Below are 72,089 nucleotides of genomic sequence, written 5' to 3' on the forward strand. Positions count from 1 at the left end.
TGGTGAAAAGTGTTACATTTACACAGATCATCAGAGTTTAAAGTACTTACCAACACAGAAGGACTTGAATTCAAGACAACGGAAGTGGATGCAAATTCTGGCTAATTATGATTATGTCATTAATTACCATCCGGGCAAGGCTAATGTAGTAGCTGATGCCCTTAGCCGGAAATCCTTGTATGCTTTGAGCTTAATGAGAATCAGTATGGAGTTACAACAGCAAGGAGTTATTCTAGCACAGATGCAAGTACAACCATCTTGGCTTCAGGAAGTTGCGGAAACACAAAAGAAAGATGCACAAATAGCACTATGGATTAAACAAGTACAGGAAGATCATGGTGGGAAATTCAGATTGGATAATAGTGGAGTCTTATTCTATGAAGACAGAGTTGTTGTTCCACAGACAGGTGAGATCAGACAAAAGATTTTGCATGACGCTCATAACGGTCTATATACAATGCATCCAGGTAGTACCAAGATGTATCAAGACTTGAAGACAGGCTATTGGTGGCCGGGCATGAAGAGAGACATCGGAGATGTTGTAACAAGATGTTTAACATGTCAACAAGTAAAAGCAGAACATCAACTGCCATCCGGGTTACTTCATCCAATAACAGTGCCAACATGGAAATGGGATCAGATCACGATGGACTTTGTTACTGGCTTACCTCAGACACAGTGGAAGCACGATGCAGTATGGGTAATTGTGGACAGATTAACCAAGTCTGCTCATTTCCTACCAGTCAAGACGGACTATTCTCTGGACAAGTTAGCAAAAATTTATGTTAGTGAGATAGTTCGACTACATGGAGTTCCATTATCCATTATCTCTGATCGTGATCCAAGGTTTACATCGAAGTTCTGGGGTAAACTTCAAGAGGCATTAGGAACGAAACTGCATTTCAGCACTGCATTTCATCCGCAGACAGATGGCCAGTCAGAAAGAGTAATTCAAATCCTGGAAGACATGTTGAGATCATGTGTTATTGAATTTGAAGGCAGTTGGGACAAATATGTATCTCTCATGGAGTTTGCCTACAACAACAGTTATCAATCGAGCATCAAGATGGCACCATATGAAGCATTGTATGGTAGAAGATGCAGGACACCTGTATGTTGGATAGAACTTAGTGAGAAGAAGATTTTGGGTCCAGATTTGGTGAGAGACACAGAAGAGAAAGTAGAAACCATCAGAAGACGGCTGAAGGAAGCAAGTGATCGACAGAAATCCTATGCTGATTTAAAGAGAAAAGATATTGAGTATTCAGTTGGGGATAAAGTATTTTTGAAGGTTTCACCATGGAAGAAGATCTTAAGGTTTGGACAAAAGGGTAAGCTTAGCCCTAGGTTCATTGGTCCATACGAGATTGTTGAACGCGTAGGACCATTAGCCTATCGCCTAGCATTACCTCCAACCTTAGATCGAATCCATAATGTCTTTCATGTATCAATGTTAAGGAGATACCGATCAGATCCCTCACATGTGTTATCAGCAGACGAGATTGCAATTCAGCCGGATCTCACGTATGAAGAAGAACCAGTTCAGATCCTAGCCAGAGAAACTAAAGAATTGCGGAACAAGAAAATAGCATTGGTGAAAGTTCTTTGGAGGAATCATAAGACAGAAGAAGCAACTTGGGAATCAGAAGACACCATGCGACAACAATATCCGCATTTGTTTACAACAGGTAAACTTCGGGACGAAGTTTTTATTTAGGAGGGGAGAATTGTAACATCCTAGTGCGTTGAGTTGAGTCATATCATAGAGGAAGGGTGAGTTGGGTTGAACCAAACCCGGTTCGGGTAGCATGAGATGATAAGTGGACTTATTTGCATGGAAAGTTTAGGACTTGTTTGCCTCCAAACATATAGCTTGGGTAGTAAGTTGTGTCTTTGTACACTTGAGGTACCAAGTAGATATGTTACACAGCCAAGTCATTGCTTCTAGAGACTACCCGTTCTTATCAACTCACTTTCCCATTTTCATATTCTCTTCTTACTTTCCCTCCCGTTTCCTTGCAAGTTTCATGCACGTTAAGCACTAAGTCACCTCCAAGTAAGTAGAATTCCTTGAAGTTATATGTTATCCACTCTTTAATTGAGTTATATTGGAGATGAGTTATGAGAATTCTTGTGTATAGGAGAAGAAAGTTCAAAGGTAGCAGAAAAGAGAAGTTAAAACAGAGCCCCAGCTTTGTGGCAAGACAGGTTTGATATCTCTTGTTATTTCCTATGTTCTTTGCATGAAAAATTGTGTGGAGTGTTGCTCATGAGATGATATGTTGCTTGTTGTTGGGTGGAAGTACTGGAAATGATGTGAAAACAGGGGATGAATATATGAAACGGAAACAGAGTTTGCTGGAAATGTTACCAGCAACTTCATCTTGATTTTGAACCCATATAATGATGGAATTAGGAATTGTCATAGAAGAGTTATTTGTTCCTTTCTGTGTTAGCTTTACATGGGCTTTTGAATCATTCACTTTGAAGTTGTATATTGAGAGTTATGGCCAAAAGAACACAGACTGCACAATCTGGAATCACGTCGTGCGCTCGCGCATACTGGAAAACAAGTCGCGCTCGCGATTTCCCATTGCGCGCTCGCGACTTGAGTCAGGTAGCTCTCTGACTCTCAAATGGCACAACTCGCGCTCGCGACTTTCACATGCGCGGTCGCGAGTTTGGCCAGAAGCTCTCTGACTCCCAGTGTGCGCATCTCGCGCTCGCGAATCACACAAGCGCGCTCGCGACTTCATCTCGCGCTCGCGACTTGTGCTGCGCGGTCGCGACTTGAGCCAGAAACCTCTCTGACTCTCGATTGCACTTCTTGCGCTCGCGAGGTTTGAATACGCGCTCGCGACTTCTCCCTGGGAAGCATCTCGCGCTCGCGACTTCTGCTGCGCGGTCGCGACTTCAGCCAGAAACACACTGACTCTTAGGGTGCACAAGTCGCGCTCGCGACTTTCACATACGCGGTCGCGACTTGTGTTGTGACCCTCTTTTGCCTTTCAATTGCTATGTAATCACATTTCTTTGCTCAACATGCATGCATCCAATCATTTTACAACAAAAATACAACATAAGAACATGGATTCAAACAACATGTAAGCATTTAGATGGTGTGAAATCAAATCAATAGGATGAACTATGAAGTTGCAAAACCATTTATGTGCTATTGTGTTACATTGTTGATATGCTAATATGAAGCTCCATTGAGGTTGGGTAGAAACCATGTAGATAAGGCTATGTCGCGACATAGAATAGCAGATCTGCGCCCCATACAGTTTGGAACTCCGGCTACAGGCCGTTGAGTGGATATGATTAAACCGTGCGGTGCGAATCCGGTTAGGGGCACCAAAACGGACAATATTGGCATAGGCGAATCCGGTTAGGGGCCTATAGCATACAGTTTTACCCAGTTTCATACAGTTTATCTTATCACTTCGGTTTCACTATAACCTTATGGAGCCATTCAGATATCTTGACATAACATTTCATGAATTATACAGGATTATAAACAGTACAAAAGATAATCAAGATATCATGAAAGTATCATAATGTGTGAGCCTATATGTGCCATATATGTTTCCATGGTTCTTTCTATATATGTATGTGTTTAATTGTTTCTTTATTTGTTGAGATATCCACTGAGCATTATTTGCTCAGCGAGTTACCTGTTTAACTCGCAGGTTTTGAGACTGGTCCATAGAGAGTCCGCGTACAACTGCTGCAGTTCATCTGTAGAAGACTCGGTCTTCAGGGTAGAAACTCATTTTGTTTTTCTTTTTATGGCATGTACAGGGCACACAGTTGGGCCCATTTCATTTTGTAAACTTGTATCATGTTTTGTAAATATAAATTACATTATTTTTGGAAACAGTACCAGCATGTTATTATATTCAACATACAGTATGTTTTCAGCATGTCAGACCATACAGTCAACCAGTTTGTAGCATCTCGACTCGGTTCATTCGGGTTTACGGGTGAACCGGGAAGGGGTGTTACACTTGTCTTCAAGTTGTCCTTCGAGCTTCAGGAATATGAACATGTGCAATGCTTCCAAAGACCCTAAAATGTTCTACAGATGGTTTAACTCCACTCCAAGCTTCCTCTGGAGTCACATCTTTCACTGATAGTGTGGGGCACATGTTCAACACATAGAATATCCAATTCACAGCCTCAGGTCAGAAGGTAATCGGAATACGTTTTTTAGATAATAAGCATCTCACCATGTTCATTATTGTCCATTTTTTCCTCTCTGCAACACCATTCTGCTACAGGGTATAGGCATTGGTTTATTGCCTCCTTATTCCATTCCTTTTGCAATATTCATTGAATTCTCCTAAAGTGAATTCCCCACCACGATCTGTCCTCAAACACTTATTGGCCAAACCAGTTTCTTTCTCCACATAATTCTTAAAGAATTTGAACGAAGTAAATGCATCTGATTTTTCAACTAGGAACTTCACCCATACTTTTCTACTGAAATCATCTATAAAGCATATCAGATACCTTTTATGGTTGTTGGAGATTGGAGAAATCGGTCCACATAAGTCTGCATGTATAGGTTTCAGCTTCTAAGATGCTCTCCATGTACTTTTTTTTGGAATAAAATCTCGATGCTACTTTCCCTTCAAACAATCAGTGCAGACAGCACTGGATTCGGAGAACTTAGGCAAACCTCTCACCATTTCTTTGAGCTGCAGAGTCTTGAGGCCTTTATAACTCAAATGACCATATCTACGATGCCATAAATGAGCTAGGTCGTGTGTGGTTGCTTGAAGAGACACTTCTTTTTTTTGTTTACATCTTAGTAACTTCAGTGTTGGATAACAGAACGAACATTCTATCTGCTGTCATGTTAGTTTGGATGATCAAACCTCTTGTTGGATGGTAAATTCTGCATTCGTTTGACTGAATTAGAATTGCTAGCCCTCTTTCCTGCAGCTGACCCACACTGAGAAGATGATTCTTCAGTTTTGGCATATAAAACACTACACTTACTATGTAATTGAGACCATTGAGACACAATTTCACATTATCATTTCCAGTTACACTCATCTTCATATTGTTTCCTAGATTAACCATCTGTTTGAACCCTTCATCCAGCTCACAAAACAATGATCGATCACCACACATATGGTTACTACAACCTGATTGGAGGAACCATACATCATTTCGACTTGCTCCATGCATCTCTATGTGAGCCATGAGAAGCATTTCTTCTGTGTCATTCCACTCCGCAAAATTGGTCTGCTTTTCCCACGTTGGACACTCACATTGATAATGTCCAAGTTGATGGCATTTGAAACACTTGACAATGGCTTTGTTGTAGGATTGACGACCCCTTCCTGTACCTCTTCCTCCTTTGAACACAGCTCTCCCACGTCCTCTTCCACCATATCTCTCTTCATATGTTACCTTGAGTGCCTGTTCTTCTCCATGACTCTTATGAAACTTCTGTTCATGCACAATGAGTGAACTTTGTAGTTCATCAATTGTGAGTGAGTCAATGTCCTTAGATTCTTCGATCCAGACAACTACATAATTAAATTTCTCGGTAAAAGTTCTAAGGATCTTCTCAACAATGTTACTTTCTCTCAATTGCTCACCATTACTCCTCATCTTGTCAATAGTAGTCATAACACGAGCAAAATAATCAATGATAGCCTCACCTACTTTCATCTCTAGAATCTCAAAATCTCTTCTCAACACTTGTAAAATTGAATGCTTCACCCTAGCATTTCCTTCGAATTTGTTTTTCATAGAATCCCATATCTGCTTCGAGGTGTGTTTCTCCAGAATCTGATCAAGGATTATTCTGTCGATGGCTTGGAATAGGTAATTCTTTACTTTAAGATCTGTAGCTCTTAGCTCCTCCGGTTTCTTTTGCTCTGTCCCACTCAATGCTGCTCCTGCCTGTGGTTCTTCATAACCAGTCTCAACTAGGCTCCAATAACCTTTAGATCTCAAAAGGTTTTCCATAATCATGCTCCAACGGTTGTAATGACCATCAAAGCATGGTATGGCTGGTTGCAGAAAATTCTTCTCTTCACTCATCCTTCTCGTTTGTGGGTCACTCGAAAGACTGCAGCTTTCTTTTCTTAGATCCTAGCGGGGGCTCTGATACTAGATTGTCAAGAAATTATTGATCTCACAAGATAACAATAGACCAAGAATACACAACCAATCTAAGAGAATGACTTAATTATTTGAGATGCAATATGGGTATTTATAACAGCCTTACAAGATAAAACAAAAATCCAAAAGCAACCCATGTTATACTAAAATTGTGGTAACTAAACTAGGAAGAATTCAAACCAACATCTTAAAGACTAGGACATTTATTAACAAAATAGCAAACCCTAAGTCATAACACAATTATCATTCTTAAATTTCAATTTACAGTAAAATATATATTTTATTTTATGTAACAATGAAATACTTTTACCAGATTCTAATTTAATTCTCATTAGAAAGCAATTTAGACAATTCGTTAATAATGCTCAAGACTTAATATATTACAAAAATGCAGGATTAGAAAAGTAGTTTTATATTCTTGAAAATTACCTAAGTGTTTACATTTTAAATTACTAAGTAATTCTGCATTTTTATCTTTTAAGTGAGATGGATCCCCAATAAAATGAAGCGAAATAGTGAGAATTAAAGATGACACAGCATCCTGAATTACTTCACCATTTTCATCATATATAGGTTCACCTTCATCATTGACTTGAATTGAATTTAAAATTTCTAGTTGTTGTTGTTCAGTGAGATGATAGTCCCACCAACCTTTAAGTTGTCCAGTAAATCCAGCAATAAGGATTTCTGCAATAACTTTATCAGAAATAATTGACTGCGTTTTATAAGCATTTGCAGCCATGGTCATTTGTTGCAAAATATTTAATATATTATATTCACTTAAACCATCTATGTTCCATTCATATATTGTTGAAGCATTATATTTAAATTGAGATATAGTGTTCGGTTTATCAATAATGCCTAAGTCTGGTGCCCTATTTACTATTTCTCGATGATGATTTATAGGATTTAATTCAAATTGTTTAGCATTTTCTGAGTCAGGTTCGCTGTCATCAGAGTTGGTGTTTTCTTCTATAATGTTTATATTTCGAGAGGCTTCAGTAGTGTCAGGAGCTACATGTTGATTAGTTGCTGAATGAACCTCAAGTTTACTCAATTGATCTTTTAATTTATTTACAAATTCTTGTTTACTTGATTGAGAAATTTGATAAGGTTTAAACATGTGAGTTTTTACAGTTTCTTTTCCTTTTATGGTTTCTGACACTAAAGGTTTATCTTCTAGCATATGTTCTATTCGTTTTAATTGTGAGTTTAAACAAATTAAACTTGCATTACTAAAGTTATTTTGTTCAATTACATTTTTATTTACATCATTATCTTGAGCAATTTTATAAGGTGCACAAATAATTTCATTGTCTTGATATTTTAATTTACTAATTGTTTTAGGAGGAAAATCACTTTTTAATGTTTGATCATTTACTATCCATTCTGGTCTTTTATCTCTTATAGTAATTGGATTTACACTTTTATCAGATTTATTTTCTTTAATTAATTTATACCATTCAAACAATTTAAGTTCAGTTTGGTTACTTAATTTATAATCTAAATATTCATATTTTAATTCTTCGAAAGTATAAGTTTTTAATATCTTTTTTATTTTTATTAAATTCCTAGTTTTAGATATTTCTTTTATTAAACTTTTTTCAATATCGTCTTTACTAAGGACATTTAATTCTCTGTTGATATCACTAACATTTTCAGTTATAGCTGAAGCTGTTGGTGATTCTGGAGATGTATTTATTAAGTTGGACTGTTGATTAACATAATTATCTACAGGATTATAAACTGCCTGTGGGATAGAATGACTATAATCTACTCCTTTCATTTTTAAATTTGGAATATCAGAAGTAGAAAATCTTGGTTTTACTAATGTTTGAATTATTGGTTTAGGCTCAGTCTCTTTATATTTAGCATAGATAACAGAAGGTGTAGATGAAGTAGGTTTATCATTTTCATCTGTAGTTACAGAGGAAAATGACCCTGTATACCTCATACTTTGACTTCTATTAAATTTTAATGTAACCTTACCATCTTCAAATTGTTCTATTTTTTGTAAATTGATGTTTGGTTTTACTTTATCAATAACTGGAGGAGGTACAAACCCCTCTAAAATCCATTCATCTGGAAGTGTTATATTCTTCCATTGGATGGTTTTAGGAATTACTGTATTTGCTTTAGTCAAATCTGTTTGAAGAAATCTTGTTTCACCAATTTTAGGTTGTAATTTATATTTAGTACCAAAAGCTGAATTCATTGCCTTATAATGAATTTTATAAATTAAAACGATATATTACAATGTTTCCATTGCCTTTTTGTAATATATTATAATATATATATATATAAGCAACAATTCCATTTAGTTTGATTTATGAATAGAGCCATAAACTCTAATTTAGGTAAGTTTTTTCCTTCTAATAATCTCATATTATATTTATTTTAATCTCATATTATATTAGACATGGCCATATTACGGTTCCGGAAACCAAAACCGTAACTGGAACCGGTGAGAACCGGAACCGGGCCGAACCGGAACCGGAGAATTCCGGTTCGATTCCGGTTCCAAATTTTCTGGAACCGAAATCGGTCGGAACGGGACTGAAACTGCCAGTTCGAACCGGCGGTTCTAGCCGTTGTAAACTGTCAGACCTGTTTTTTTTAAAAAAAAAATTTGTTGTGAAATCTCTTAATTACCCCTCCCAACAGCCTTAAACGGCTACATAACGGCTAGTTTCAAGGGTATTTTTAGAAAAATGAATTTTTGGATTTATTATAAATACCTCATTTTATTTACAAATTCATTACAAAAACATCTCAACTCTCTCTACAATATACTACACTCTCTACTTACTCTCTCTACCATATACTACACTCTACTCTATATTAATCATTTATTCTTCTCTACTCTACTCTATATTCTTACCATGCAAATTTTCGGGTACGCTTCTAACCTTCTTTATTTATATATTCTGAAAAAATACAAAAAGAAGAATTAGCAAAAATGATTTCTATGGAACATTTATCTTTTAGTTTTGGTGAAAAAGTAGGTTTTAATAATTATTGTCAAAAAGCTTTAAATCTTTATGCTAAAAGAGTACCAAGAAATACTGTAAAACGAACTATTATTTCTTTATATAATAAAAGAAAAAAAGAGTTAGAGCTTTTATTTTCTCAAATGAAAATTCGTGTTTCAATTTGTTGTGATGTTTGGAGTGATCATTGGCAAATGCATTCTTATATGGGTATTACATGGCATTGGATTAATGATGATTAGAAAATTCAAAAAAGAATTATTGGTTTTCCTGTTTTTGATGATAAATATACTGCAAATAATATTTATAGAGTAATTGTTTCAATTTTAGATGAATATAAGTTGACAAAAAATTTTTTTTCAATTTCATTTGATAATGCTTCTGGAAATACTAAATCAATTATTGAACTTAAAAAAATTTGTGAACCAAATATTGGTGGAAAATTTTTTCATATAAGATGTGCATGCCATGTTTTAAATTTATGTGTACAAGATGGTTTAAAAATTCTTGAATCTTTTATTTCTCTAATTAAAAAAGCTATTTTATATTTATGGGGACATCCCCAAGTGATGAAAAGTTGGGCTAAATTTTGTAAAGAAAATAATAAAAGACCAAAACATTTTTCAAGGGATGTCCCAACGAGTTGGAATTCAACATATGAATTACTAAACGAGTCTTTTTCTTATAAAGAATTATTATGCTTTTTTGTTACTAATAATATTGATGATATTAATTTATATCCACAAAATTGGGAGATTTGTGCAAAAATTTTAGATATTTTAAAAATTTTTAATGATGCTACCTATAAATTTAGTGGGGTTTATTATCCCACATCTCATTTATTTTTACCTATGTGTATTAATATTGTTATTGCACTCCAAGAATTTCAAAATGATGATTTATTAAAAGATTGTATTTTTTCAAAATGATGATTTATCTTATTTTAAAAATATACCACCCCTTTATCTTGTTGCTATTGTATTTGATCCTAGATATAGAATGAATGTTTTATGTGATTATTTGACTATTTATTATGAAGTATTAAATCTTGATGTAAAAGATAATGTTAATATAAATGTAGTAATGCATGAAGTTAAACAAAATATTATACAATTATATAATGAATTTGTTCAAGTTTCTAGTTCATCTACTTCTACTTCTTTTCAATCTAATATTCAACAATTTTCAACATAAAGGGTAAGTGGTGTTGGTGTTGCTCAACAAGTTTTACTACAAAGACAAAAAAGAACAAGAGAATCATGTTCTATTTCTAAATTTGATAATTATCTAACCATTTCTTTTGAGTTTGGTGATAATTATGCAGATACTGATTTTCCAATTTTAGATTGGTGGAGTCGCCACGCAAATACTTTTCCAATTCTTTCTTTACTTGCAAAACAAATTTTAGCAGCTCCGGTCTCCACTGTTGCGGTTGAACAAGCTTTTAGTCAACGAGAAAACATACTTGATGAAACACGATCTCGTATGACACCCGATTCATTAAAAGCACAATCATGCGTGGATGATTGGACCAAGGCCGAACTAAGAGCCCAAGAAAATCCAAAAGAAAATGAAGATTTATATGATGGGTCCTCAACGGGAACATCAACCGGTGGTGCAAATAGCGATTAAGCAAAAAGGGGTGAAATTGGTATAAGGTAAGTAAAAACTACGTGGGCTTTGATTCCTCTAAACCCCAAGAGGGATACGTAGGCAACTTAAATTTTTTTTAAAACAATAAAAAAAAAAAGTTCAAGCCCTTTTTTTTTTTTTTTAATTATGTTCAAACTTTAAAAAAAAAAAAAATTCAGTTGAAAATTTTTTTTAAAAAAAATAATTATGTTCAAGTCTTTAAAAAAATAAATTTAATTGAAGTATTTTTTAATTTTTTAGGTGTATTTTTTAATTTTTTATGTTCAAATAATTTTTTTTTTAAACCGGTGTTCAAATTTTAAAATTTAAAATTATGCGATTCGCCGGAAAACCGATCGGAACCGTCGGTTTTGTAACCGGACCGGAACCAGAACCGGACCTTTTCAGTTCGGTTCCGGAACAGCCGGTTCCGGAACCGTGGCCATGGCTATATTATATTTATTTTATTATTATATTAATAAAACATAAAAAAAGATCAAATAAAAAAATAAAGATTTGACTTCTGAAAAGGCTAAATATTTTTTCTGGTTTTTTAAAATTTTGTTAAAGAAAAAATAAACGCTAACATATTAATTAATCAAAATTAATTTTTTTTAAATTCTATTTTTCTATGATGATTAATTTTATTATCTTCAGTGGACCATCCACATTAACTTTCTGGCGAGGATTAACTAAAGATCTAATAAAAAAATTTCACCGTTACGTATAGCCATGGCCACGGTTCTGGAACCGGCGGTTCCGGTTCCAAAAAAATTGGAACCGAAACCAAACCGAAAAGGTCCGGTTTCGATTCCGGTTTGGAACCGTCCGGTTCCGATTTCGGTCCGGTTACAAAATGGATGGTTCCGATTGATTTTCCGGCGAATCGCATAATTTTAAATTTTAAATTTTGAACACCGGTTTAAAAAAAAATTATTTGAACATAAAAAATTAAAAAATACACCTAAAAAATTAAAAAATACTTCAATTAAATTTATTTTTTTAAAGACTTGAACATAATTATTTTTAAAAAAAAAATTTTCAACTGAATTTTTTTTTTTTTTTTAAATTTGAACATAATTTAAAAAAAAAAAAAGGCTTAAACTTAATTTTTTTTTTTGTTTTAAAAAAAAATTAAGTTGCCTACGTATCCTCTTGGGGTTTAGAAGAATCAAAGCTCGCGTAGTTCTTACTTACCTTATACCAATTTCACCTCTTTTACCTTAATCGCTATTTGCACCACCGGTTGATGTTCCCGTTGAGGACCCATCGTATAAATCATATAAATCTTCATTTTCTTTTGGATTTTCTTTGGCTCTTAGTTCGGCCTTGGTCCAATCATCCACGCATGATTGTGCTTCTAATGAATCGGGTGTCATACAAGATCGTATTTCATCAAGTATGTTTCCTCCTTGACTAAAAGCTTGTTCAACCGCAACAGTGAAGACCGGAGCTGCTAAAATTTGTTTTGCAAGTAAAGAAAGAATTGGAAAAGTATTTGTGTGACGACTCCACCAATTTAAAATTGAAAAATCAGTATCCGCATAATCATCACCAAACTCAAAAGAAGTGGTTAGATAATTATCAAATTCAGAAATAGAACTGGATTCCCTTGTTCTTTTTTGTCTTTGTAGTAAAACTTGTTGAGCAACACTAACACCACTTACCCTTTGTGTTGGAAATTGTTGAATATTAGATTGAAAAGAAGTAGAAGTAGAAGTAGAAGTAGATGAACTAGAAACTTGAACAAATTCATTATATAATTGCATAATATTTTGTTTAACTTCATGCATTACTACATTTATATTAACATTATCTTCTACATCAAGATTTAATACTTCATAATATATAGTCAAATAATCACATAAAACATCCATTCTACGTCTAGGATCAAATACAATAGCAACAAGATAAAAGGGTGGTATATTTTCAAAATAAGATAACCATTTTTTTTAATTGAAAAAATACAATCTTTTAATAAATCATCATTTTGAAATTCTTGGAGTTCAGTAACAATATTAATACACATAGATAAAAATAAATGAGATATGCGATAATAAATCCCACTAAATTTATAGGTAGCATCATTAAAAATTTTTAAAATATCTAAAATTTTTGCACAAATCTCCTAATTTTGTGGATATAAATTAATATCCTCAATATTATTAGTAACAAAAAAGCATAATAATTCTTTATAAGAAAAAGACTCGTTTAGTAATTCATATGTTGAATTCCAACTCGTTGGGACATCACTTGGAAAACGTTTTGGTCTTTTATTATTTTCTTTATCAAATTTAGCCCAACTTTTCATCACTCGGGGATGTCCCCATAAATATGAAATAGCTTTTTTAATTGGAGAAATAAAAGATTCAAGAATTTTTAAACCATCTTGTACACATAAATTTAAAACATGGCATGCACATCTTATATGAAAAAATTTTCCACCAATATTTGGTTCACAAATTTTTTTAAGTTCAATAATTGATTTAGTATTTCCAGAAGCATTATCAAATGAAATTGAAAAAATTTTTTTTGTCAACTTATATTCATCTAAAATTGAAACAATTACTCTATAAATATTATTTGCAGTATGTTTATCATCAAAAACACGAAAACCAATAATTCTTTTTTGAATTTTCTAATCATCATCAATCCAATGACATGTAATACCCATATAAGAATGCATTTGCCAATGATCACTCCAAACATCACAACAAATTGAAACACGAATTTTCATTTGAGAAAATAAAAGCTCTAACTCTTTTTTTCCTTTATTATATAAAGAAATAATAGTTCGTTTTACAGTATTTCTTGGTCCTCTTTTAGCAGAAGGATTTAAAGCTTTTTGACAATAATTATTAAAACCTACTTTTTCACCAAAACTAAAAGATAAATGTTCCATAGAAATTATTTTGCTAATTCTTCTTTTTGTATTTTTTCAGAATATTTAAATAAAGAAAGGTTAGAAGCGTACCCGAAAATTTGTATTTGAGACCGATCAACTCCTATTTTTGTTGGATGTTTTGTCTCCAAATGCTTCCAAAATGATTCATAGCCGCCCGCTTGTTTAAATTTATAAGATTTTCCACAATAATTGCAAATTACATCGTACATTTTCTCACCTTTGAATTTTTTCGTGAAATGAATGGCAAATATGTCGGAACTTTGTCTTGCTCTTGCAATAATTTATGCTCGTTGCTCTTGCTCTTCATCTTCTTGTAATTGCTCATTAAATTCAGATTCTTGAGTTGGAATTTCCAAATTTTCATTTGGATAACCCTCAAAATTAAATTAGTTGGGAATGATATCATAGATGTCGTTTGTAGGGATAGATGATTCTCCAATCTTTCCCTTGCCCTTATCCGAATTTGAGTTTCCTCCACTTGCCATTATATGATAATAAGATATAATTTGAAAAATTGAATAAAAAAAATTAGAGAGAATAATAACTTAATAAGAGAGATTGTAGAGTAGAGAAGAATAAATGAATAATATAGAGTAGAGTGTAGTATATTGTAGAGAGAGTAAGTAGAGAGTGTAGTATATTGTAGAGAGAGTTGAGATTTTTTTGTAATGAATTTGTAAATAAAATGAGGTATTTATAATAAATCCAAAAATTCATTTTTTCAAAAATACCCTTGAAACTAGCCGTGATGTAGCCGTTTATAGCTGTTGGGAGGGGTAATTAAGAGATTTCACAACAAAATTTAAAAAAAAAAAAAAAAAAAAAACAGGTCTGACAGTTTACAACAGCTAGAATCGCCGGTTCGACCGCTGGTTCTAACCGGTTCGAACCGGCGGTTCCAGTCCAGTTCCGGTTCCAGAAAATTTGGAAATGTAACCAAACCGAAATTCTACGGAACCAAACCGGAATTCTCCGGTTCCGGTTCAGCCCGGTTCCGGTTCCCGGAACCGTAATATGGCCATGTCTAGTTCCGTACATTAAATTCGATTTTTTTTTTCAATTAAAATTTAAAAATATTAAATTGTGTTAATATTAAGTTAAAATGTCTTAGATGAAATTAACCCAACATATATTATACATTAGATAGAATTAGATTTGGTAAAATTTTATCAGTGGTTACCTTAAATGAGGATTATCACGACCTGAAATCGTGGGTCGAACCAGCACTAAGACCTAGATAAACATAAGGCCCCCAAGACCCATAATAAGTCTGAATCACTAAATTCAATCACATCAAATTGGATCACAGAAACAATAAACTCATATTATTTTATAGAACAAATCTTATGATCATACTATATCCCGACCCAAATCTAGTATTTCAAATATTCATATTTCAGGCCCAATTACGTTACACAATATTTATAATATGGGCTAATCGGTCCGTGTATGCACATATAGATTTGTAAATCATCAACCTAAAAGTTGGCTCAATGCATAAATTCATCCATGTACTTTACATAAAAAAACCTTGTGGTACTCTCAACTTTTCCTTTGACCTATTAAACTCTTCAATTTATAAAATTGTATTAATTAAATACTCCAACTTACAAAAATTATTTTATTGAATGCTCAAACTTCTAAAATTAAAAAAATTAAACACTTATTAAATAGTGAAATAACACAAATATCACAATTCCACACAAACAAGCATACAATATCACAACACAAATAATCAAACATTGCATTTAAATGCAACACATTATATAAACAAAGATTATGCAAATGTACAAATATACACATATATATATACAAATAAGTAGAAAAGTAATGAACGTTTATACAATAAACTAAATAAGTAATAATTATAACATTATGTAGTAGTATCTCTATGCACAGAGCAAATAGTAATGCTCTATCTATTATTACCACAGTAATAAAGGAGAAAGGAAAACTCTAGTTTGGATTTTTACTGGTAGGAGCGGTAGGTGAAATCGAACAATCTTAGAGAAAATATAAATTCAAGAAAGAAACAGAATTAGACAAAGGACTTTATTTAAATAGAGAATTAGAGGATTTTTTTAATAATCTTATCAGCAACTATTAGCTATAACTAGTCTAAATTCTACTGAAATTTCGTCAACAACTCCCCTAAAAATTAGACTATCCACTCGTTAAAAATAAGGACAAATACTCGCTATATATTCATTCAATCCACACAGCCCATCCATAGGGCAATCAACCAAATCAAATAACATCCTCCTTAAACGTCAATATTAACACCCGATTATCACGATCGATTAACATAAATTTAATTTATATTCTAAATAATATGATTTATCAATCCATATATATATGTCTAAGCATATATGTATAAATAGCTTTCACCATTAACACTTACTTAGTATCCTTTAATTGGTATTGTACATTCAAAGCCTCAGAGGTGGCTACTTCACACACGCTTATATGGATGTATATTATAAATCAAGCAGCTATTATATACATATCTTCCTTTCTCTATATTAATGCAAGAACCAAATTCCCGAAGCTTACTTTAAAGGTAGGTTCCCAGATTAAACTTTCATAAGCAGAAAATATAGCTAATAAGTTCATATCATCTTAAAGAAAATCAAAAGGCAACCATTCTTAGTTTTGATTAGTCAAAATTCACAGGAACCAGTCTTATAGCAGCTCCATTACACAAAACTTTTAAGTTTTCCAGCAAAACTCATGTTCTACGTTATAATCAATTCATTTCTCAACATAATTATTTTTGTGAATTACCCTCACTTCTTAACATAATATAGCTCAGATAAATTCTAAGTTAGTTGCTGTTGTAATTAAGGATTCCTTGATTTTTTTTTTTTTTTTTTTTTTTTTTTTTTAACAAAAATTTCAATCGAAGCAAATAATCTATTTGTTTCTACGCAAGAACTCAGTTTAAATGCCTATTAGATGGTAAAGATCGAAATTTCCCATCATGAATTTAGCATATATATTGTGTATATGTGTATATATCCTACTTAACTTATTTAAACCTCAGATTATAACTTCTAATAATAATTTTAGCGAAATTCTCTAAGTTAATCTGCAGTAACTAAATCTATACTTCAAATCCTTCAACTAAGATCAAGAACTCATTAATCCAAACTAAGAGAGTGGGAATATGGCTAACCTGGCTGCAAAACATGCTGGAATTCGTAATTTTCCGATTAAAATGACCGGCAGCAGCTCCTTTGCTCAAAATCTATTCTAGTCGACGCTAGCTTGGCCGGAAATGAACAGGTTGGTGGCTGGAGAACTGCATTAGGTGAGGAGGGAGTGTAATCCAGCCGGTCCTTGGCTGGTTTCACCGGAAAGCTAAATGAATGGAAGTGAAATTGTTTGATCGGAAAAACATAATCGCAACTTCACCTGCGATCGCGGCACTATAGCCGGAACCGGAAACGGAGAAGGAGAGAGCGGTGGAGGAGCGACAGTGGCAAGGAGAAGGTCTAGTTGGCACAACTCGAGCTCAGGTGACCGGAAATGCAAGAGCTTGAATCGATAGTTAACACAGCTCCTCTTTCTCTGTCGTTTTGCGCTAAGACTGACTGAAAATAGGGGGAAAGCGGGTGACTGGAGGAACTGCTAGCAAGGGAAGGGTGGTTGAGTCGGCCGGAGTTGAGTTCAGGCGATCGGAAAATGGTGGAGAAGAGACAGGGGTGTGGTCGGCACTATCGGGAAGGAGAGAAGGGTAGGGTAGGGCAAAATGGGTATTTTTCATAATCCAGAGCTTTCTAGTTGGTTCTAGTTTGATTTGGATTCGAATCAGGGTTGTACTTGGTTTTCAATTGGTTCATTGATTTTCAATTGGTTTAGTTTAGTTTAGTTTTTAGATTGGTTTAACTGCATAAAATATATTAGCATTTAATTTGTTAAATAAATTCATAGAGGGTTAATTTATTTAATTTAAAATATAATAATGTCCTATAATGCCATTAGTTTAGAATTAATAATTAAATTTTTAAAGTAAAAATTAAAATAAATTTTCAGCTTGTTTTAAGGACAAATTTACTTTTGCCGTATTATAATATACCTTGTCTAATTTTTTACTTTAATTTATTATTCAAATAAAAATAAAAATAAACATTAATTTTTAAAATTATAATTAATTAATTAATTAATTATATATATATATATATATATATATATAATTTTATTTCTGACTTCTGCATTCCAAGCAAATTTTATAATAAATATGAAATCGTCGCGGTTGAAAAATTTTACATGTCTAGATATGAATTCTTGTGTAATATATCTATTTTTTTAATCAACGAATAAGTTAAGATTAAAGGAAAAATATAATTTTTGTATTAAAAAAAGAAAAGTATAATTTTATTATTGATCAATTTTAATAAAAGTAGCTTGAATCAAATATAAAATTAAATTGCACACCAAAATATAGTCTAGTGGTAAATGTATATATAATTCAAGTAAGACATAGTCTAATAGTAAACACATGTATAACCAAATAAGTTCAAAACCTTCCTCAATACTCAAAAAAGTATATATAAAAAATTAAATTAATTAATGAGAAAAAGCTTTAAGAGCAAGCTTTTTAAATAGATTATAGATAGTCTCTATGAGAGATTACCTCCAATAACTATCTAGTCTCTAACCACTAAACTCAATCAAAAAGCCCTTTGGTACCTTTATGGAAAAAAAAAAAAAAAAAAAAAAAAAAAAAAAAAGAGGAATGTTACCAATTACCAACTATGAATTCAAATAAGTCTCATTAAATTTTAATAAAAAATTTCAAACATACATAATAAATGCAAATTAAAATTTGGTACAACAAACAAACTCCTCTCTCATTTTGCACAATTTGCATAAGCAAGAAATGCAAATGTATAAATACATTACAATAAGCTGCATTACATTTTTTATTTTTAAATCAAATTAGAAAAAACTAAAAAAGAAAAACCCAAATTATTAAAATTAATCCCTCTCTTCATAAAAACTATAAAGTGAATAAGAAAAAGGAAAAGGACAAAAGCACATTAATAATGCAACACATAAATATTATACTCTACTGTAGCATCTCCGGAACTAATGTTAAACGTATGAGTTTTTGCCTGAACATAACCTCTGGCAAATCGGAAAAGCCCACTTCCTCCGATCACCGGCATCTCTCTCACCGTATCAAAAACCGAATTCCGGCCCAGAACGGTAAGTGTGCTGCCATTGTATTTCCCTTCAATAAAAGCAAAGTTCATGGCCATCAACAACCCAATCTGTTGCTGCGCAGCCTGTGCATAAAACCCTTGTGCTTTTCCCACCAATTTGGAGCTCATTTCTGGCCCTAAGGTTAACGGATTATCAATCATCCTCACCATCCCAAAGGCCGTCAGTGAAGTGTTTTCAGGCGGTACAACCATGACGGCGCTGGGATTAGGGCCGGTGACGATGTCATGCCAATACAAACGGAAATGGCTTAGCTTCTCTTTCTTGAACCCCAATTGCTTCTTCTTTATGGTTTTAACAAATTCATGGTTTTCTCCGGCCACCGTGGGTGTGGCGGCGAAGGAAGAAATGAGGTAGAGAAAGATGAACTGGGAAAGGAGGAGGAGAAATCTAGCCATGGAAAATTTGGGAACCAACTCTCTAGAAAGAAGAAGTGGGTACTGAATATATGTGGGACTATGCCTGCCATTGTATGTTCCGAATTTATATATTGTATAAAGTTACTAAAGTCATTATAATTTTTAAATTTACTTTTGCGTTCTTGTCACGTGGTATCATATTTTGAAAGTTCTTGTATTATAATAAACTCTAGCGTAAGGTTTTCTCCAAAAAATAAATAAATAAACTTAAGTGTGAAGTGTAATCAAAGTCAAGTTCTTAAATTTTATTAAATAAATAAATATTTAAATTGATGGAAATTAAATATTCTACATGAGACCACCCACTAAATAATTACCATTATCATTATTTTATTTTTATTTTTCTAAATAAATACTGGGAAATATCATCGTTTATCTCATTTATTACAGTTTTTTTTTTTTTTTTTTTTTTTTTTTTTACAATTGTACTTATTTCTTGTTATTGCATTCAAGTACTACCATAGTCCATGTTGACAAGCTAAGTTTTTGTTATTGATTTAGTTAAAATTAAGTTGTTAATTACATAATAAAGTCATATATTTAGTATAATATACCATATTATTTTGTAAATTTTTTTTTGAAATTTCATGTACTTATGTCTAATATAAATTTATTTATTTTTGCATATTAAAACATAATCTAATATTAAGTGGATGTATATCTACCGATAGATTCAGATTTGAATTCATCATTCTCAATACTTAAAATTATTTATTTCATTCTCCTAAATACTATACTATTCGACATAATTAAATAAAATTTAATACCTCCATTTCTATTATACCACATGAAAAATTTGAAGATTTTTAAAAGAGAAGTAATTTATCTAATTTTATTTCTAAAAACAAATGGCAATTGACTAATAAATTTGTTTATAAATTATAGTCAATTGATAATAAAATTCTGAATTTATAATTTTTGTTAACACTTTAGCCATTTCCTTATAATTGTGGTTAATACTTTGATTTTTTTATTTTGAACTAAAAAATTAAAATATTAATAAAATCATAATTTACGGGTCTCATAATTAATTTTTAAAAATAAAAATTATTATATATTAATTTAACTATAACTCAAAAATCAATTTATTATTTTTCCAAAATATTTTAAATTTGTTACCATTATATACTGATTCACCAACCGCAATGAAAGCTTTTATGCTATTCTCATGCTAATGGTGTTATTGACAATGGGCATGGGTTAGTTGGTATGACTCATGACGTGGGGTTTCTTGGCAAGTTTAAAAATTTATTCCAAATAAAGAAATATTTTTATCATTTTTCAAAATACTTTTCTGACGGTGAATTAGCATAACCTCAACCTCTTCATTATTCTGTGATTTGTTTGTGAAACCTGACTTTACACCGTTTACCAACACAAGTCAATAATAACACCTTACAAATTTGTCTCAACAAATGGGTCCCAACGCTTCAAGTCGGACAAACACCGATAAGGGTAATTTAGTCTATTCGCGAACAAGACTTCAAGATGACGTTAGATTTACCGGAAAAGTCCTTTCTTTTGGATCGTGAGTGCTCGGCTACATGGAAGCTTAACCAAGTCTTCACATCATTGGACTTGCCATCGTACCTTGTGATACGATACAGGTTACGGATGTAAAACAAGTCAAATCGAAAAAATTTGCGAATATGAAAATTTAAGGACTGTTTGGTATGACTTGGGGTTCCGTATCACCTTGTTCATGCTAGATTGGTGAAATGAGATGTATTTTCTCCAAATTGTAAATATCTATGTTCTTAGATGAAAATTAATTATTAATTAAATTTCTTTTATAAAAGTTAAAATTAAAATATTTAAGTGTTTGGTTATTGAAATTCGAATATCCACCCCTAATTTTAAATTGAATGATTGAGATTTTGTAAACATCATAATAATAATTATTAATATAGTTATGATGGGAGAAGAGAATTAGACTTATCATCTTATAAATTGATTGGTTTATATTTTTTTTTCAGTTGGACTAAATGTAATAAGAAAATAATTTCTCTCTTATTGGTTGTATTTATAATAGATTTATATAAAATATTTTTATTAAATTTAAAATAATCTTAATTTATTAAAAATTATTTATAAATAAGTTTTTATATTTAAATTATTTATAGAATTCATTTTGAATATGATTTTATTAGTTTATATTTGAAAATTTTTAATTTTTTTTGTTTATTTAACCAATATCTCTATATTCTTTTTGAGCACGAGACTAATATTATTTCGAAGACTATAGTTATCATTCCCTATAAATATTTTTCTATAAACAATTTCTATTAAATTTGATAAAATTTGGTTCGGCTATAGTAAATTTTATAAAATTAAGAGTTCATAATTTTAAATAACTTGTATTTGCACTAAATATAAACATATAAATCTAGTAGTATATTATAAGATTACAAGATCGTGGTAATCAGAATAAAACTGGCAGAGGAAACATCTCCTGGGCAACCAATCATATAAACCTGCATTCTAGAGTTTAGTGGAGATTGTCACAGTTGATTATAGCTATTATGGGAAGACTAAGACCCTTTTGCATTGGAAAACAAGAAACCTTCTAGAAGAAAGCGGGGTCAGTCATAATAGCAATTATGAAGAATGTTTCCTAAAAGCTATAAAAAAAAGCAAGCCAACGACCCCATTGGAATTGGTGGGCTTAATTTTCAATATAAGCCAGCTAAGATGCTGTGGAGGTAAAAAAAAAAAAAGGGACACAATGGTTTCACATTTCCTGGTAGTTGCGCAAGGTTAAATAGGAATGGCCACTAGTTCGGTTCTAATCGGAATCAAATCAGAATCGAATTGTACTGTAAATGAATCGAAATCGGACTAAAACGGACAGTTCATAATTTTGAACCGGAACCGGTGGTTCAAAGGCCAGTTAAAGTTTATGTGAATGTTAAAATATAAACCAGAACCGGCGGTTTCGGTCCGGTTCGAATCGGATGCATAAAAAAATTGTAGCTTAAAATTTTTATAAAAAAATTTATATCACTTGATTTGATTGTAGTTGATTTGATTTATGGTGAAGAGAAGTAAAATGGTACATAAGTTATAAAAAGTGGTGAAAAAAATACACATTTTTTGACTTAATTTATATAAAAAATGGTACATGAATAGTTGATTTATAAAAAAAAAAAAACTTTCAAATGTACAAAAAAAAGAATGTAATGGATAGTTTTTGATATGATAGTGTTATTTATTTATTTTTTAGTAAATAAATTTTATTCATTTTTAATTATTTATTTATTTATTTACTGTAATCTACTAAATTATCCAAAAATATAGCTATTTTTCTGTTATAAGGGACAATTTGAAAAATTAATAAATGAGAAACATGTATAAATATGATGAGTTGGTGATTTTTTATTTCACAATCAATTATATCATAACTCTTCTTTTATTTTTAATCAAAATTCTCTCAAATTTCCATAGTTCATTATTTTTTCTATTGCTTTATTTTTCTTAATATTGGAATTATCTATTGTTTAATTTTTATTTTCTTACATACAATTCTAAATTGTTTCTCTAATCTCAATTTTTTCCATTCATAAATTTACTTCATTTGATTTTTTAAATAATTTTCTTAGTATTTGAAAATAATAATTTTCAACTCATTCCATTAATTTTATATTCCATTTATAGTTTTTTATATCAGTAAATTAGCAAAATTTATAAATTTAATGTAATAATAGTTCTAAGTTAGTTAATAGAAGTTTTTCTTTTAAAATTTTATAATAATCTATTTAGTTAATAAAATTTAAACATTTTAAAATTATTATTTATTCATAAATTCGGAATCAAAATTTTATTATTTTTTAAAAATCTGCGTAATGTCGGAACCGAATGGAAACCGTAATTTGAAACGTCGGCTCGCCTGAACCGTGCTGAATCGTACCGGAATCGGAACCGGACCGAAACTGGAGGTTTAAGAGTCGGTTCCGATTCAAAATTTTAAATATCTCGAACCGACAGTTCAGTGAACCAGAACCGGAACCGGAACCGATGGTTCACTGAACCGGCCATGCCTAAGGTTGAAGTAATACAAAAATATATGTTTTTGGGGAAATCAACGTGCATCTTGCGCATCATACAGCAAATGCGTTTGTAGGTAAAAAGGGCCATGTGTGTGTGTATATATCATATCTACTTTTCAGTGGCACTTCAGCTTTATGGAGGGTCCATCGCATCCATAAACAAGGAGTTTGTTACATAATATGCTTCTCCGTACTAATATCAACAATTTATGGTGTTTTTGGCTTTTTTTTTTTTTTTATGCAAAATATTAATTTCATGTGGTCAATACAAATTTTGAAACAATAACTTCAACTATATAATATGTGTTCAAGTGTTAAATTTTCAACTTTTAATCCAATTTTACATATTAAAGTATTTTAATAAATAAAGCTGAATTTGCTTAATAAGCTAAAGTAAAAGTTGAAATAACACGAGATTTATTATAAAAAGTAAAAGGAAAAATAATTATTTCATCCTTACAGTTTACCATAAAAATCTAAGTAGTCCCTAATTTTTATATAAAATATAACGTCACTCAGTTTTGCTTCTATCATATAACTTAATATGAAAATTACTATTACGTCCATTTATCATAGTCAAATACATTAGTTAGACCCTGCTTTTGTTAAATATACATAATTACATCTCTAAATTTTAATTCTATTACATGATTTAGTCCTTTCGTTAGTTTTTTAGTTGTATAACTGTGAGTCAATGAACTAAAATACAGTCAAATGAGAGAGAATCCTTTATGGCTAAAATACCCTTGAGTGAATTATTTCTTCTTCTCCTCACTAACAAGCCACGAGTAAAAACCTCACTAACCTTCTCCCTCCTTTTACACTTTTGCAGTCAAAAAATTTCAGAAATTTAAAATCCCAAAATTTATATAAGGATTGCTTTATTTTGTTTCTCTATATTAAGATTCAAAAGTCTCTCTCTACTTTCACAGGTCCCTGTCGGAAGTTTAGCCGATTGCATCATATATGTTGGCAACGCATCGCTTTTGCAGGGATTTTATAGGAGGTTGTAGAATAGAGAAGAAAAATGGAGTTGGCAAATTGAAAATAATTGAGGAGAGAGAGTGGATTTGGATTTGGTTTTGGTGCTCTGCTTTATTTATAGATTATTTTGGTACTTTTGTCAAATACAGATAGGAAAAAAATAGAAGAACAAGAAGAATGGAAAGTAACGGCTCTGGAAGTTAGCAGGCCAGATTGTGTATCAACAATCATTTTACCAGTTTCAAAGAAGCCAAATCAACATCTGTAAGAATAAAAATAAATAATAAATAATAAGTAAAAATAAAGAAGAATAAGAAGAACCAGAAAGCGATGAAGACGAAGAAATAAGAGGGTATTTATGTAATTTTCATACCAAGTGACGGAAAAAACTTGAAAAACTAACGGAAGGACTAAATCATGTCACAACATTAAAACTTAGGGATGTAATCATGTATATTGACAAAAGCAGGGAGTGACTACTATATTAGACCAGACTAGAGGGGACGTAATAGTAATTTTCCCTTTTCATAAAAATACAAAACTATTCTAAATCCTCTAACTAACATTTCCTTTCAATTCACTTTTATTTCCTTCTAACTACTCATAAAAATAGCAAACACAAACCAAAATCCATACGTAAAAAAGGCAACATGATTAAAGAAATAAATAAACGGTATCTTAATTGAATATCAAGATGTATATTGCAACCATAGTTTGCACCTACTTTTATTTTACACATCAAGTTTCTAAAGAGAAAGTGAAAGTAAAAACTTCGATTCACATGCAAAACAAAAGCTGTAAAATGCAAAAATCATCACGCGTTTGGAGGCCCCCAGTATATTCAACCCCATAAAAGCAATTCTAAGATTGAAATATGTAATCAGGAATACTATTAGTATTTTGAAATACCAAAACTGCAGAAATATATATAATGGTGCCATAGCATTTAGAACGAGAAAAGGAGGTTACTGACTTCTCTGACTCGCTGGAGACCCATTGGAACTTCGCCGAAGCGCCATACTAGCCACCATGAATGATCATCAAAATGGAGCCAACTTGGACCAATCAATCCTACAAAGCATTCGAAATTCCATGATGGGTTCGATTCTGAACAGTTTTGAACCTTCTTTTTGTTTTCAAAATCTATTTTCTGTTCTTCCTGTGCTTATAATTGCGTTTCTCTTTGTCTATATGGATTATTGTAATCTAGTGTAGACTAGAGGTTGATTAAACAAAAAACATTTATGTAATAGCATAGGTAAAAAGCTATGGTGTAAAAAGGTTATCAAAAAACATTCTCCTTGTGTGAGATTCTAATATCTTGATATAAGTTTCCTATTCTCTGCAAAACAAAAAGAGTAGAGGTTGACTAGAACCTTCAGAAATCTAGTGAGATAAAGGTTAGATCTAGATTTTGATCTATTTCCTTGTAAAGTTGGTTTGTCTCTTACCCTTGAAAAAAGATAACATAGTAGAGGATCTTAAGATGAGTCTTAGGGAGTTGATGTAGGCGAGTTAGTGCCGAACCACTATAAATCTCTGCGTTTATCTTCTTTTATATTATGAAGTATTGCTTGATTATATATTGTTTGCACAATGTTAATATTTTCAGAAATGCAAGATTGTTAATGAATTTCTGTTTCTAAATGTGAATAAGCTTTATCTTTGTGGATCATTAGAACTCTGAATTTTTGTATTGTGATTTTACCAAGTTATAATCTGTCCTTTTATATTTAGTAGAAATCACAATATGAGTTTTAATCAGTTTTCTAATTTTGCATAAGTTTTATGGATTAGTTCTAAACGTAATAACTATTATTTATAGAGTCTTTTTAATCTTGCATAAGCTTTGTGGAGTAGTTCTAAACGTAATAACTATTCTTCACAGAGTCTTTCTTATTTTGCAACAGCTTTGTGAGAAAGTTCTAAATTTGATAACTGACTCTTACAAATGTTTTCTATTCTTACAAATGCTTTCTATTTCCGCTGTAACAGAATTCTCATCTTGAATTTTGAAAGTCAAAATTTTAAAAATTCCAATTCACCCCTCTTGGGTTGTGTCATTCTTAAACGGGACCCACAATAATCTTTAAATACCATATTATATTTAACAACCATCCATTTTTCTTATTTAATTAAAGTGTTTAAAGCACAACTTTATACCCAATAATTTTCTATATGTTCTTATTTATACAATTACAGTGATTTTATCATAAACCTTACAACTCAAATAGCATAATTAAATATAATTTTTTTCACTTTTATTATTGTATTACCTATTTTTAAAATAAAACTCGGCACATTGCACTGGGCAACTAACAAGGTAGAGAGAATCCAGTTGTTAACTCGCATTATGTTAATTTTTATGATTTATACTTATATTTCTAATTTAAATCTATATTCATTTCCTATAACTAGCTATTTAAATGAATTCTGAGTTAAGTGTTCTGCTCAATAAATCTCGAATCAATTTTAAAAAAAAAGTGGAAAAATTTGTTTAAACAAAAGGATAAGACTACAGTACACAAGTTAAACTTTCTGTATTGAAGCAAAATTTTTGTTCACCGTCGATTTAAAATATTTAAATATGAACCATTAGATCTAAAGTTCACTAGATTATCTGCTACCTATAAGATAGATAATAAAAAAATTATTTTTATTTTGTAGCTAAGTTTTTATTATTAAATATGAAAATAATATTTAAAAATATTTGATAATTACAGTAATAGATCAACAATTCAATTAACGGATCATAAAAATACAATAATATATGCTAATAAAATAATTATAAACAATAAAATTATTAAGGAAACGAGTTGTTTGGACTAACTAATATTAATATATATAGTTTAGTTGGTTCATTTTGATTCTCTTTTGAAATAATTCAAAGTAAAACCCGTTCAGTTTGGGATCCAGTTAATAGTTTAAGAAGACTAAATAGTTTCACAAAATTAAACCTCGGAAATTAACCAATGTATTTATTAAATGAGAGGAACAAATTTGTGATTATAACTAAATTTGAGGAGTTAAATAATTATTTATCATTTAAATTAACTGGAAACACTTTAAAAAACGTGAACATTTGTTTCTTTTTTTTGAGAGAAACACTTCTTTATTTTATGTTTATCAATATTAAATCCTCTTTATGGGTGGTCTTAAAGACTCATTAGTTTTAAATGACTTTAGATGTATATAAAAAAAATTAATTTATATAATTAGAATCAATATACTTGTCTATGTCTATTTTCTTTGTACCCTTAATTTAAATTTCTAGCTTCGTCCGTGCCTACACATGATTTATGGAACTATTTATGTCTAGTTGATCATCTAATAAAAAAGGCATGAGATAAATAATAATATCAATGCTTTCAATAGAAAAAGACGAACAAAAAGTAATAACTGGTAATTTTTCAAATGGTATTCATCTATCTACTTGATATATGGGTGGATCGTACATAAGGTGTTAACAAGTATTACCAGTGGGTATATTTCTTTAAGAATTCAACTTTTCTATTTTGATTTTAAAATTACATCCTCTGTAAATTCCCCATAGGAGTTCCAAAGGAAACTCACTTGTGATTGTTATTAGAAAAAAACAGTGTTCTCTCTCTTTATCATCCTTGAGAATTTCAATCCTTCATCTTTCTCTCCCTCTCTTTCTTACACACATAGATGGGGAGTTTAATTGGGCATGTATTACCAGGCATAGCATTTCTTGCACTAGGTTTATGGCATCTTTTTAATCATATAAAACTCTTCTCTCTGTAACCAAACTCCTACATACTTCTCTATGGTTCCCATTCTCAAAAATAAGGTACCTGGAACTTTTCTTTATTATGGCTGGAAGCCTTATCTCCTTGTCCATGGAGCTTTTCATTGGGCCAGAAAAGCACCAACCTTTTGATACCGATGGTTTACAAAGTTAATTGGGAGAATGCTTAAATTGCCTCTGAATTTGAGAACGATATATACTTTGCCCAGAACTCAATTTTTTTTGTAATTATCACCCTAACTTTACACTAAATGACTAAAAAGACTCCATTTGTAGCCAAAAAAGAATAAAATTATAATTTTGATATTTCCACAATTATTATTTCTAATAAAATAATAATTTTTATTTTTAGTAACAGTAATAGTTTGTCGGTAAAAAAAATTTCACTTTTTTTTTCTAAAAATATTGGGCTTTTTATTCATTTGGTACGAAGTTAATTCTAGATAAATTGTACATTACTCCACCTTAGACTAGGTAGCAAATTAAGCCTTATTCCCTAATCAGTGGTATAAGAGATGATGTTGTTAATACCTAAAAGAGAAAGCAAAAGAGAGATGAGAAGATGAAGAGATTTTGAAAATGCAAGATTTCGAAAGGTTTATTCATGGCAATAAAAGTGGAGGCGAGAAGGTGTTGTTTTGGAGTCTGATGAACACTATTTTTTCATACTCTAATAAAGAAATTATCTACATAATATAGGTTCTTATATGAATTTAAATTACTTTACTAGTAGAAATAGGAAAGTCACATAGAAAAATTATTGTGTAATAATATAACATTTATAATAATTATCAATTTTTTTTTTTTTTTTTTACCAATAGAATGAGAGAAAAATGCTTAGAAAAATTCAGAAGCAATGAAATAGTTTCTATTAATAACTAGGTGAAAGCTCGTTTATTACTCGACTTGCTTTGTTACTGCATTGTTGATTCCAGCCCAAAAAACTAAGCCCAAGTAAGAGGTCCAAAAAGGCGGGACTCAAGAGTAATAACTGAAAGACATGCCAAGAAAGCTACTTGGCCCTCAAAGCCCAAGCTTTTAAATACCATACATACTTAGGATATTATATATATTGTATAGGTGACATAGGACTATAATATCTTAGGATATTCACTTTTCTTGGAGAGCACTCCTAGATCTCCTATAAATACATCTATTATGTTTCTCATCTCATTTTCTCTCTCTTCTATATCCCCTTTTCTTTTTCCAACTCCCAAGTTCTTCAACTTCTTTCCTGTTCCTCTCACCTAATTTTGTTTTCCCTTCTATCTCTGTTTTATTCTCACCCTCCTCTATTCAGACTAATAGGTCCATTACCTGTTAATCCGACCTACACTTAGGCAATCTTGATAGACGCAACCCAATGAACCCTAACCAACCAACTTTTTTTGCCAAACTCGACTAGAGGCTCAACCTTTAATAAACAAACTGAACTATTAGACGATTTGTGCTAAAATGTTTGAGTCATTAGCCGGTGACTGAAGCATCGTCAGCCTAGACAACATGCAAGATGTTACTATGGGCTTACATGATAGTGTTGCCCCATTTAGGATTGCAATGGCAAAATGGACAAGCTGCAATAATTTAGTCATATTTGACATGAAAATCACTAATGCTATTCATTTTGCAAACGAATGATAGAAGTATTCGATCAATCCTTGAGGGCAATGTTAATTTTGCGACCATGAAATAAATAACTAGGTTAAAAACTAATTACATGATAGAACAACGATCGGAACATTTAACTCATGTGAACTTCGACTTAGAAGAGACCAACTAACCTTAGACAGTCAACCTTGTTGTTAACTTTCCCCTAACATAAGGAAGCGACTGTTTTGGACTAACAAATACTAAAATGGACAATCATTCAAGTGTTATGGAGACATCTCTAATGATCATTTGGCCTGATGTTAGCCTTAATTATTCACTTAGGAGAAATAGGAGAAAAGTTAATCCTATTGGGTTCTAACCTCTTACCTAATTCACTTTTACCCGTCCTCATTCAATATGGCATCAGAGTAGGTTTGGCCTAGTACAGTTATTCCTCAGTTCACTAGTGTTGCTCGGCTCTCGTCTGGATGTCTAGTCAACACCGCTGCATTTCAAAACAGGCTCTCACTTGGATGTCTAATCCCCAAAGAGGCCCATCCAATTTCAACGGCAAAAAGCCCAATTCAATTTCAGGGGGAGGATTTCAAGTTTCAAATGTCAACCGAAAGTTCAATCTCAATTGCACTTGAGGGGGAGTGTTAAGAATTCCATATCAACTAAATACCAAATTTATAGAGGGCATATAAGGTTGGCAAGCTAGCTAGCTAGCTAATCAATTAGTACTAATCTTTTAGCATTGATTGGCCCTAGCCCAAGTAAGCCTATATAATATATTTTCACCTCATGTGTTCTAACATCTCATCCAGTTCACCTTTACCCTTTCAAATTCTAATAATTTTTATTAGCAATTAAATAGTATCAACTAATAAAGTTTCATCTTCAAATAATAAAATATGATGTCGACTAGAATTACATAATCTATTAAAAGATTAAAGAATATATATATAAATCGATTTTGATTCGATTCGGTTTTAGTAGTTCTAATACGGTTCTTTATAAGAACCATGACTAGAACCAAAATAATAAATTGCATTCAATGTAGTATGGTTCAACTCCTATTATCTCGATTCTTTTATTGTTTCGATTCGGTTTAGTACGATTCCCAATTCAATTTGGTTTTTTAGGAACCATACACTAACCCTAGTTTTTAACCCAAAGGTCCAGACATGGTTTTATTAAAATCACATTTTATAGAAGTGAAACGTAAGAGCCTGGTTCAAGTTCAACCAATTTTGAGCAAACAATATTATTATACAATTTTTTTTTCCCTAAGCTAGGCATTAAACATTGACTTAAGCATAAATGGCTGAACACTTATTTAATAGTCACTGAACTAAAATCTTTGTGGATTGGGAGGAATTGAAATTTGCTGGTATGAAAGGTATAACATTCACATCCCTTCCGGTACCTTTCACCCGAAGGATCTTGTTAATTCAAAATTTATCAAAAGATGAAAAAGAAAAAAATTGTAAATAAAGCTGACGTGGACCACCATCTCTAAGCAAAACTTTTTTTTTTTTTCCAACAATATTATTCTCTTTTGGTTCAAAAATCTCTAGCTTTTGATGTCAATAATTTTTCTCAGCTTTGCATGTGATATGGCAAATGGTCGGTTGCATGTGGCAGTCTTTGATTGGTGCATGCTTTATGACTATTACGATTCTCATACCTTCAATTCTTGAAATATTCCCACCGTCCTCCTCAAAGTCCTCTTATCCTTAAAATTGGCGAAAAGGTTGGACTCCCTATGATTTAAGTAATATCCACATACCCATGATGTTTATTTAAGTACATTATTTATTTTTTAAAACTTAGTTATATCAAATTTAATTAATTAATATTTTGGTTTTATCTCCATAATTAATAGTTAATTTCTTAATTTTATCCCTACTATGCTATTTGATCTTTCTGTAACAATTGGCTAATGGTTATGAAACTGATTTAACCTAATAATAAAGTGAATTATGCTTAATGGTTAGGGATGAGTAAACATTCACTGCACCGAGAATGCAGACTGAAGTTTTTGAATGACAAATCGACTCGAACTCAATTAATTGGTTCGGTCAATTTTGATCGGTGTTTACCATGTCTGTTTAATTTCAAATCTAACATTAATAATTTTCTATGAAATCGATCCGAATAAAATAATAAATTCAGTTCAAATCGACTAACTCAATAAACTGAACCTCCCTTAAATATCTAACCAAATTGAATCGAAATAGGTTGATTTGTTTCGGTAGTTTTATACACCCCTGCTTATAGTTACTCAACTTGTCAACTAATTTATTGAGAATAGTGTATATATTTCCACTCATTATATGTATATATGAGCAATTATTCAGAGTGAGTGTTGGCCTTTTGTACCAGTGGACTGCAATCTCATAAAATGGTAGGAGTGATCGCTCTCTTCTTTATACTTGTACGTTATTGTTGTAATAGAAGGAGACCAATAATCCAACATAATGTCCTAAAACAAATTAGTGAGTAGTGACTTCCCTAGTAATAATGATAAGCTAGTCAGTATAAATATTTGAATTTCACTTATACAAAATTTTGTATTTTAATGCTAAAAAATAAGTTTTAGCAAATGAGAGAAATTAATTAATATCTTCATAAATGAGTAGTAATACTAATTTTTAATTTTAATCTATTAAATATAAAAGTTTTATATAAAATAACCAACAGGTGCTTAATTTGACAATAGAAGTAATTAAATTTTAATGTCAGTCAAATTTTATTTATAAAGTTAGAAGTTTAAAATCTAAAATTGTTACTCTTTGAAATAAATTTATTTGAAATCAAGTAGGATTATGCGTTTGTGAAATTATTGAACAGGATGAGTTGCTTTTATATATAATTCTATTGTGGATTACCTTATAAGTAATTTTTGTACAAAAAAATAAAGTAAAGAAAAAGAATTTTCTTTATTCAATTAAGCTAATTTTGATTGGTTTTTTCTTTTTACTTTTACAAAGATAAAAAGATAGGAAATGGGATATCCCGTTCACCACTACGGTGAGTCACATGGCATATACTCTCCTCGTGATCTACTAAAATTGATAAAAAATTTTTGCTTGAGAAGATTCGAACTCGAAATTCCCACTACTCACATTTATAAAAAAGATCAATTAGACCACACTTGTATCATATTATTTTTTATTTTTGGAGCCATTTGACATTTAATAAATAAATAAATAAAAACTGTCTCATCCTGATTGACAGTTTTATTAGGATTTTTGCTTAGCATGTTATAATTCCATTTGTAAATAGACAAACATACTAGATAGAATAATACAAAACTTTTCTCTCTCTAACTCCCTATAAAAAAAGGCATGTCTACAGAATACTCCATCACTTTCCTCTTCAAATCAAATCAGTTGATTCCAGAAACCATTTCCACAAAAGTTTCTAGCTCTTTCTTTCATCTCTCTACAAATAACAGAACTCCATAACCTAATTAAACTCTAGCTTCTATCAGAAAAGTTCTACCCTGATCACCATGGCTAGATACTACAATCACTCTTACCTAGATTACATCTCCTACTTCTCTATGCCTCTCCACTTGTTCCTTTTTATACTGATAGTAAGTTTCACATTTGGTCTTTCATGGTACATAAACTATGAGTCTAAGTTTGAGGACATAGCCAACCAAGTGAAGTTGTTTCTAATGCTTTCTCCACTTCTGTTACTACTTATCGTTCACTGCTTATCAAGTGGGGTCCTTATTATACCGTGGCCGGAGAGGGATTCGCTTCATAGAGCCGGTGGTTCGCCGTGGGGAGTTGCTCTTTTGCTTGTTTTTCTTTTGTATATGATCTCTTTTCAATCTTCTTTTCATCAACGTTGGTTCCCTCTAGCTACTAAATGATTATATATCAAAGGTATATCTAAGTATATATGTTATTATTCGTGCGTGTTGGGTTTTGATTTGCAATAGATATTTGTACAATTTGAATTATATTTTATGTAATTACTGTGTAGGGATGTTTTTTTTTTCTTTTTCTTTTTTAGAACTTTTGTATCTTTAATAAATGCAGGCTTTGTTTAGTGGAAGCAATTAACTATTTTATTGATGATATCTCAATTCTAAAATAAATAAGCATGATTAATTAAATAACTTTTAATTAATTTTTGTATAATTAAGAGAAATAAAGTTTGTTGGAGATAATGGACAAAGGTAAATTTAGAATAAAATTAAGGAATAAAGGCCAGTTTGGTCTTCAAATTTAATTAGTAAGATAAAAAAGGTCAGATTCAACATTTTGGGTAAATTTAGCCCTTGAACTTGTATACAACGATTAAAAAGATCGAATTTCACTTTTTAGATCGATTTAACTCTTGAATTTATTTTGATTTTTACAAATTAATAATTGATTTAATTTAACATGATTGATTTTTATCTATTTTTGTGCTATACTAAAAATATCCATATCCAACTTTTTCAACACTTTTGAATATAAATTTAAAATCCATTAAAACATGATTTCTTGTAATAATAAATTTATAAACATACATTATAACTTTAATTTATTCAATATGAAAATTGTATAGATTTCATAAACGATAACCCAGTAATAAATATTAATTTTAAAATATTCAAATTAATATATATTAATAAACTCAAAACCATCGATCAAGATAAAAAGAGATACGATATACTTCATATATAATTTTTCTATATTTTATAATTAATTTATTTTTTAATAAATTAGTCAGTTTGATCCTAATTACAGTTTTAATAAATCTCTATATAATGATTTTCACATTGTAAGCGAGGAAGAATAAATGTTAAATTGACTCAAAATGTTATTTTAAATAAGTTCAGAGATTAAATTAGTTCAAAATATTAAATCTAATTCTTTTAAATGAGTTCCGGGATCAAATTAGTCTTTATTCCTAATATTAATACTACTTTAATTTTCCATAACTGTCGTGTAAATAGAATAAGAAAAAGCCAAAAAGTGCCAGTTAGCGAAATGTATTAATTTTATTTAAAAATACTATTCAAATCCAATGATTTTGTTTTCCAGTCAAAAGGTGAAATGTTAAATATCTTATCGTACAAATTTTATTTCACAGTCCATCAATTCTAGAGAATATATAAATGGTAATTGTTTGTTATCCCAATGTATCTAACAAAGTTTTCAAGCAAAAAAAGTTATATATTGAAAAAGTTTTTGAGATATGATGTCCTTTGTGTTACAATTGTGCGTTTGAAGTTTTTATGTTCAGATTTACCATGCCTTTGAGAATTTTTTTTAGTATGAAAAACATTAGGTATATACTTCTATCTTGCATATGTTATTAAGAGTCTATTGGATAATTTCCTAAATTATATGTTTATAATAAAAGAAAATTATGAGAATTATTTTTTGCACAACACACCTGCATCTGGACCGTATTATCAAGGATTGCCTAATTCAGCTTGGGAGTTAATCACAGTTAAGACTCTTCGTCCCTCTTTGCAAATGTGTTTAGTAGGGAGATCGAATCCAATAATTTTTTCTATATATTTTACTTGCATTGCCAACTCAGTCACGACTAGTAGGTTTTTCAATCTCTTTAGTAACACCGTTTTATCACATTACCTGACTAGACTAAGAATAAGTTGAGTGATTAAAGTCTAAATCTTTTTCCACGCTTGTGATATAGAACAAGTGAACCGTTTTATCACATTACCTGACTAGGCATATAACTTTGTCGTTTTCCAATGATTTGAGGGTTAGAAGTCCTTTGGAACCTGGGAGAACTCTTATATGGAGTTGGTATTAATTTAAATTCTTAGTGGCAAAATGGTAATTTTGAACTCAATAAAATTTGTGCTCCGATTGGACAATGGTGTATCCATTGTGCTTCAAAACTTACCGTTATGATTGGAATGCAAGCAGGGAGAATTTCCTGGCATTAGAATCAGTAAAAGAATCCATTTAAAACAAATTTGGGTATTGATTAAATGAGTTTAAAACCGGGTGAGTATCAAATTAATTATCCATCCTTGGTTTCGATTGGTATGGATTTAAAACTGTAAGTAACGTTTATCCACCAAAACTCATTATATAATCTAAAAATATTTAATATAATAAAAGTCAAGTGAAAATTTAAATGCATATTGAGTTCAATATTTTACTAAAACTAAAATACATTAAAGTTAAATTCAAAACTCCAAACCTTAATATCAAATACTCAAAGAATTAATTATTTAAAAAAAATATTAAAAGACTATAATTTTAAAATTGTTCTTTATTTATATATGTTTTTTCTTTTCCAATGGTATTGTTTATTTTTATCTTCGTCTTCCAAGACTCTGTTGAACATCAACTACAAGAACTTGGTGTGAAATGAATGTAGAAGTTAAAATTTTAAACTGATGTGAGTATAGGTATTTCCAATAAAATTTTTTTTGTATAGACCACCGATATTTGGATTTTATTATTAGGAACTGTCTAATTCGGTTCGGAGAGTATAAGTATTTCCAATAAAATTTTTTTTGTTTAGACTACCGATATTCAGATTTTATTATTAGGAACTGCCTAATTCGGTTTGGAGAGTATAGGTATTTCCAATAAAATTTTTTTTTGTATAGACCACTGATATTCGGATTTTATTACTAAGAACTGCTTAATTCGGTTCGAGACTTAGTTACAGTTAAGACGTTTTACCCTCTCTCTGTAAATGCATTTAATGCGGATCGAACCCAAAAATGTTTTCCATATGCCCGACCTGAATTAAAATTTTAAACAAATTTAAAATGGATATGAGCAATGAAACTTTTAAGTGGAATTAGTGTGAGCAGTGCAAATTTTGCTTGTGCTTACCTCACTCCTTTTTCTAGTTATGACTTAGCAAATCCTTGCAACTTAAGGAAGTCAGGGACCATTTGTCATTCAAAGGTAAAATGGTCATTTTGCAAGTTAGAAACTTCATTTTTTTAATTCTGATGCTGTCTAAACTTCTGATCGTGTGGTCTGCCCCGAAACTTATGGACCTTTGTGCAAAATACCATTGAAAATGAACGAGCAAAATGGTCATTTTGCACCCTATAAGCGATTCGGTCTTCTGTCACTCGAGGGGAAAATCATCTATTCACCCCAAAATTAATAGGCCCCAAGAAAGAGCATATGGATATTTGTTATGGAGCCAGATCGCTCCACCAATCCGAAAATATACAGTTTTAAAAAGATAGTGGCCTGATTCGGTTTGAACAATATAACAAATCAAAGGATTAATCTGATTTATCATTTTAAAGTTAAAAGAGTTCAAATTGAACCGAATCAAACACATAATATGTATTATTTTTTCATATTCATTTAGTTAATTAATGAAATTATTTTCTTTTGAATATATTACTTACGGACCTTTTTTGTTTTCTTATAACAATTGTTATTTTTAAAATTACCCTCAGTCTACTAATACTAAACCGAAACAAACTTAATAGATGGAATTTTCATAAAAGAAAAATCAAACCAAATTGTTTGTCAAATCAAACTGAATTGAATCAATTCGATTTGATGTGATTTTTTGGTTTTTCGGTTTTTAACTTAATTTTTGAGTTAAATCAGTTTGATTTTTAAAACTTTTTAACTTTGTGATTTTATTTAGTAAAAGTCATACTAAACTAATAAATTTGATCAATTTTACCAAATTCTGCTCTGTTGTACTTAGAGGTGAGCGTTCAGTTTCCATCTATCTGAATTTATTTTTACAGTATCTAAATTTGAAACTGAATTAAATCGATTTGGATTATGCTATTTCAATCCAAATTAGCTATATAATAACTGAACTAAAAATCAAAAACCAAACAATTTTATATATTCAAGCTGATCATAATCAAATTTCTAAAGTAATTATCCAAATCCAACCGAAATGAGTTAGTTTAATTCGATTCTCGATTAAAAACCGAGAGTTGCACTTCTGGCCCTAATTTCACATGCATTTTTGATTATATTTATAATCAATTTCAACAAGAAAATGGTATGATCAAGTTCAAGACTAAACTCCAATCTGATTTAAGTTATTTTATCTTACTTTTCAGCAAGCAAACTTAGGGATGCACAGAGGCAGCTGGGTGCAGCTGGCTGTTTTGCAGAGCGACTGGCTCCAACTAAAAGACACGCTGGTAGTCACAAGTTAGCCTGGGCTCTCGCAAGCTTTGCAAATTCCTCGTGCGCAACTGCAATGAGTCACGAGGCAAACGAGTAGTCACGCCCTAAGGGAGGCTATCGTCCCCATAACGCGAGCATTGCGTCATCATACGACAAGAAATAATAATAATAATAATAATAATAAAAAATCTGAAGGTCTGATAAGCGAGTATCGATTGACAAACGATAAATCAATTAATTTCATTAAAAAAAATTAAAAATTGATTCTCAAACTATATTCAAATATATAAAAAGGGATCTTTGTTCAATAACTATGAACTTATTTATATAAATTATGAGCCTTTGTTTCAAAAATTAACTATGAGCTGAAATTAATATAAGTTGGTAAAAGTTAAGAAAATTATAAATGTTAATCAGGTGTGGTTTGTTTGATCTTCCTACCTTTTGTAGAAGATGTAGAAGAGATTATTACCAATTTGATGAATGTTATTTAAAGAGATTCAAATATATAAAAAGGGATCTTTGTTCAATAACTATGAACTTATTTATATAAATTATGAGCCTTTGTTTCAAAAATTAACTATGAGCTGAAATTAATATAAGTTGGTAAAAGTTAAGAAAATTATAAATGTTAATCAGGTGTGGTTTGTTTGATCTTCCTACCTTTTGTAGAAGATGTAGAAGAGATTATTACCAATTTGATGAATGTTATTTAAAGAGGAGGGTTATCCTCTACCATGTAGCCCATAAGATTATTCCAGTCTATTGGACTTTTCACGTATAAAAAAAAAAAATATAATTCATGAGTTTCATAAATCAATCAATTTTATATAACAATCTTTGTATACAAGCCCATGAACTCTAATACAGAAGACACCCTTAATTAAGACCTACCCATTGTATACATTTCAGTCATCCAATGCATTCCCTCCAACTCCAATTTCAAATTCAAAGACCTACCCCACATTTTAAATCATATAAAAGAACACAAATCTTTATTTTTTCCAATGCAGGATTGGAGTTTAGTTCCAGCAAATATATATACAATCTAAGTTATAACAGGCTCCAGAGCAGCAAGCTTTGGTTTATATAGAAATAAAAGAGATGGTCTTGTCTCTACTTTTAGCTTGGAATGGTGTACAGTCTAAAACTCTGAATGCGTGGTTGCATTTCAAAACTGCATGTACACTTTTCTTTTTACATCTCCTCTTCAACTGTCTGGTTCAAATAATGGGCCATATAGAAACAGTAATATTTGACATAATTTGTCCAGTAAGTACCTGAGCTGTCTATATATCAGTTGGCAAGCTACAAAAAGCCAACCAGTAACTTGGCGTTACTCATGTTGGATTTTTCTAGTTCTCAATAATTCAATATCTGTGTCATTTTAGGTAAATTATTGAATGAAATCTAGTTAAATTTTATTAGTTGGCCAGTAAAATGACATGAGAATCCTTTTTTTTTTTTTGGAAATATCAAAAATTTTATTCTTACTCCATTTAAAATTGTGTAAGTAAAAACTACACAATATATATTCTGTAAATAATTGTGATCATGTTCTATTTTATTTTACACTGTTTTAGCCTATTAATTATATGGTTAAAAATAAAAAGATTGTTATTACAATGGAAGGGTAAAGGTGAATTGTGTAAAAGATTAGAATCCATGAGATGAAAATATGTGATGTGGGCTTACTTGAATTTAAGCCAACAAATGCTAAAAGGCTAATACTAATCAATAAGTTAGCTAACTTGTTATCCTTATACGCCCTTTGTGGATTTGGTATATAGTCACTGTGGGATTCTTAACACTCCCCTTCAAGTGCAACGGGACTAGACTTCTGGTTGGGACTGGACATCTAAATGATAGCCTGAATTGAAATAATTGAAATGCAGCTGTAACACCGGTGAACTGAGGAATAATTGAATCGGGCTGGATTTGGTATGTAAAAAGTTAGAAACTATGAGATGAAAATTTATGATGTAGGCTTATTCGGGCCAACCAATGCTAAAAGGTATGTTCTAACCAATTAACTAGCTAACTTGCCACCCATATATGCCTTTTGTAGATTTGGTATGTAGTCAATGTGGGATTTTTAACAATTGTTATAATCAAGAAATAAAATTTAGCTAATTAATGTCTTAACATTACATTAAAGTGAGACCACTAATTAAAAGTTGGCCTAATTTCACTTGATGTCTCTCAACTGTAAGCACTTTCATATTGTTGTCCTCGAATTCAATTTGTAACAGTAAAATTGCTTAATTCCTATTTGTGTAATGAGAGTCCTTTTTACCTATTTTTTAGGAGGAGATGCTAGAAAGCTAATGTCGCTTTCAGCTTAGCTATTTTTTGTGTTCTAATCCTACGTAAGCCTCAAAAAGTGTGAAACTTCTCTTATAATTTTTCTCTCCCTTGCTCATTCTTTCTTAAGAAACATATTGTTGCCCTATTCACTCTCTTCCTTAATTTCTCTTTCTTATAACCATTGGTTTCTCTTTTCTCTATGGCAAAGAACACCAAAATATTGTCTGAGATTGATGGCTTACTTACTAGAGCTACCAGATAGAAAGTTTGATCTTTGAAGCTTTAGCATGTGGCTAAATGCCATGGACACTTAGAAACTTCGGCATGTGCCCATCTAGCTACAATCGATTAAGATTAATGGCTTACTTACTAAAGCCGGGCACAAAGGTTAAGTCCTCTCACAAATCTTATTGACTTGGGATGTTGCTTGATAACCAGAGTCAAACGGATACTTGGCAATATACTTAGGTCAAAAGGAGTGAGATTTTTGCAAAGTTTTGGTTCTTGTGATCTACATTAACAATCCTCTATTTAGCGAGCTATTAAGAGAAGCAGAATAGGAGCACAGGTTCAATCAACAAGGTGGGATTACGATTCCTTGTCAATACTTGGAGTTTGAGAGTGTCCAAACCTAAAATGCAACAAGCTCAAATGGGTGACAGCTGGCGTGGAAAGATAGCCACTTGTGAGATCGTTTATTGGTGATGATGATAATATATATAATAGTGACAATTAGAATTTTTTTTTTCGCTCAAATAGAGTAGTAGTAATCTTTTACTTTTTTTATTTTTTATCACACTTTTGTTTATACATGTTTCAATTTCAACAACACTACTACATGAATTGAAATTTGTACTATTAAAGTTGCAAAGGTTGTACCAGGGTTGAAGGAGATGAAGAAGAAGGTGACATCGATAACTTGGAGATGCGACAATCAATTTCACTGCAGTCTAAATCCATACAATCTTCATCTTTTTTACGTAGATGCTTTTGTCGGTAGACTATTGAAGTTTAGCATTGAAATCAACTGAGAAAAGGTTAAAGGAGAGAGAAATTTAGGAAGAGAGGAAAAGAAGAAAAGACTGGACATGATAGAGAAAAGTTAGATAAGAGAAGTTTCACGTTTTTCGAGGCTTTATGGATTTAAAAATACAAAAAATAGCTGAACTAGTACTCCACATCAGTTTTTTGGCACCTCCTTACCGGAATTAAGTAAAATTGACTTTCTCATAACTCAATTCGTAATTTAAGAATTTTACTATTAAAAATCACATTTTAGGGACGAAACTGTAATAGTGCCAACAATTGAGGAGCCTTGGGTGAAATTAAGCCATTGAAAGTTGGTTGTAGTTATGTGTTATTCATACTCCACCATCCCATAATTTTTATCTTAGTTTAACTTGCATACGGATTAAGAAAAATTAGTTAATGTAGTTAAACTATACTTTTCACTTTTTTTCCTAATATACCCTTATGTAAATATCCATTAAAATTAAATGCATCATATTAAATTGTTCTTGAAATTAATCAAATTATAATTAAATATTGAAATTAAAGGTTAGTAAATTAATTTCGTTTTTATCAAGATTTAATTAATGATAATATAATAGTTTGACTATTACATTTGTTGACAAAGAAGAATATTAAATAAGAGTAAAATAATGAACTTTAAATGTTATCCACTCGTAAAAAAGGAAAAAGGACAATAATTTGAAATGGATAAAAAGCAAAGTAGGATAAGAATCATGGGACGAAGGGAGCATAAATTTCTTCTATCCAATGCTAAAAAAGGCTCATAAATAAATAGCAGGACATACAAATGGGTTCTCTCTTCCTTGAGAGTTAGGGTTGCTCCGTTAAGGCGGCTAGAGTTTTGTTTCATGCAACGATGACATTCTCTTCTCCATAAGAGAGTTAGTTTCCTTTTGTTCTTAGGTTTCATTTTTGTTGTTTTGATTATAGTTGGTCCTCGTTTCCTTTCCTAGATTTTGATTTTTCATTTTCCCCTTTGTTGGTGTGTTTCTTTGTTAGTCTCTAGGGTTTATTTTAAGGTTGATACTCCACTTTTCTTACTTTTTCTTATTGTTTATTTCTATCATCGCTAATCTATTATACTTTTTCCATTATCCGTGATCTGCAGTGTTGTTGTTTGAGATGGATGAACAAAATATTGACTTATTAACTAATCGAAAGGAGAAAAATATGTTCACAAAGTAGGAGGCGAAAGCTTTGGAAGCTAATATACCCCACACTCTGTGTTAGCTTCTCTGCGCTTGGCTGGGAAGTTATGGATAGACATAAATTTTAATAAATTTGCACTGATAGAAACTATAGTGCGAGTTTTGAGAACTAAACATGGTGTTAAGGCCCGAAAGTGGAGCAAGGACATATTTTTGTTCCAGTTTAAGCAGTTGAGAGATAAGCAAGAGGTATTGTCTAAAGAACCATGGCACTTTAATAAGCATGTTATGGTTCTAAAAGAAATTCAGGGTGAGGAACAACTGACAGATATAGCCTTTACTTCTACCCCAATACGGTGTAGAGCCTGCGAACTACCAGTTAATTGCATGAACAAGGGAATGGAAAACATACTTAGTAGGAAGATTGGACCTTTTTTGGAATGGGACTCTAACAACAACGTTACCTCAGGAAAGTTCATGATAGGTCTTACTTTTATAGTGTTTTTAATATAGTTTATTTTTATGGTTTTTAATTACTTTGCTTAATTTTTGTTTAGATTTATTTATATTTTTAACAAAAATTCCTTGATCTCTATTAAACTTGATTCGAAGGGTTTTTATAGGATTTTATCAAGAAATTAGCCAAGATTTGCATCAAAGAAACTTGGAGCTGGAAAAAAGAAGAAAAGAGCGAAAATGGCTAAAGTCAGCGAAGTACATGGCTTGCTCATGTCATACAACACGACCATGTTCTCAAGAAAGCTAAAAATTCAAGTGGCCAAAAATAATTGTTCAATTGTGTAAAGAGCAAAGTCTTGGTATATCTTCTACATGAAGCTGCATGGGAACAGTGTAGGACCTACCTTATTTAATCTTTAGCTTTATTTAGTCAAAGAAGACTCCTAATTTGGAAGAAATTCAAGACAAAATCAGTTTCTTATTCATATCATATTTCTTCCCAATTAAGTCGGCTGATTTTCCTATTTAAACTCAAAGACACCCAACGAAGTTTATAAAAAAGAGAGATCTCTACAACAATATTTTTTATCTTTGGATCTTTTGTTCTACTCTCTACGTAGTTTTCTCTCTTTTCAAACTTCGAGCATTCAAGTTGGCGTGAAGATTCAAGGAAGTCGTCCAACCATTCATTTACTAGTTTTTTTTTATTTCTAAACTCTTTTTCTTGTTTTTTTTTCAATATTCACATTGATTGTGGAATTATTTACAAGTTTTTTTAGTTTAATTTAATTACTACGTCGAACTAAATTTTCATACTAGGAATTTGATGTAGCTTAATTTCGATTCCAATTTATAATATTAGATATGCTTTTCTCTATTCATGATATAATTTATTATTACACTTAATACTTTCAAGCAGAGTTTCTCCTCTGGATTGATTTATTTTATTAATCACTATTGGGAAAAGAGTTTTCGATATGAAAAAGGTAATATGTGGGAATAATAACTTGATGTAGCATCTAGGTAATTAGACAGCCTTAAGTTATGACTTCATAAACAACCATATAACTTAATGATTTAATTCATTGGAAGATAGGTCATTAGACCGGATTAAAATAACTAATAATACATTGGGAGAGTTTGCTAGTTAATTTAGGGTTATTTCTCCTTCTTGAACAATTAAAATTGATTATCAAACTGATAGGATAAATTGAATAGAATTAAGTGAAGTCAAAATCCTTAGTAGCCTTTAAACCTTGATTTCCTTTCAACAAATTACCTTGCTTAAATTCTTTTTAATATTATCTTGTATTTCTTTTAATTTAATTTTTGCAATAATTTCTCTTATTGTCATTTAAATAATAGTGGATTAACACAATTTTGGTACTTGGTATACAATCTTCGTGCGAACAATACTTTACTCGCTCTTTATCACTTGTTATAATTTCACACAATTGCGAATTTGACTGTTAGTTCATAAGGTTCAAAGCCTAGCACTACAAAAAAATGGCATTTTGCGATCGACCAATCGGTCGCAAAAATGCTGGTCGCAAAAAATTTTGGTCGTGTTTGCCGTTGGAAACGCTGTCGGAAATTGGTCGCAGAATAATTCTGTCGCAATTATGACATTCGGTCGCCAATTGTAAATTTAAAGTTTTTATTTTGTGTCGCAAATCGGTCGCAAAATTAAAAAAAAAAATAAAAAAATAAAAATTATTATAAAACCATAATTTTAAATTGCACCTGTGAAAACTGGTATCACAAACGCAACTCAAAAATAATATAAAAATGTAATTATTATTGTACTGAACAAAATGTCAAAAAACAACTGGAAAACTAAAAAGGTCCAAAATCAAATCTACACGGTTGCTCATCCGCACGATCCAATGTCGAATCGCCGAGAGGAGTACTTGCTGGATGTGCTGTCATGCTGGGAGGGGTGACCAAGGTATAGTCTGCTGCATCAGGATCAGGAGACGGTAGTGGCTGCTACTGAGACGTCGAAACATTTCGGTCTGTAGCAGGCGCAGGATCAGAGGAAGTACCAGCACCGAGCTGACCGGACAGCCGCATGACATACTCTCTAAGTTCTGCAATCTGTCTCTACTGATCATCAACACGAGCACGTAATTCAGTAAACTCCTCGGCACTGTGCTCGGGCTGTGGTCCTGCGCTGGCTATAGAAGCGTGAGCTACTGAGCCGCAGTAAAACTGTGATGCCTGAGACCCAATGCCGTATATCTTCCTCTTCTTCTCGCCCCCTACAGCCTCGAGATAAAGTGCTACCTCGTCAATTCTTGACTCAGCTTCAGATTCATCAGTCTGAGAAGATACAAGACGCTCCCGAGCTGTAGTATAGTTCTCCTGAAAATAAAAAATTAATTAATCAATGCAATTACAAGCTTTATTATATTGAACTTTGTACATCTTCGCAAGGAGTAGAGGGTAAATGTAAATATTATTCATTGTTACTTACATTGACGCTCACCGCACGTCTGTCGACAAACGTATTAAGATCGTGGTCCTTCTTGTGAGTGTATGTAAACACCTCAGTCGGTGTTGGCTCACGACCTAATTATTTAGCTTGTAATGAATTTTTATGCATGATATATTAACATATATAGTGTCCTTTCATTCAACATCAGTTTCATATACTGTGACTAGTTGACTTATTAATAATCGAGCTGTCTCTATAGTAGATATTGATCCGCCTGTGTGTCGAGAAGGTCCTGCTCCATCACCGCCAGTCTCACTGCGCCTGTTTTGTGCAAATATCTCCCACTTTCTCTTGAACGCAGGATCCTCCCGAGCCTTTTGCCAGCTCTCCCATATCTCCTGAGACACGCACTGCTGCTTCTTACCGCTTCTTCTCATCCTATAGGTGAAGTCAGCATATCGATCAGCGTATAACTTCTCCCAGGCCACTTTCAGCATAGCCGTAATTGCCTCGTCCCATATGAAATGCTTCTGCAAAAAATGAAAAATAGCGTTTGAATATTATGGAGTTATCTTGATGAATTGTAAACATTGAATGATGATATATCTTAAACCAAAGCGTACTTGAAACTCCTCCCAATAAAAGTCTCTCGCCTCTTGTGGTACGGCATCCCATGTGTATCCTTCTTTATGTAGCTGTAGCTTGATTATCCTCATAATTTACCTCGATGCTCGAGAAGATGGATACATGCTGAGAAAAATAACAGAAGTGAAATATAATTAGACGAAAGCATCACAATCTGAACAAAATATGCCTTTGGAAAAAGTGAACAAGTACTTACTGTCCCGCTAACAAACTGAGGCTGATACATGGATCTGATGAAGCTGCAAAAGAAGTGACAAATGCTATAAATGCAGATAATTAATATATAATTGAAATGACAGTAATGAAATTTATGATTACCTTGCACAGTAGGTGACTGTGCAGCTGGTGGAGACTGTAATGGTCCAGAAACGGGGGTAGAAGAGGAAGGAGCAGAAGGAATCGATGGTGGCAGTACTGGTCGCTGAGCAGAGGATGAAGCCCCAGACGTACCTGAAGAAGGATGTGATGGCAGCAGTACTGGTTGCTGAGCAGAGGATGAAGCCCCAGACGTACCTGAAGAAGAACTAGGGATAGACCCTCCTCGTCCACGGGCACTGCGTCCTGGGCCACGACCTCCACGCGAACCACTGTCGGACGCGTCTGAATCAAATGCTTTGCCTCTAGCCATCTGTACTGCAGATATCAGAACCTAGATAAAATGAATTTATACAATTATATGAATTGTAGAACATGTGGTAAATATGAGTAAAGAAAGTTAATCACATTGAAATTCTTCATTAATAATATTAATTAGATATATATTTATCAATTTGTAACAGTAAAACTGCTCTAAGTATTAAATCTCTTCTATATCATCTGCTTCCTCCTCCTCTTCATCATCTCCCTCTTCTTCATATTCGTCTTCTGAGGTACCCATGATGATTTGATCTTCTTCCTCTTCATCATCCGATGCTCCTATTTCAACATAAGATCGGCTTTCATCATCCAATCTATCCGTTAAATCTTCAACAACTTGCATCCGTTGCGTATCAACCTTGACTTCTTGAAATGGCTCCGATACTGCGAGTGAAGCAGATTGTTTGGTTTTAAGGGCATGAACAACTGATCTAGCCTTAATTTTACACAATGCCATCCAATCGCAACGATCTCGTTTAAACGATGGATATGGTACATAGTACACTTGTGCAGCTTGCATTGCCAACACAAAAGGTTCATACTTTGTATATCTTCTTCTTTGATTAATATCTACCAGATTATACTTAGGATGAACCTTCGTGCCAACGTTTGGCGTAGGATCAAACCATTCACATTTGAATAAGATTGTGCACTTCATTGGTAAGCCTGGATATTCTAACTCCAAAACCTCAACCAATTTCCCATAAAAATCGTTTGACACATCATTGTAGTTTGATCCCTTTATGCAAACACCGCTGTTCATTGTCTTTCTGCTTCTCCCATAACCCTCAGTGTGAAACTTGTAACCATTTACAAAGTAGCCAGAGTAGGCATTAGCAACCAGTAGAGGTCCCTTTGCTAGATCCGTAATGAATCTGTTACCAATATCGATTCCCGAGCTTCGAGCCTATGGGAAATAGTAATGACAGGAGTGAGATTCAATAAATGTACATTCCATATTGTGTACATTGAAAGTAACTTACATAATATTTGAACCATTCTGCAAATTCGGAGTCCAGTTTTGCATCAACTGCAGTATTAGTCAAATTGGGATTTTGAAGCTGTAAAAGATTGATATATTTCCTATTTATCAATGAACCAAATTAGCATAAGTATGATTTAACTACGGCCCACGCCGAGTTTAAACTGTCTACAATATGTATACTTACTGTACAAATGGTGTAATCTCTTCGCAATTCAATAAAATATAGGTTTGAGCCGCTCGTATCTCTGCATCAGTCAATCGTCTTTTTTTTTTTTATTTACCAATCGTATGCCCAGGATAGGTGAAAATTGTTAGATTTCCTTCAAACTCAGATTGTATTCGATCTCCTCCGTCATCGTTACGTGGCACTCTCCGATGCTTGGTGAAAACATGTTGTTCAAAGTAGTGTGAACAAAAGGTGGAAGATTCTTCCACCAAATATGCATTGCAAATTGATCCCTCGACCTTTGCCTTATTGCGCACATTCTTTTTAATTTTCTGCAGGTGTTTGTCATTGTACAATGCCAATATGTAAGTATGAGTTCAAATAAATGATGTAATGATTAGAATGGGATGTTAGTGATTCACCTTTCAAATGGATACATCCATCAATATTGTACCGGTCCTGCTACACGACATTTATAGGGCAAATGAACCAACAGATGTTCCATAGAATCAAAGAAGCAGGATGGAAAAATTCGCTCCAATTTACACAACACTACTGGGATTTCTCGCGCTAATTGGTCCATATCATTGCATCGGATAACAGGCATCGTCAATTCCTTGAAAAAGAGACTCAATTCTGTCATTGCTTCCCAAATTTTTCCTGGTAATAATTCCCGGAATGCCACAGGAATTAATCTTTGCATGAAAACATGACAGTCATGGCTTTTCATGCCAAACAATCTGTACTTCCTCATGTCCACACATCTACCCATATTTGAATAGTATCCATCTGGAAACCTTAATGATCGTACCCATTCGCACAATTATTGCCTCTGGGGTTTATCTAAACAATAACATGCCTTTGGAAACTTACCAGTAAGTACAGATTGCTCGAGTTCTGGTTGACGACAAATTTCCTTCATGTCTGCTCTCACTTTTGCATTATCCTTGGTTTTCCCTTCAATGTTCATGACAGTGTTGAACATATTTTCAAACACATTTTTTTCTATGTGCATCACATCAAGGTTATGACAGATAAGCAGTGAACTCCAATATGGCAAATCCCAGAAGATGCTTCACTTTTTCCACCCACTATTCCTGCCAATTCTTGCATTTGCCTCATCTGCTCCTAACTCTGTAACTTTCATAAGCCCCAGATCTTCAATTTCTTGTAATATTTCAGCTCCATACTTCACAGGTGGAGGGGGTTCAACAATAGTCATGTTCTTTCTAAAGCATTGTCGATTTCTCCTCCAAGGGTGAGATTCTTGTAAGAATTTACGATGACAATCAAACCAACATTGTTTACCTCCATTTTTTAGTGTAAATGCATTAGTGTTTTCCATGCAATGAGGACAAGCCAATTTGCCTGCCGTACTCCACCCAGATAACATTCCAAATGCTGGAAAATCACTAATGGTCCAAAGCAAAGCAGCTCGCATTATGAAATTCTGATTGGTCGAAATATCAAATGTTTCAACCCCGTATTCCCATAAATAATTAAGTTCGGCAATCAAAGGCTGCAGAAACACATCAATTTTATGTTTCGGATTAATAAGGCCAGGAACAATAACACACAAAAACATATATTCATCTTTCATACACATTGACGGTGGTAGATTATATGGTGTGACAATGACAGGCCATGATGAATATTGTTGTCCTGATTGGCCAAATGGCTGAAACCCACCAATACAAAGCCCTAATCTCATCTTTCTCATATCAGCAGCAAACACAGGATGAATGTTATCAAAATGTTTCCACGCTTCAGAGTCTAACGGATGAGTCATTATACCATCCTCATATTCATGCAAAGCATGCCATGTCATGTGTTCAGCTGTCGCCTTAGATGCATATAACCTTTGAAGGCGAGGAACAAGAGGGAAATAATACATCTTCTTGAAAGCCTTCTCTCTTTGTACTCTACCAGTCCCTTGACCCCGCCGTTGATATTTTGGAAGATTACAAAACTTGCAGTCTCTGAATTCCGAGTCAACACCCCAGAATATCATACAATTATTACTACACCAATCAATCTTTTCTACCGGTAGTCCCAATCCCCGAACTAATTTTCTTGTCCGATAAAAATTATCAACCATTGAATGGCCTTCAGGCAACATTTCCTTTGCTAACTGCACAAAATCATCGTAACACCTTTCTGAAAAATGGTGCTCCGCTTTCATGTGTAGTAATCATGCCACAACAGATAGAACTGAATGATTCTTGCAACCAGGCCACAGTTTACTGTTAGCTGCACTTAGCATGTCAAACAATTGTTGTGCTGCTACGTTCGGCGATTCCTCCATATTATCCTAATGACATTCTACTCTACTCGCATCGATTACCATATCATTGCTTTGATTACCATACAGAAATTGATAAGGCTGACCTTCTAAACTTACCGGATAAGAGTGGCCTGACCCACTGGCAACTCGAGGTTCACCATGATGTATCCATTCGTAATAATTTTCCACGAACCCTTTTTTGTACAAATGAAGTTTCACTGTATCGATGTCTAAGAAGGCTCTATTTCGACACTTCTTGTGATTACATGGACACCTCAACTTATTACCATCCATAAAACTGGGATTACCAACTGCAAACTGTAGAAACGCCTTCAATCCTTACAGGAACTCTTGTCTTAATATCCCATTGACCTCGAACCTCCAGTACATCCAATCTCGATTATTTCGCATTTTTTTTACCTAATTAACACTGTGTTTATAAATGGCAAATTATATGTAATTGCATTAGTTTAAACCATCCTTAAAACATGCCATAATGTAATGTTCGATTTACACTTCTAACTTACTAAGGTTATTTCTATAATAAGGGTAACTATATATAAATGTAAAATCACTAAGTTCATTTATTTACTAAGTTCATTTATTACCTTTACCCTAATAAAGGTAAGTGTACTATTCCACATATTGATTTTTTTAGAAAAAAATTCGGTAGCACTTCGGCACAACTCAATCAAATCTCAAATATAAAGACACTTTAATAAACACTTCTATATCATACCAACATTCTCCAAAGGCAAAATGGCCACTACTAGGCCTCCAACCAACCCAAACGCATCATTCATTTAAAAAAAAAAAAATTTAAGAATAATAACAACAATAATAACAAAAAAAAAATGCATTATTTCATAATTATAAAAAAAGAGTAATTTTAATTACATGTATCATAACATAATTATTATTAAAAATTAGTGCATTTTATAAAATATAGAGATAACATAATAATTTTCCCTTAACAATAACTAATGGACAGTGGAAGCTGCTCTAAATTTTAAAGCGCGCATAATTTTGCACTCACGGGATTTCGCAATCCTTACAATTAATTCCCGCCTCTCTAATTTACCTACTAGCCTGTTAAAGCTCATACAAATGGAATTTATGCTCTCTTACAAATAAATAGACATCATCACCGTCTGCTTTGAATTAGAATCAAAATGAAGTTTATTCAATATTGGTTTAAAATTACTCACTTCAAAAATTTATCTGGAACTAGCAACTAATTAAAGTTCATTCTATTGAAGACTTAATTTCATTGGTGGCATCTGCATTTAATTGTACCTACACTTCAATTTGTAACTTAAAAATGCTTCAACTTTAATTTTGTAACATTGAAAATGCCTTTGGCCGTTTTAATTCATTTTTTGGCACCGGATTGCCACGTGGTATAACACGTGGCATATAAAAAATTAAAACAATGTCTAGGTGGCATATTATATTTTTCAAAAATGCTTTTAAGTAATAAAAAATTAAACCATCGTTAAAATATAGTTGCTTTTTTTTCCCTAAACATTTGTATAGTAGGTATCTTTAATGATTAATTATAGACTTTTATTTTTTGAATTTTTTGAATTAAACCATCATATATTTTACATAAGCAAAATGTCAATATGCAAAATTTTTGAAATTTTTAATAAGTTGTATATAAGCAAAATGTCAATAGCAAAATGTCATATGTTGTATTCTTTTTTAAGCATAGCTTTTTTAATAAATTTTAATATTAAAAATAATTATTATATTTAAATTAAGACTATTAAAAATATTTTTTTTTCTTTATTTTTTTAGTATTACTACGAGCATCTTAATTTATATTTTTTGGTACGTGATTATTCTTGTTTAGTATAATAATTATTTCTTAAAAATTAATGACTAGTAAATGAAATATATATATTCACTAATAAAATGTAATTTTATTTTAATGTGTACAAATTTTCACTATAAATTTCAATAACAGTAACAATATTATATTTTAATAATATTAATAATAATAATAATAATAAATAATTTATAATAATAATAACAGATCCTAATTCCTAATCTAATACACAAACAAATATACCAAAAATTATGTCCAAATACACATAAATCGCAAAAAAAAAAAAATCGAAAAAAAATCGCAAAATACCTCAACTTGTGTCCAAGAAGCCTGGTGGAGTGACCGGAGGGGCTGGAGCGGCGTTAGGAGGGGCTGGAGCGGCGCTGCGAATAGAGGAGAGGAGAGGAGGAGGAGAAGAAAGAAAGAAGAAGAAAGAAGAAGGAGGGCGTCTGGCGTTTAAAGCCCTAAAATTTGCGACCGACTGGTCGGTCACAAATTTCATTAATATCGGTTGCAATTTTTAACTCTGCGACGTCGTTTTACTTCGCAATAAAATTGCGACCGATTTGCGACTCAACTTGTTGATCGCCAATATTCGGTAGCAAATCGGTCGCAAATAGGTTGCAGAATTTATTCCTAATTTTGAACCGCGCAATTTTGCTACGAAATAACTGGTAGTCGCAAATCGATTGCAAAATCGGTCGCAAATACGTCGCATATTAGTCGGAAACTGAAAAACAAACTCGCGGAAATTTTTAGCGTTACAATTAGCGGCTGTTTGTCCATAGGTAGCAAATCAGTCGCAAAATTGCGACCAATTTAAGTCGGTCGCAAAAATCGGTCGCAATTAGGCACTTTTTTTGTAGTGTAGCTTGATATAAAAAAGCCCCTTGCTAGAGGTTCAATGGTGAAAATGGGTCCTGGCCAGTCTATTTGGATTCCTTTTCGGTATGAGGGATTGCCAAATTTATACTTTCTTTGTGGTAAGTATGGCCATTCATACAGGATCTATAATCATAACGACTTAGGGGAGCCTATGAAACTGAAAAATATGATGTATGGGGACTAGTTGAAAGCTTCTCCATTAAGGAGAGTGAGGAAAATAAGCACTATTGAAAAGGATAATGAGGTTAGAGAGTTAGTGGCAAGAAAGATGATGTTTCTAGAGAATGTGAATGAGAAGAATAGTACATAAAAGGAAGAAGAAGGCAATGACTTACCGAGGTCACATGTGACAAGAGAAGTTCCCACTAATGACCAAGTCCATTTATCTCAAACTATTGACATCCTTAACCAGCTTCAAGACTTGGTAGTTAATATTAATAATAAAAATGTGGCTCCATCAAGCTATAATGTAAGCCATTAAAGCCAAAATGTCATAGACCTAGACACAACCCAAATTCAATCCAATACCTTAGTATCTCTATCATGTTCTTATAGCCCAAACACATCTGACCCTCTAGCCCCTCCAATCATAACCGTAGTCCAGAAGCACTCAAACCTAGACACATCCTCAAATCCCAACCCTACCAATCTAGAACTTGATCCTGTCACACCACTGAACCTATCAATTTAACACCCAAGTCCTAAAACTCTCTCCTCTTAGAAAGAAAGGCAAGACAAGGGAAGGGCAGTAGAGAAATAATAAGAGGTGTTGAACAAGGCAAGAGGAAACAAAATAGTGGGGTAACAGATATGGCAATTGAGATATTTGAGGGTGGTGAGGTCTTGAAGAAATAGAAAGTAAAGGAGAATACGCATTTGTTTGATCTTATCGAAAATAATGAGTTCGTTAGTATGGAATTGCAGAGGGCTTAAGAACACTCATGTAATTCATTTTCTTAAAAAGCTATTAAAGCTTGAAGATCCCAACTTTATTTTCCTCATGGAAACAAAGTCAATGGTAGTGGAGATGAAGAAAATTATAGATAAGTGGAGCTTTAATAATGGAATTGATGTCCGATGTATAGTTGTTTCGGGTAGGAGAGGAGGGTTGAGCCTGATGTGGAAGAAGGATGTACATGTGAATCTATTGTCTTTCTCTAACCATCATATTGATGTGGAAATAAATAATCAATGGATGTTTACATGGTTCTATGTCTGGCCGGATGAACAATCTTATGCTCTCTCATGTGATTTATTGATTTCTCTCAAGAATAAATGTGTTACCTTGGTTGGTGGGAATAGGTTGGCCATTTTGCAGTTTTTGGAACCAAAACTACCGTTTTGGAACTAGTGGAAACTAGAACCAGAACCGTGAGGAACCAGAATCGATCCGAACCAGAACCAAAATCAAGGGTCTGCGGTCTAGTTCTGGTTCTAACTTTTGAGGAACTGTGAAATGGCGATTCTAATAAACAATCGGAACCGACGGTTTTTCCAACTAGTTGGTTGGAACAGTTCAAACCGGCAGTTCTAAAAAAATTTGAATATTTAGGTGTAACAGCTAGAACCGATGGTTCCACCCAGTTCAAGCATATTTTTTTGATTATTTCAAATGTTTTTGTTAAACCCTCAAATTAACTCCCCTAACAACTATAAACGACTATATAACGGTTAATTTTAGGTTATTTGTGGAAAGTTAATTTTTTGGAGTTATTATAAATACCCCTTTATTTTTATTTATCCTCACACAAAATTATATCTCTACTACTCTTTACTTTCCAATCTCTCAAATTTTCATTTATAATTGTTGTCCAAATTATTTCCAAATAATTTCTCTAAAGTCTAATCTCCAATTATTGTCTAATTTATTCTCAAATAATATCTCCAAATTCCAATCTCTAATTATCCTCTCTAATTTTTTTTATTCAATTTTTCAAGTTACATATTATTATCCAATAATAGCAAGTAGAGGAAATTCGAGTTCCGCAAAGGGCAAGGAAAAGGTTGGAAAAACACAAAATTCATCTATGCACATGAACAACACGTTCGATTTCACTTCCAACCAATTTGATCTTGAGGATATCCAAATGGAAATTTGAAAATTCTAACTCAAGAATCCGAGTTTGATGATGATAACAACTTACAGCAAGAGGAAGATCAATATACATAAGTTGTTTGACAACCAAAACAAAGTTCAGACATATTCGCAATTCATTTCACGAAGAAATCTAAAAGTGACAATTTTTTATGTAATTTGCAGTTATTGTGAAGCATCTTATAAATACAAATAAATGGATGGTTATGGATCATTTTGGAAGTATTTGAAAGCAAAACATCCAACAAAAATAGGAGTTGATTGAGCTCAACAAATTTTCGGTTACACATCTTCTAACTTTTCCTTATTTCAATATTCTGAAAAAGAATAAAAAGAATAATTAGCTAAAATGATTTATGTGGAACATTTATCTTTTAGTTTTAGTGAAAAAGTGGGGTTTAATCAATTTTGTCAAAAGCTTTATATCCTTCTGCCAAAAGAGTGTCACGAAATACTGTAAAACCAACTATTATTTCTTTATATAAAAAAGCAAAAAAAAGAGTCAGAACTTTTATATTCTGAAATAAAAATTCGTGTTTCAATTTGTTGTGATATTCAGAGTAACCATTGGCAAATGTATTCTTATATAGGTATTACATGTCATTGAATTGATGATAATTGAAAAATTCAAAAAGGAGTTATTGCATTTTGTGTTTTTTATGATAAACATACTGCAAATAATGTATATAGAATGATTGTTTCAATTTTAGATGAATATAAATTAACCAAAAAAAAATTTTCAATTTCAATCATTCCTCTACCAATAATAAATCAATTACTAACTTAAAGTAATTTGTAAACCAAATGTTGGTGGAAATTTTTTTTCATATTAGATGTGCATGTCATGTTTTAAATTTAGGTGTAAAAGATGGTTTAAAAGTTCTTGAATTATTTATTTTTCCAATTAGAAAAGTTATTTCATATTTATGGGGACATCTCCAAGTGATGAAAAGTTAGGCTAAATTTTGTGAGGAAAATATAAGAAGACCAGAATGTTTTGCAAGAGATGTCCCAACTCATTAGAATTCAACATATGAATTAATAAACACGTCATTTTCATTTAGAGAATTATTGTGCATATTTATTACTAACATATTGAGGAAATTAATTTATATCCACAAAATTGAGAGATTTGTACAAAATGTTTGGGATATATTAAAATTTGTAATGATGCTACATATACTTTTAATAGGATTTTTTATCCCACATCTCATTTATTTTTGTTTACATGCATTAATATTGTTAGTGCATGATGCAGAGCAACTTACACTTCAATATATGAAAGATTTGGATCGCTGCAAACCGAATGGAAGATTTGGATCGCTACAAACCAAAAAAGAAGGGGCACAGCCGTGCCATATCCAGCATGCCTGTGCTAGCCTCTGGAAGTCCAGGACGTGAGACACGCCCAAGCTTAAAAAGCACAGACACACGTGTCACCTTTCGACTCGCCCGTGCTAGCCTCTGTGAGTCCAGAGCATGCCCGTGCCATGTACAGCACGCTCGTGCCGACAGGTCCAGCTACAATTCACACATTGACATGCTTGTGTCACTTCCAGCATGCCTCATGCCAGCCTCTGGAAGCCCAGGACACACCTGTGTCATGTCCAGCACGGCCATGCTGCCACCCTTACTAGGGTGTTGTCTAGTTACGACTTTTGTATTATTTTTTAGGGTTTAATGTTTTAACCTAACCTATAAATATGTTATTTTGCATCATTGGCACAATCATTATCTTTTGATCATTATTCTTATCAATAAACTTCTTTGGGAGCTTAGTTCTCTATTTTATTCGTTGGATCAGACGTCATTGATCAAAACTCCTGACGAAGTATAATCATTTATTCCCACTCACATAATCGTTCTACGTTAGTTGGTATCAGAACCAAAAGGTGAAATATCTCCATGGCCGACAATCATAAGACACGCCTTATAGCCATAAAGGCGAGGTTCCAAGAGTTAACCGAACAGATTAGACAGTTGACTCTCGCAATCCAATAAGGCAACCCACAACCTGTAGCTGAAACAGCAGTATCGAATCCACAGCAACTAGATTATGCAAGATGTCAAAATCATTATGATGGAGGCTGAGACTAAAAAAGGGAATGTTCAAAATTTTCGTGATGGATACAAAATAAAGGTAGATCTTTAACCTTTCTCAAGATTGTTAGATATAGAAAGCACTCTTGACTGGCTAGCGAAGGTCGAACGATTCTTTGAGATCATGAATGTCGAGAATAAACGTAAAGTTTCCATTTTGGCCTATAAACTAAAGGGTGGTGTAGCAGCATGGTGGCATTCTATTCAAAACGAACACCATCATCGAAGGATTGAACCTATGCAAGATTGGATCTTAATGAAATAGATGATTGAGTAGCATTTTCTCCCTAGTGATCACTCCCAAATCCTATATAATAGGTACCATGATTGTTTCCAGGGAAATCGTAAAGTAGATGAGTATATAGAAGAATTCTTAAGATTGTAGGCTCAATGTGACAATTGCGAGACTGAATCCCAGCAAGTGGCTCATTATTAGAGGGGATTGAATCATGACATAATGTGTATGATGGGTGTAGCTGCGATTTTCACTTTGGCAGATGCAATTGAGATGGCCAAACGTGCAAAAGATAGAATTAATTGGAAGCCTTGACAACCACCTAATCGTAACCAGAATTTCAAGCAACCCTATTCATCCGAAAATCAGCAGTTCAATAGAAATTTCGGTGGACCGAACTCAAAAGCAACCACTCTTGCCAATAACTAGAGTTCACAGCAGCTCACTACAGAAGAAAAGAAAGACTCCCGGGGTAATGCACCCATGGCAGACAGAAACAATAAGTCGAATCTGTATCGGAAGCCAACTAGAGATTATTGTTACCGTTATAGAAAATAGGGGCATACATCTAATATATGTCCAGAACGTAGGGGGGCTAATGATGGGCGTTGACAAGTGAATGTAGTTGATGAGGCGACTAAGGTTGAAGAAGTAGAACACGAAGATGATGGATCCATGGCTGGTTCTGAAGATGGAGAAGTTACATATGTTGTTCAGAAAATTTTGTGTTCCCCAAAACAGGAAAGCGACACTCAACGAAGAAAAATTTTACAGGCTAAATGTCGGGTTGGTGCAGCAGTGTGCCGCTCATTATCGACAGTTGCAGTTATGAAAATTTGATAGCCAAGCAGCTAGTTGAAAAGCTAAATTTACCCACAGAACCACATCATTCATCGTACAAGGTAGGGTGGATTAAAGAGGGTCCAACGATTGAAGAAAACTGGATTTGCAAGGTTCATATATCAATGGGAAAGTCGTACTTAGACTCTATTAGTTGTGATGTTGTGGATATAGATGCTTGTGGAGCATTGTTAGGACATCCATGGCAGTTTGATGTAGATGCATTGCACAAGTGAATAGAGAATTCAAACCTGTTCACTTGGAAAAACAAGAAAATCATTGTCTTATCTTCAGGATCTTCTGCTAAAGCTTCTAAAGTGGAGGAATTATCTGGTGCAATTGAGAAGTCTGGAGGTGCGTTGGCATTGCTGATCAAACCAGAGAAAGGCTCTAATGAAGGGGCACTAATACCCCCACAACTCAAGGAGTTGCTAGCTGGGTTTCATGCCATAGTTGAAGAACCATCTACACTTCCATCTTTATGAGACGTTCAACATCAGATTGATTTATCCTTGGATCGAAGATACCAAACCTGCCCCATTATAAGATGAATCCAAAGGAGAGCCAGATCCTTGAAGAATAGGTAGAAGAATTATTAAAGAATGGACATATCCGGGAGAGCATTAGTCCTTGTGGGGTTCCTGCTTTATTAGTACCAAAGAAGGATGGGACTTGGAGAATAAGTGTGGATAGTAGAGCTGTCAATAAGATCACAGTGCAACATCGATTTCCTATTCCTTGTCTGGAGGACATGTTGAACCAATTGTCAGGGTCTAAAATATTCTCCAAAATAGAACTCCGCAGTGGGTATTATCAAATCAGGATCAAGGAGGGAGATGAATGGAAAACCACATTTAAGACTAAGGAGGGTTATACGAGTGGTTAGTTATGCCGTTTGGGTTGACTAATACACCGAGCACATTCATGTGACTTACGACTCAAGTTTTACGCCCTTTCATACGCAAATTTATGGTTGTTTATTTTGATGACATCTTAATTTTCAGTCGCAGCGAGGAAGAATACCTTCAGCACCTTTGACAGGTGTTGGGTGCTTTACGGAAAAATGAGTTGTACATCAACCTTAAGAAGTGCAGTTTTATGACGGAGCAGATTCTATTTCTTGGCTATATTGTTAGCTAGGAAGGAATTCATGCTGATGACAGAAAGATTGAGGTCATTTGAAATTGGCCTATTCCTAAAAACATCACTGAAGTTCACAGCTTTCATGGTCTTGGTACTTTCTATAGGCAGTTCATCATGAACTTTAGTAGCATTGTCACCCCTATCACAAATTGTTTGAAGAAGGATAGAGTTTGACAGTTTGTATGGACTGAAGCTGCAAATAAGAGCTTCGAAGAAATCAAAGATAAGCTTACTTTCGCCCCTATTCTGGCTTTACCTGATTTTGATAAATTGTTTGAGGTTGATTGTGATGCTTGTGGGATCGGAATTGGTGGTATGTTGTCACAATCCGAAAAAACTATAGCATTTTTTAGTGAAAAATTGAATGAAGCTAGACAGAAATGGTCTATTTATGAGCAACAATTGTATATAATTTTTTAAGCTTCAAAACTTAGGAACATTATTTATTGGGGCATTAGTTCATTATTTACACCGATCATCAAGCCTTAACTCATTTTCAAACTCAGAAGAAAGTGAGCAAGATGCATGCACGTTCGAGCAAGATGCATGCACGTTCGGCAACTTATTTTGGTGCTTTCCATTATATCATCAAGCACAAATCAGGTACATGCAACACAGTAGCGGATGCTTTAAGCAGGAGAGCAGCCTTGTTAATTACGATTAGGCAAAAGATTGTGGGGTTCAAATTTCTTAAAGATCTGTATGCCTCGGATGAAGATTTTGCTGACGCATGGGCAAAAATTGATACTAAACAGCCTACCGACAGTTTCTTAGTTCATGATGGGTATCTATTCAAAGAAAACAGGCTATGTATTCTTCGAACTTCCCTCAAGGGAAAATTAATCAGAGAAGTCCATGGTGAAAGATTGAACGGACACTTGGGTCGTGATAAAACTATTGCGGGTTTGGAGGCTCGTTTCCATTAGCCAGAGTTGAAGAAGGAAGCAGGAAGGCTAGTACAAAAATGTTCCGTTTGCTAGACACAAAAGGGCCATTCCCAAAACACTGGTCTTTACACTCCATTGACTATACCGGAACAACCTTGGGAGGACTTATCCATGGATTTTGTATTGGGTTTACCTCGAACTCAACGCGAAGCTGAATCTATTTTTGTTGTTGTAGACAGGTTCTCCAAGATGGCACACTTTATCCCTTGTAAACAAACTAATGATGCCTTACACATAGCAAAGTTATTTTTCTAGGAGATTGTTCGTTTACATGGCATTCCCAGAACCATCACATTTGATCGAGATACAAAGTTTCCAGCTCACTTTTGGAGAACTTTATGGAAAAGATTCAACACTCAACGCACTACAACAGTATCGCTCACCCCCAAACTAATGGACAAACTAAAGTGGTGAACCGAACTCTTGGTAATCTCCTTAAGTGCACTTGCAGTAAGAAGAAAAAGATGTGGGATCTTGCTCTTGCCCAAGTAGAATTCGCTTACAACAGTGCTATCCATAGCTACACCAAGATGTCACCTTTTGCAATTGTCTACGGGAACGTACCAGCCCATACTTTTGATTTTCTTTCCCTTCCAGCAGTGTAGAAAAGAGCATTGCAGCTAATAACTTGGCTACTAAGCACGTGGAGGTATTCAAGCAAGTGCAGCAATTCATCACTGCTGCCAATGAAAATTATAAGTTGCACCTGATAAACACAGCCGTTATAAGTCTTTTACTGTGGCTGATTGGGTCATGGTTTATCTTCGCAAGGAGCATGGCGAAGGACAGAAGAAGCTTGATTCGAAAAAGATTGGCCGATTTCAGATACTCAAGAAGATTAATGATAATGCCTATTTACTTGACCTGCCTAAAGACATGAAGATTTCGAGGACTTTTAATATTGCTGATTTGTTCCCTTTTTATTCCGATGATGATCGCTCGAGGTCGAGTTCTTTTGAAGTGGAGGGGATTGATGCAGAGCAACTTGCACTTCAATATATGAGAGATTTGGATCGCTGCAAACCGAAGAAGAAGGGGCAAGGCAGTGCCATATCCAGCACGCCTGTGCCAACCTCAGGAAGTCCAGGACGCGAGACACGCCCAAGCTTAAAAAGCACAGAGACGCTCGTGTCACTTTTTGACCCGCCTGTGCTAGCCTCTAGGAGTCCAAAGCACGCCTGTGCCAACAAGTCTAGCTATGATTCACACATAGGCACGCCCATGTCACTTCCAGCACGCCTCGTGCCAGCCTTTGGAAGCCTAGGACATTCCCGTGTCATGTCCAGCATGCCAGTGCCGCCACCCTTACTAGGGTTTTGTCTAGTTATGACTTTTGTGTTATTTTTTAGGGTTTTATGCTTTAACCTAACCTATAAATAGGTTATTTTGTACCATTGGTACAATCATTATCTTTTGATCATTATTCTTATCAATAAACTTCTTTGAGAGTATAGTTCTGTATTTTATTCGTCGGACAAAAGTCATTAATCAAAACTCCTGACGGAGTATAATCGTTTATTCCCATTCACATAACCGTCCTGCGTCAGTGCACTTCAAGAATTCAAAAATCATGATTTATTAAATAATTGTGTTTTATCAATGAAATAAAAATGATTAGTTTATTTTAAAAATATACCACCATTTTTTTCTTTTTGCTTGTGTATTTGATCCTAGATGTAAATTTGAAATTTTATTTGATTATTTGATGCTTTATTATGAAATATTAAATCTTGATGTAGAAGATAGTATTAATGTAAATGTAGTATTAAATTGAGTTAAAAAAATATTATAGATTTATATACTGAATTTGTTCAATATTTTGGTTCATCTACTTCTTTTGATTGTTCTCAAGTTCATAATCAATCATTAGGTAAGTGTTGCTCAACATCTATTATGACAAAAACAAAAAGACCAAGGGGATCCAGTTTCAGTTCTATTTCCAAACTTGAGAGTTATCTTATCATTGTTTTTGAGTTTGGTGATAGTTTTACAGGTAACAATTTTCCAATTCTAGATTGGTGGAGTCATCACATCAATACATTTCCAACCCTTGCACTAATTGCAAAATAAGTTTTAGCAGCATCGATCTTAACTGTTGCGTTTAAAGAAGTTTTTAGAGATGGAGGAAACATACTTGATGAAACACGATCTAGGATGACACCTGATTCAGTAGAAGTACAATCATGTGTGGATGATTGGACTGAGGCCGAACTAAGAGCATAATAGAATATTAAAGAAAATGAAGATTTATAATATCTTTAAGATGGGTTATCAACAGGAATATCAACTGGTGAAAATAGCGACTAAATAAGGTAAAATAGGTGAAACTGGTACAAGGTAAGCAGGAACTACAAGGGCTTCGATTTCTCTAAACCTCAAAAGGATACGTTGGCAACTTAAATTTGAAAAAAAAAAAATAAAGTTCAAGCCCTTTTTTTAAAAAAAGAAAATACGTTCAAGCCTTTTTTTAAAAAATAAATTAAGTTCAAGCCTTTTTTTAATTTTTTTTCTTAAATTTTTTTTTTAAAAAATTATTTCATAAATATTTAAATTTTCAACAAAAAAATGTTCTCTAATTTTTTGTTTTATAATTATGCAATTCGTCAGAAAATCGATCGAAGAATCAACCGAAACCGTTAAGGAACTGAAACTGTCAATTTCCAGTTCAGTTCCGAAACCATGGTCAGCATTAGGTAGGAGGGGATTTTAATGAGATTTTATACCAAGCTAAGAAAGTTGGGGGTAGAAGAAAGGATGATAGGAAATTTGTTGAATTTCAAGATGCTCTAAATCGATGCAATTTGGATGAACCTAATTTCAAAGGTTTTCGATTCACATGGAGCAATGGAAAAGCTAGAGAAGTTAATATCCAAGAAAAACTGGATAGATTTGTTGAAACTATGAGTTGGGTATTCTTATTCCCTCAGTATTCCATTGAGCACCTCACTCAAGTATAATAAGATCACTGTCTGATTAAAGTAGCATGGCCTGGTTTGGGTTCTAAGAGAAAGAGGAACGGAAGGCTCTTTAGATTTGAACGTATGTAGCTGAGAGATGACATATGTAAAAATGTCGTTAAGGAGTCTCAGAAGAACCGATGAAAAGAGTAACCGAGTTGTATGGCTAGAAGATAAGATTCGAAACTGTGGTATCAATCTAAAAAGGTGGGAAAGAACCATTTCGGAAACATTAATTTACAGCTTCAAGACTTGCAACGTCGTTTAGCAATACTGCAAAGTGGCAGCAGACTGCCGCTTGTATTCAAAACCAACGAGTTATTGAGTAGTAGATGAAAGAGATATTAGCACGGGAAGAGAGCATGAGGTCACAGAGTTCAAAAATGCTATGGTTGAAAGAAGGCAACAAGAATACGTCTTTCTTTCATTCCAAAGCAAATTTCAAAAATAAGAGGAACACGATTACTAAGATTAAGATGAACAAGGCGTAGTCTATAAGGACATGGGTGATATTGCTTGGATATTATGGAAATAGTAGACCAAAAGATTTTGAGAGAAATGAATGAAAAGCTTCTCCAATAGTTCACTAGGGAAGAAATTAAGCAAGCTCTTAATCAGATACATCCTGCAAAATCATCAGTCCTGACGGTATGTCCCCTTCATTCTTTCAATCTTTTTGGAATACTGTTGATTTAGATGGGGAAAATAAAGTCTTGTCAATTTTAAATAATTCTAAATTTGTATCGTCTACTGCTGTCATTCTAAAACTTAAGAATCTGGAACATACTAAGGATTATATGCCTATCATTTATGCAACATAATGTATAAGCTTGTGTCCAAAACTATAGTTATAGATTAAAGTTGATTTTCCCTTCTCTAGTTAGTAAATCTTAGTTAACTTTCGTCCTTGGCCGCCTGATAACGAACAATGTCAAGCATCTGAAAATTTTCACTTCTTGAAAAATAAATCTAAACGTAGAGGGTACTTTGCTTTAAAATTAGATATTAACAAAGCTTATGACCGAGTGGAGTGGCATTTTCTCAAAAATGTTTTACATAGACTTGGTTTGATTATGAAATGGATTGATATGACAATGAAATGTGTTACTATTGTTTCATATTCTTTGCTTATTAATGGAGTTCCAACGGAAAAATTTTTTCTGTAAAGAGGACTCCATCAAGGAGATCCTCTATCTCCTTATCTCTTTGTTATTTGTGTTGAAGTGTTTCAAGTTTAATTTCTAAAGCGGGGTAGAAGAGAAGCTAGATGGGATCTATATTTATCGTCGAGCACCTTTTATTTCTCATTTATTTTTTGTAGACAATAGTATAATTTTCGCAAGAGCTAAAAAGGGAGAGGCGAATGTTGTAGCCACCATTATTACAGACTACGAGAAGGCCTTAGGCCAATAGATTAACTTGGAAAATCTAAAATATCATTTAGCAGGAGCACCTTTGGCATAGTTCAGGAGTTGATCAAGAATAAACTTAAAGTGACAACAATGTTACTAATCCAAGTATTTAGGGTTACCAGTTGTGATTGGAAAGAGCAAGAAGCAAGTTTTCCAAACTATTTGTGATCGAGTTGAGAAAAAGCTTAATGGTTAGAAGGAAAAAACATTATCGAGAGCAAGTAAAGAAGTTCTCCTTAAACAATAGCTCAAGCAATCCCTAATTGTACCATGAGCTGCTTCCTTTTCCTATGGAAATCAGTCAAAAGATTGAACGCTTAATGGTGAAATTTTGGTAAGGTTAGAGGCAAGAGGAGTGAAAAATTCACTGGTGTTTATGGGATAAATTGAGTGCATCCAAGTATAAAGGGGGGTGGGTTTTGGGGATATCAAGGATTTTAATTTGGCTCTTCTAGCTATGCAATGTTGGAGGACTATTGGAGACCCGGATTCTTTACTGGCCTGAATGCTAAAGGCTTTATACTTTCCTTGTTCGTCTTTCATAAAAGCTAAGTTAAGCTTTAAGCCAAACTATTTATGGAGAAGCTTAACTAAAGTAAGAAGGGTGATTCAATAGGGAAGCAGATGGATTATTGGGGACGATTCAACAATTAAGATTTAGAGAGATAAATGGCTTGCGGATCCAAACCAGTCGAGGATTTTATCACCACTTGTGATATTAGAGAGAATACGATGGTGAGCCATCTTCTTCTTCATGACCCAAAGCAATGGAATGTGAATCTGATCTCTGCCATCTCCACACGTAATGCATTCAAAAAAAAAATTATGTCTACTCCTCTTAGCTCAGGAATACTGACTTAATGGCTTGGCCTCTAACGAGACAAGGAAAATACAAATAAGGAGTGGGTACCACATGCTGCATGAACAAATGTTGTCAAGATTATATGCTTCCTGTTTCAACCCGACATGCATAGCACCATGGCAACAACTATGGAAACAGGACATTCCACTAAAGGTGAAACACTTTCTATTGAGGGCTTATAAAAATCATCTTCCTATGATGTTCTTATGCAAAAAGGTGTACAACTTGATTTAGTTTCCAATGTTTGTGGACTCAATATGGAGAGCATTACTCAATGTTTTAAAAGATTGTATTATAGCCCAGCTAGTTTGGAAGTGCTCTCCTTTAAGATTAATGGCATCTGATTATCATATTTTGAATTTTCTAGGTTGATTTGAGATTATTGCAATTAAATTCTAGAAGGGACAGGTGGAGCTATGATATGGATCAAGGGAGCAAGATGAAGGATCCTCCAGCTCTACCTGCCGGGCCAATCACAAGAGCTCGTGCAACCAAGTTATGAGCAGCCTTGAATGTATTTGTTCAAGAACAAGTCACATTGGAGCTTCAAGATCATAGCTGTGCAAGATGTGAGATTGAACTTGAAGAAGCACCAAAGTTTATTATGGTACTTGAGGTGTGTAAAGAGGCTGCCCATTGATGCATTATACATGTTTTATACTTAAGCAAATGGTTGGAGAAGCACGCCCTTGCCATGTAGCACACCCAGGCCATGCTAGACACTGACTTGGACGTGTTTATTCACTTAATGCCTTTGTTCAGCTTAGCTCTTTTGCTAGGAACTAGAATCAAGAACGATGATATTGTCCATGTTGCTGAGTTATTTTTCAAGGAGGTTGTGAGATTGTATGGGGTGCCACACATCATTGTCTCAGATCGTGATGCCAAGTTCTTTTCTCATTTTTGGCGTGTTCTATGGAGTAAGCTTGGTACAAAGCTGTTGTACTCCACTACCTGTCATCCCCAAACAGATGGCCAGACTAAGGTAGTCAATAAAACTATAGGTACTTTGCTTAGAGCGATGGTGGGTAAGAATCTCAAAACCTGAGAGGATTATTTACCTTTTATTGAATTTGCTTATAATAGGTCTATACATTCTTCTAGTGGTTATAGTCCATTTGAGCTTGTGCATGGTTTTAATCCTTTGACTGTGCTTGATTTGTCTCCTTTGCCTTTGAGTGAAATTGCTAACTTGGATGGTGAAAAGAAGGCTGAATTAGTCAGGGAGATACATGCTAAGGCCAGGGCTCATATAGACATGAAGAACAAAAGTTATGTTGATCGTGCCAATAAGGGAAGGAGGTATGTGGTATTTTAACCTGGAGATTGGGTTTGGGTGCACATATGGAAGGAAAGATTCCCAAACCAAAGGAAGGGAAAGCTTGCTGGGATTTTGACAAGCCAATTACATAAGCAAGCCTAGAATCATTAGGCATTGTAGTTATAGCTCTACCTGCCGGGCCAATCACAAGAGCTCGTGCAACCAAGTTACGAGTAGCTTTGAATGCATTTTATTCAAGAACAAGTCACATTGGAGCTTCAAGATCATAGCTATGCAAGATGTGAGATTGAACTTGAAGAAGCACCAAAGTTTATTATGGTGCTTGAGGCGTGTAAAGAGGCTGCCCATTGATGCATTGTACAGGTTTTATACTTAAGCAAATTTAGAAGGATGCTCTTTCATTGTAAGCGTAAGTATGGGGCATGTAGGGAAAGATTCCCAAACCAAAGGAAGGGAAAGCTTGCTGGGATTTTGACAAGCCAATCACAAAAGCAAGCCTAGAATCATTAAGTGTTATAGTTATAGCTCTACCTGCCGGGCCAATCACAAGAGCTCGTGCAACCAAGTTACGAGCAGCTTTGAATGCATTTAATTCAAGAACAAGTCACATTGGAGCTTCAAGATCATAGCTATGCAAGATGTGAGATTGAACTTGAAGAAGCACCAAAGTTTATTATGGTGCTTGAGGCGTGTAAAGAGGCTGCCCATTGATGCATTATACATGTTTTATACTTAAGCAAATTTAGAAGGATGCTCTTTCATTGTAAGCGTAAGTATGGGGCATGTAGGGCCTGTGGCCCATTTACCCTATTTTGTTTAAGTTGTTTAGAGTGGACTTAATAAGGCTGCTTGGGCTTATATTCCAAAGTTGGGCCAACCCTAGATTAACTAATATTTAAGTTAGGCTTGTTTTAATTAGTTGGCCTATTATTTTGTTTAAGAATCCGGGTCCCTTGATCAAGAATCAAGCCTATTATTTTCTGTATTTAAACCCATATAGGCCATATTGATTAGCATAATCTTAGCCTTGATTTAAGGCATGATTCTAGGCTTGATTTGAGGCATGATTCTAGCCTTGATTTTAGCCTTGATTGTAGGCTTGATTTTAGGCTTGATTCTAGTTCCTAGTCTTCCATTTTCTAGTATAAATAGGTGCTTCCATTGTAAACACAACAAACACAACAACAACAAGAGATATGAGTTTTCTTATTTGAATGAAAGCAACCATTTTTCCTTAATAATTGAGCTTGTGAGTTCTACAAGATTAATTGCATCAAGAATTCCAGATTTGTTTTCAAGAGTACTTGAAGGTAAGTTTCTATTTTCTTGTTCTAAATTCCTTTCTTTCTCTCTTCAAGAGTACTTGGGGGTTTAGGGATTGACGGGTACTTCCGTGATTGCATGTTCTCTGCTAGATTCTCCTTGTTGATTGCAAGAGTACTTGTTTAAGTTACTTGGAGATTAGGTTTGGGTGCACATGAGGAAGGAAAGATTCCCAAACCAAAGGAAAGGAAAGCTTACTGCCCGAGGTGATAGGCCTTTTCAAGTGTTGGAGAGGATTAATGACAATGCCTACAAGATTGATCTATCAGGTGAGTATGGCGTGTCTGCTACCTTTAATGTTTCTGACCTTTCTCCATTTGACTATAATTCTGATTTGAGGACAAACCTTTTTGAGGAGGGAGGGACTGATACAGATCAAGGGAGCAAGATGAAGGATCCTCTAGCTCTACCTGCCGGGCCAATCACAAGAGCTCATGCAACCAAGTTATGAGCAGCCTTGAATGCATTTGTTCAAGAACAAGTCACATTGGAGCTTCAAGATCATAGCTATGCAAGATGTGAGATTGAACTTGAAGAAGCACCAAAGTTCATTATGGTACTTGAGGCGTGTAAAGAGGCTGCCCATTGATGCATTATACATGTTTTATACTTAAGCAAATTTAGAAGGATGTTATTTCATTGTAAGCTTAAATATGGGGCATGTAGGGCCTGTGGCCCATTTATCCTATTTTGTTTAAGTTGTTTAGATTGGACTTAATAAGGCTAGTTAGGCTTATATTCCAAAGCTGGGCCAGCCCTAGATTAGCTAATATTTAAGTTGGGCTACTTTTAATTAGTTAGCTTGGGCCATATTGGTTAGCATAATCTTAGCCTTGATTTAAGGCATGATTCTAGGCTTGATTTCTAGCCTTGATTTAAGGCATGATTCTAGCCTTGATTTTAGCCTTGATTGTAGGCTTGATTTTAGGCTTGATTCTAGTTCCTAGTCTTCCATTTTCTATTATAAATAGGTGCTTCCATTGTAAACACAAGACACACAACAACAACAAGAGATATGAGATTTCTTCTTTCAATGAAAGCAACCATTTTCCTTAGTAATTGAGCTTATGAGTTCTACAAGATTAATTGCATCAAGAATTCCAGATTTGTTTTCAAGAGTACTTGAAGGTAAGTTTCTGTTTTCTTATTCTAAATCTCTTTCTTTCTCTCTTCAAGAGTACTTGGGGGTTTAGGGATTGACGGGTACTTCCGTGATTGCAAGTTCTCTGCTAGATTCTCTTTGTTGATTGCAAGAGTACTTGTTTAATTGGCTAGGGTCTTATTAAGCTATTCTCAATGACTGCATGGGCTATTTGGCAATCTTGAAACTTGGTTAAGTTCCAAATAAAGAGGTTGACTGTGGAGAAGATCGCTCAAATGGCTATTGTATATTTAATAGAATTTCAACAAGCCAATTATTCTCAGGTAGGTACACAAACTACAATAATGGAGCAGCATTGGCAACCTCCTCCACAGGGTTGGTTCAAGCTGAATGTCAATAAGTTGATTAGGGATTCATAAGGTTGTGGCTATGGCTTCATTATTCGGGATAAGGAGGGAGAGGTTATGGGTTCCGGTACTCATTTTTCCAAGTTGGTCCTAACTCCTGAAGATGCAGAAGCGAAAGCATCGAATTTTGATCTTTCAAAAGTGCTGAAAATGGGCTTCAAGTTGGTGATGTTGGAAATATATTCCCTTACTTTACCTCACCACATTACTACTTAACAATTCCCTACTTCAGATTGTGGAATAAGGATCTTAAACACAGATTTGTTAGCTAGAAATTTTGGAAACTTTAAGTGTGTTCATGTTAGTAGAGTTAAGAACAAGGTAGATCATGAGTTATCTAGACTAGCTTTTGATTCTTTAGAAGACATTATATGGGTTGAGGAGGTTCCTCCTTCCATTAAGAACTTTGTTATTGTTGATAAACTTTATTTGAGAGAATAAAAAATCTATTTATTTCCTAAAAAAATGTTGGTGGGAAAAGGTTGTAAATAGGCGAGAAACTATGGAATGAATTTGATGACATTATTTGTTAATAATAGAAATGAAATTTTATAAAAACTATAAACCTCTCACTCATAAAAATTATAAAAATTAAAAAGGTTATAAAAATTTGTTAATAATAGAATTAAGTTTAATACAATTATCATTTTTTTTTCCTTTCCTTTTCTTTTTTTTTTATTTTTTTTTCATTACCAAATTAATGAAAACGATTATGGCCGAGAGGACTTAAATTCGAAACCTCTCACTCCTCACATAAGTAAAAAGACCAATCAGATCACATAAGTAAAAAGACCTATCAGATCACCACTCGATTGGCATTATAACGAAGAATCATAAAAGAAAATTGAAAGCATTATAACGAAGGGATAATTATATAATTAATATTTGAGAATTTTGAAAGTTGTCTATCTTAATGTCTAAATTTTATTTTTTTTTTTTACTAATTAAATATTTGATTTGGTAAATTAATTTTTTTTAATTAAGTGTGCATCTTGCAAAATTAAAATAGTTTTACTCAATAAAATAATATGTTAATTTTTTATTTTTTATTATCTTATCTCTTACTTTAAGAAATTTTCAAAATTTCTTACAATTTTCTTTCTGTTGCAAAATAAAATAAATAAATAACAAAGTGAAATGAAATAAAGAGAAAAAGGTAACAATGATAAGGTGAAAAGATGAAGTAAAATAATTTATTTTGGTATTCTAATAAGATCCGATTTCTAGGTTTCGTCGTACACCTTATTGGTTATTTCCAATTTCGTAAATCAATAGTTCAAACCGCATTCGAAGGCAGGGCATTTTTCATTTTTATAGGAACTTCTGTAACAGAAATAATGGTATCTCCAATTATAGCCCCTATGGGATGTAAAATATATCTCTTCTCACCATCCCAATAGTATATGAGATAAATGTATGCATTTCAATTAGGGTCATATTCTATGGTTACTATTTACCTTTTTTTTTTTTTATTTCGTCGAAAATCTGTGAATTATGGCCAATATCAAGTATAAAAGCAGTGATTTCAAATCCAAAGGTTAATCGTACTTTGGCAACTTTACATAAGGCAGAGTTTGATTTTTTGGGTGTGATAGCCTTAAACCACTCGGCCATCTCTCCTACATAATGATTATGGCCTAGAAACCGAGTGAATCGCGAGTCATTCATATTAAAATTAGATTATTGGATAGGTGGGGCAAGCTCTTCTATTCTAGTTCATGCTTTCTCTTGGCTATATGGTTTATCCGAGGGAGAGATCGAGCTTCAAGAAATAGTAAATGGCCTTATCAATACACAAATGTATAACTTCCCGATAGAACTTCGCTTATTTCTTTTTTTAAGGATTAGCGAATCGAATGATATTTTTGTTCCAATTTTTGCCGTAGGAGCAAGTCAAAAAGATTGAGAAATAGAACCATCTGATTTGATTCCAATTCCACCCAAATGCACGTAATTGTAAAAAATTTATCTGTTGAAATACTTATTGCAAACCTTTATGCGCTTTTAAGAATTTCGATTAAAAAACTTTCAATAAAAAAATCACTAACAAACAAAACAAAGAGAACTTAGCTAGGTATATTACTCATACAAGTAAAAATTTTAACATATAGAATCCAAATATAAAATACAACATTTTTTCTTCAACACGAAACCCATTGACATAAGAAACGTACAAGCTCACATAAACACTCTTAAGGACCAAAATATAACAATATTTTTTTCAAAAAAAAATTATTTTTAAATAAACCTTTTGTGTTCCAATCCTTCTAGCACCCAAGAAAGTATTACTGGTTGAAATCCTGCTATGGTTGGGAGCTAGCAGAACTTGCAGGAAGGAAAGGTTGTTAGGAAATGAGAAGAAAAAGAAGAACTAACTGAAAAGCTCACTTGAAGGCATGGGAAGGCTAAAACGACTTGCTATGTCTCAAGAGAGCCAATGAATTGCCATAACCAAAATCAAAGGGAGAACCATTAGAAAGCTTTGCATTACCTCTACAATGGCATCATAAAGTAGATAACTCAACATCCCACAAATAAGTAAAGTAAGTAACATTAGGTAGCTCTCTTTTGAGGTTGCGTCGGCCATTATTATAGGAAATAAAGCACAAGAGAAATAAGTGATGCTTATGGTGTGTGAGTAGAGAAAGGTATATATAAATTCTTGGATCCATGTCCTTCTTTATTTTTATGTAGGACATAGATAATTTCTTTTATATAAAAAAAAATTGATTAGTCAAGGT

General features: G+C 33.1%; 3 protein-coding genes, 1 long non-coding RNA gene and 1 pseudogene across 4 annotated transcripts; 2 read left to right on the forward strand and 3 right to left on the reverse strand.

Moving 5' to 3' along the window:
* Window positions 1-11,868: 11,868 nt before the first annotated feature.
* LOC149494575 (uncharacterized) lies at window positions 11,869-17,552 on the reverse strand. The gene is made up of 2 exons (XR_016321829.1): window positions 16,844-17,552; window positions 11,869-15,237 (listed from the first exon to the last, which is right to left on the reverse strand). It is a non-coding gene; the product is annotated as an uncharacterized LOC149494575 (long non-coding RNA).
* A 943-nt stretch (window positions 17,553-18,495) lies between these two features.
* On the reverse strand, window positions 18,496-19,367 carry LOC149494576 (Disease resistance-responsive (dirigent-like protein) family protein). The gene has a single exon (XM_089723620.1). It carries the CDS (start codon window positions 19,290-19,292, stop codon window positions 18,711-18,713), a length of 582 nt encoding a protein of 193 aa, XP_089579746.1. The 5' UTR covers window positions 19,293-19,367; the 3' UTR covers window positions 18,496-18,710.
* A 13,653-nt stretch (window positions 19,368-33,020) lies between these two features.
* Window positions 33,021-33,804, forward strand: LOC149494577 (uncharacterized). Its single transcript, XM_089723758.1, has one exon. The coding sequence runs from the start codon at window positions 33,226-33,228 to the stop codon at window positions 33,592-33,594; it is 369 nt and encodes a 122-aa protein (XP_089579884.1). The 5' UTR covers window positions 33,021-33,225; the 3' UTR covers window positions 33,595-33,804.
* An 11,073-nt stretch (window positions 33,805-44,877) lies between these two features.
* LOC149494578 (uncharacterized) lies at window positions 44,878-50,221 on the reverse strand (annotated as a pseudogene).
* A 9,356-nt stretch (window positions 50,222-59,577) lies between these two features.
* On the forward strand, window positions 59,578-59,982 carry LOC149494579 (uncharacterized). Its single transcript, XM_089724042.1, has one exon. The coding sequence runs from the start codon at window positions 59,578-59,580 to the stop codon at window positions 59,980-59,982; it is 405 nt and encodes a 134-aa protein (XP_089580168.1).
* The last annotated feature ends 12,107 nt before the right edge of the window (window positions 59,983-72,089 follow it).

The sequence above is a fragment of the Jatropha curcas genome, chromosome 7 (assembly GCF_041381405.1).
Source record: "Jatropha curcas cultivar XTBG-Jc1 chromosome 7, XTBG_Jcur_1.0, whole genome shotgun sequence".
NCBI classification, from domain to species: domain Eukaryota; kingdom Viridiplantae; phylum Streptophyta; class Magnoliopsida; order Malpighiales; family Euphorbiaceae; genus Jatropha; species Jatropha curcas.

Excerpts from the sequence above, each read along its gene's own strand:
- LOC149494579 (XM_089724042.1), top strand. The coding sequence starts at position 59,578 with ATGCATGCACGTTCGAGCAAGATGCATGCACGTTCGGCAACTTATTTT.
- LOC149494576 (XM_089723620.1), bottom strand. The coding sequence starts at position 19,292 with ATGGCTAGATTTCTCCTCCTCCTTTCCCAGTTCATCTTTCTCTACCTC.
- LOC149494577 (XM_089723758.1), top strand. The coding sequence starts at position 33,226 with ATGGCTAGATACTACAATCACTCTTACCTAGATTACATCTCCTACTTC.